The sequence below is a fragment of the Nicotiana sylvestris genome, chromosome 8, assembly GCF_000393655.2.
Source record: "Nicotiana sylvestris chromosome 8, ASM39365v2, whole genome shotgun sequence".
In the NCBI taxonomy this organism is placed as follows: domain Eukaryota; kingdom Viridiplantae; phylum Streptophyta; class Magnoliopsida; order Solanales; family Solanaceae; genus Nicotiana; species Nicotiana sylvestris.
Genome location: NC_091064.1, coordinates 6,068,116 through 6,119,248, shown reverse-complemented (window position 1 = coordinate 6,119,248; position 51,133 = coordinate 6,068,116). Strand labels below are relative to the sequence as shown.

The 51,133-nt window shown below is 37.0% G+C and overlaps 5 protein-coding genes across 6 annotated transcripts in view; 3 read left to right on the top strand and 2 right to left on the bottom strand.

Moving 5' to 3' along the window:
* Window positions 1–17,918: 17,918 nt before the first annotated feature.
* Window positions 17,919–23,183, top strand: LOC104239837 (tryptophan synthase beta chain 1). The gene is made up of 5 exons (XM_009794563.2): window positions 17,919–18,329; window positions 19,460–19,816; window positions 21,532–21,974; window positions 22,120–22,214; window positions 22,855–23,183. Exons 1-5 carry the CDS (start codon window positions 17,985–17,987, stop codon window positions 23,028–23,030), a joined length of 1,416 nt encoding a protein of 471 aa, XP_009792865.1. The 5' UTR covers window positions 17,919–17,984; the 3' UTR covers window positions 23,031–23,183.
* A 1,873-nt stretch (window positions 23,184–25,056) lies between these two features.
* On the top strand, window positions 25,057–34,201 carry LOC104239836 (uncharacterized). The gene is made up of 16 exons (XM_009794561.2): window positions 25,057–25,268; window positions 25,404–25,544; window positions 26,604–26,695; window positions 27,039–27,135; window positions 28,176–28,219; window positions 30,434–30,522; window positions 30,924–31,015; window positions 31,098–31,244; window positions 31,505–31,652; window positions 31,747–31,823; window positions 32,438–32,509; window positions 32,778–32,825; window positions 32,917–33,044; window positions 33,136–33,292; window positions 33,430–33,640; window positions 33,730–34,201. Exons 1-16 carry the CDS (start codon window positions 25,152–25,154, stop codon window positions 33,774–33,776), a joined length of 1,707 nt encoding a protein of 568 aa, XP_009792863.1. The 5' UTR covers window positions 25,057–25,151; the 3' UTR covers window positions 33,777–34,201.
* A 245-nt stretch (window positions 34,202–34,446) lies between these two features.
* On the bottom strand, window positions 34,447–35,973 carry LOC138876478 (homeobox-leucine zipper protein ROC7-like). 2 transcript variants are annotated; one of them, XM_070155467.1, is made up of 3 exons: window positions 35,915–35,973; window positions 34,950–35,073; window positions 34,447–34,868 (listed from the first exon to the last, which is right to left on the bottom strand). In XM_070155467.1, exons 1-3 carry the CDS (start codon window positions 35,921–35,923, stop codon window positions 34,699–34,701), a joined length of 303 nt encoding a protein of 100 aa, XP_070011568.1. In that variant the 5' UTR covers window positions 35,924–35,973; the 3' UTR covers window positions 34,447–34,698. The 2 variants fall into 2 exon arrangements, with proteins under 2 accessions (XP_070011568.1, XP_070011567.1); XM_070155466.1 differs by having other exon boundaries at window positions 34,447–35,073.
* Window positions 35,974–36,307: 334 nt separating this feature from the next.
* LOC104239835 (homeobox-leucine zipper protein PROTODERMAL FACTOR 2-like) lies at window positions 36,308–39,153 on the bottom strand. The gene is made up of 5 exons (XM_070153410.1): window positions 38,728–39,153; window positions 38,406–38,507; window positions 38,106–38,167; window positions 37,242–37,372; window positions 36,308–36,606 (listed from the first exon to the last, which is right to left on the bottom strand). Exons 1-5 carry the CDS (start codon window positions 39,151–39,153, stop codon window positions 36,308–36,310), a joined length of 1,020 nt encoding a protein of 339 aa, XP_070009511.1.
* Window positions 39,154–50,499: 11,346 nt separating this feature from the next.
* Window positions 50,500–51,133, top strand: part of LOC104239834 (vascular-related unknown protein 4-like) — a 1,774-nt gene continuing 1,140 nt past the window's right edge. Inside the window, exon 1 of the mRNA XM_009794559.1 lies at window positions 50,500–50,937. Within this exon, the coding sequence (XP_009792861.1) occupies window positions 50,602–50,937 (336 nt within the window). The 5' untranslated portion in view covers window positions 50,500–50,601. The remainder of the gene's footprint in view (window positions 50,938–51,133) is intronic.

Genomic DNA, 51,133 nt, shown 5'->3' with positions numbered 1-51,133 from the left:
ATGCTGGAGTTCCAGCATAACTATATTTGAACTCCAACATATTATACTGGAGTTCCATGATAAATATGCTAGAACTCCAGCATAAGTACACTAGAACTCCAGCATAATATATTGGAGTTCCAGCAAGTATACCGGTTCAGCATAATATACTGGAGTTTGGAGCACCGGTGCTCCAGTCTCCAGTATATTATACTGGAGCCAGCAAAGTATACCGGTCCAGCATAATATGCTGGAATTCATACACAGGTGCACCGAACTCCAGTATATTATGCTGGAAATAATCACTATTTTGCTGCAACAGGGACCGGTCCAGCATAATATACTGGAGTTCGGTGCACCTGTATATGAACTCCAGCATATTATGCTGGACCGGTCCCTGTTGCAGCAAAATAGTGACTATTTTTCATTGACTTGGTAAACGCTAGTTATTTTTGAATGACCAGTCCAAAAACTGACTATACCGTGCTATTTTTACGAAGTGCATCAATAGTCACTATTTAATAATTATTTAAAATTTAGCCATTTTATGATAAGTAAATAAAATTTGGGTATAGAGGTAGTAAAGAAGTATAAATGAAAGGGCAGCCTCTAGGAAGGTAACTTTTGTTCATCAAAGACGATTGAGCATGAAGTAACTCAAGTGAAAGCATACAAGAATCATCTCAGAATAGGGATGGGCGTCGGTCGGATCGGTTCGATTCTTATAAAATTCAGCTCGCTTTATTCAACTTTTGATTTTTGATTTGGTGTCCTATTAGCCGAATCGAAATTAGTTTGACTAATATCGGTGCGGCAAATTTAATTCTCCTTTACAAATTAGGAAGGTGACAAAATATCTTTGTGCGACATCCAAATTATATACTACTGCTAGATTAACAACTCGTCTAAGTCAATTTGGTTACAAGATGGGATATTTAAAGATGAACAACTCTAGGATTATATCAAGATTTTGGTACCAATAGTAGTTAATTCAATAACCAAACATAGAAAAAATGTGTATACGGTTAAAACCGTGCTTACTCGATTTTGCTATTCGATCGAGACCACGGAATTAGGTCGAGGGTCAACCTCGTAATGGATCAGACCAAAGCACGAAGACTAAGTAGCTAATTCGAGGATCAAGGTGCCTGTAGAGATCGAGGCCAGTAGCGATCGAGACCGAATATGACAGACTTCGAGCAAAGCGCAGTAACGGGAAAGCGAAACATCCGTAACCGGTCGAAAATCACGGCAGAGATCCCAGAACGGATCAGATCAAAGGTGGTTGTTTAGGCTAATCATGGGATTTACTTCTGTAATTAGAGTTATGCCATAATTATGATTCTTCTACTATATAAAGAGAGTCCTCATCATTTGTAGAGAGCTTACATTCACGAATATCAAAGCAATATAATATTTCTCAGCCTACTTTCTTGTTCATCGGCTTGTTGTGCCTTTAACTATTTTTGCATAACTAGCTCGAGGGTATACGAGCTCGAGGGTATACGAGCTCGAGGGCTCTATCCAAATGTTGGTTTGCTTTATATTATTGTCAATTCAAATTACTTATCTGTACGTTTATCAATTGGTATTTGGTGAAATCACATATCCTTAAAACCATATTATAAGTTTAATTGTTATCCAATTTTTAGGGTAAATAGTTTGGCGCCCACCGTGGGGCTAAGGATAATAGTGATTGCTTAATATTAACCTTCATAACACACACTGCTTTTACGCTTGTTCTCGTAAGTGTTTTTGATTTCAAGAATCAACATTGTCAAACTCTCAAGTAGTACCCACTCACACAGATACCGACCTTGGTCTTCATGGCGAGATCGAGCACGTGGTCGCTCCGGGAAACAGAGCACCTCCAATCAATCCTGATGTACCACAGACTCTAGATCCAGTGGATATTAATTCTCGTGTTGCGATTCATGGAAATTTAGGCGTCGACCCTGAAAATAGCATCCGCAGAGATGCCGGGCAGCCGATCAGAATGTGCAGAGTGTTGAAGAAGGTGGTATTAGCCTTAGAATGATATTTGAAATGTTACAAACTGAGCAGGTTGCGATAGCGCAACTCCAAAATCAGAATCGTGTACCAAGCAGAATCGAACTCGATACATCACGGGAAGTTGTTCATAAGTTCGGACATGTACAGGAGAAATTAAACGATAATGGATCAGGAACTCACCCCACCATCATGAAGATGCTCGAGGATCTCACTAAACGGATTGAATCAGGAGAAAAGAAAATTGAGGCTAACAATTAAAAAGTAGAAACATACAACTCACGGGTTGATCAAATACCGGGGGCACCTCCGATTCTAAAGGGTTTAGATTCGAAGAAGTTCGTGCAGAAGCCCTTCCCACCAAGTGCGGCTCCGAAGCCCATTCTGAAGAAATTCCGCATGCCAAAAATTCCCAAGTACAATGGAACCACTAATCCTAATGTGCATGTCACTTCTTATACATGCACAATAAAAAGAAATGACTTAGAAGATGATGAAATTAAATCTGTCGTGCTGAAAATTTTTGGAGAGACTTTATAGAAGAGGGCAATGATATGGTATCACAATTTTCCGCCCAATTCCATCGACTCTTTCGCCATGCTTGCCGATTCTTTCGTAAAGGCACACGCATGAGCAATAAAGGTTGCGACTAAGAAGTCGGACCTCTTCAGAATGAGATAAAAGGACAATGAAATGCTAAGGGAATCCGTATCTCGATTCTAAATGAAACGTGTGGACCTACCCCCGGTTACCAATGATTGGGCCGTCCAAGCCCTTACTCAGGGTTTGAACGAGCGAAGTTCGGTAGCATCACGTCAACTAAAGCAGAATTTGATCGAATATCCAGCGGTGACCAGGGCCGATGTGCATAATCGATACCAGTCAAAGATCAGAGTCGAGGATGATCATTTGGGAGCCCCGTACGGTTCCGTTTACCTAAGTAGATCTGAAGGCAGGATTCAATGAGGCATCGATAGAGAGCCCCGATCGAACAGACATCGGTACCAACTATATAGCGCAGATCGTAGAAGCAACGGACCGGAACGTAATCCCGTTCGAAATGATCAAAGGAATAATTAAAGTCAAAATTCTCGAGGGTTCATGAGTAAGAGTGGCTTCGATAAACATGTCGATCCTAAAGAAGCGCCACGGATATCGGAATACAACTTAGCGTCGATGCTTCAGGTACTATGTCAGTCATTGGACGAATCAAGGATACTAGGTGGACCAGGCCCCTACAGACCGATCTAGCTTAAAGGAATCCAAATCAAATGTGCAAGTACCATGGAACCCATGGTCACACAACCGAAGACTGTAGACAGTTAAGGGATGAGGTAGCTCATTTATTTAACGAGGTTCACCTTCGAGAGTTCTTGAGTGACCGAGCTATAAATCACTTCGAAGACAAGGACGCAAACAAGAAAAACGAACAGGAAGAACCGTATCACGTGATTCATAAGATCGTTGGTGGGGTAGATGAGACTTAAGGCTCGATATTCAAACGCACCAAAGTGACAATCACAAGGGAAAAATGTACTCGGGATTATCTACCAGAGGATACCTTATCTTTCAACGATGATGATGTAGAAGGAATAGAACAGCCTCACAACGACGCACTATAATATTTATCCTTATGAATAAAATTCAAGTTAAACTGTGTTGATTAATCCAGGTAGCTCGGCGATCGAGGGTCGTAGAGCAGCACGACCTTCAGGATCAAATCATGCGTGTAGCTCGGGTGCTCAATGGTTTCAACATAGCGAGTGAAACCACCAAAGGGGAAATCTTGTTGCCAGTAAATATTGTCGAAACTATACAGGAGACAAAGTTCCACGTGATCGAAGGTGATATGAGTTACAATGCGCTGCTCGGAAAACCTTATAGTCATAACATGATGGCGGTACTTTCGACACTTCATCAAGTCTTGAAATTCCCAACATCGGAAGGAATCAAAACGGTGTACGGTGAACAACCATCAGCCAAAGAGATGTTTGCAATTGATGAAGTAATACCAATATCAGCACTAACATCAACAAAGGGAACCGAATTAAAGGAAAAGCAGAAAGTCAAATAGCAACCACAGTCGTCGGCCTCGACTAGATCGGAACAACAGGAAATTTTCAAGGATGATGATTATGCGATACCTCGAACCTTCGTAATTCCCGATGATTATGATGCCACGAAGTCAACGGTCGAAGATCTGGAACAAGTCATACTAATCGAGCATCTGCCCGATCGAAAAGTATACTTAGCCACGCGGTTAACTCCCGAGCTCAGGAAAAAACTCATTAAATTCCTTATTAAAAATAAGGATTGTTTTGCTTGGTCCCACCTTGACGTGTTATTCTTTTTCCAACGGCAACAAAAAGATTTTGCTATATGTGGGCTTTTCATAGATTTGTGGAAACACTTGTTTGCTTCCATATTTTGGACAGGGATCCCCTTGGATATTACCACTCATCGATTGAGTTTGGACCCAAAGTTCAGGCCGATAAAGCAAAAGAAAAGGCCACAGTCCGAGGTAAAGAATGCATTCGTCAAGGATGAGGTAACCAAACTTCTCAAGATAGGATCCATCCGGGAAGTGAAATATCCCGAATGGTTAGCAAATGTAGTTGTAGTCCCCAAGAAGGGGAATAAACTTAGAATGTGCGTAGACTACAAAGACTTAAACAAAGCATGTCCTAAAAACTCATTTCCTCTGCCGAATATCGATCGCATGATTGATGGAATGGCCGGCCACGAGATCCTCAGTTTTCCCGATGCCTACTCCGGGTACAACCAAATACAAATGAGCTCGGAGGATCAGGAAAAAACTTCATTTATTACTGAGTATGGTACTTATTGCTATAATGTAATGCCATTTGGGCTAAAAAATACTGGTGCTACTTAACAACACCTAGTAAATCGGATGTTCCAAGAACAAATAGGTAAATCGATGGAGGTTTATATTGATGACATGCTAGTCAAGTCCCTGCACGCAGAGGACCATTTGACACATTTGCAGGAAACCTTCAGCATATTGAGAAAATACAATATAAAGCTCAATCCCGAGAAATGTGCATTCGGGGTCGGTTCGGGCAAGTTCCTCAGCTATATGGTGTTAAATCGAGGAATCGAGATCAACCCCGATAAAATTAAGGCAATCGAATACATCACAGTCATGGTCAACCTTAAGGTCGTACAAAGATTAACAAGGCGGATAGCCATTTTGGGCCGGTTCATCTCGAGGTCGTCAGATCGAAGTCGCATGTTCTTCTCACTACTCAAAAAGAAGAACAATTTTACTTGGACTCCGAAGTGCCAATAGGCATTGGAAGAATTAAAGCAGTATCTTTCGAGCCCACCATTGCTTCATACTCCAAAAGCAGACGAGCAATTCTGCTTATATTTGGCAGTCTCAGAGGCCGCGGTAAGTGGTGTCCTAGTTCGAGAAGAGCAAGGTACGGAATATCCTATTTAATACGTTAGCCAAACTTTAGGCGAAGCCGAGACTCGGTACCCATACTTAGAAAAATTAGCGCTTGCTCTAATAAGCGCCTCTAGGAAATTAAAATTGTATTTTCAATGTCACCTAATTTGTGTTGTAACCACTTACCCCTTTCGCAATATTTTGCACAAGCCAGAACTCTCGGGCCGACTGGCCAAATGGGCCGTCGAAATCAGTAGGTACGATATCGAGTATAAACCCCGAACGACCATATAGAATTTGTGGTCGACTTCACGCCAGCCCTCGTGCCCGAGGTCGAAAAGGAACTATTGTTAAAATGGGGTACATCCTCGAGGGTTTACACCCTTCTCATAGATGGTGCTTCAAATGTGAAGGGGTCCGGGCTAGGCATCGTTTTGAAGCCACTCATAGGCAATACAATTAGACAATTTATCAAAACCCTAAGTTGACTAACAATGAGCCCGAGTACGAGGCCATGATTGCAGGTCTCGAGCTAGCTAAAAGTTTGGGAGCTGAGGCCATCGAGGCCAAGTGTGATTCCCTACTCGTGGTTAACCAAGTCAACAAAACCTTCGAGGTTCGAGAAGATCGAATGCAGAGGTACTTGGACAAATTGCAGGTAACCCTACACAGGTTCAAAGAATGGACCCTACAACGTGTACCTCGGGAGTAGAACAGTGAGGCTGATGCCCTTGCAAATTTGGGGTCGTCAGTCGAAGATGACGAAATTAGCTCGGGGACTGTCATACATCTTTCAAAGTCGGTAGTCGAAGAAGGCCATGCCAAAATAAACTCCACAAGCCTAACTTGGGATTGGAGGAACAAATATATCGATTATCTAAAGAATGGGAAACTTCCATCAGACCTTAAGGAATCGAGGACTCTACGAATGAAAGTTGCACGATTCACATTGGCTGAAGAAGAAACATTGTACAAAAGGATATTCGGTGGGCCATTGGCAATATGTTTAGGTATGGGAGACACCGACTACGTCCTACGAGAAATTCACGAGGGTACTTGCGGGAACCATTTCGGTGCCAAATCACTAGTGTCACACCTCCTTTTTTGCCCGCGCCGCCCGCGAAGGGACGCAGAAGAGAGGTTTTTCCAATTAAAGGACAATCGAAACGGAATTTATTTATTTTGTTTCAGAGTCGCCACTTGGGAGATTTATGGTGTCCCAAGTCACCGTTTTTAATCCCGAATCGAGGAAAAGAATGACTCTGTATTACAGTCTGCGCACCAGAAATCCGGATAAGGAATTCTGTTAACCCGGGAGAAGGTGTTAGGCATTCCCGAGTTCCGTGGTTCTAGCAACGGTCGCTCAACTGTCATATTCGGCTTGATTATCTGATATAATACATGTTGAACATATGTGCGAATTTTAACTTTTAACCGCTTTTATCATTATTATTATTTTTATCGAGAATTGCAACATCGTGAAAATATATCTCGAACCACGTCACATCAATGTACCCGTGGTTATCGACATATTTCGACTCTGTTGAGATTTGGATTTGGGTCACATAAATGTGCACCCGAGTTTAAGAAAATAAATTATTAAAGGCACTCCTAAAGCGACTAGCGTATCATTATTTTGGGTGAGGCCGTGAAATTTGCTAAACGACCTATCCCGAAGTCTATACAATTATTAACCATTTATTGAGGGCCCCGCAACTTGTGCGTTTTATTGGATGAGGCTCATCTCATTTATTTTAAAAGGATAATCCTAAAGTGCCTACATTTTTTCTATTAAATTTGTCTCTAAAAAATGAAAGAGAAAAGGTCCTAATTTATTTACATGCTTACGAGTTGTTATAGTCGGGTTCCGAACGCAATTTGTTAAATCAGAACACAATATGGACAGCCCGTTGACCAACGTGGACCCAGACCCAATGTGTATGACACAAAACTGGACCTGGGCCATCTCATTCACATGTTACTACCTAGTTACATTATACTAGGCATGCTCACAGTTTGTCAAATTAAAAAAAAAACTTGGCAATCTAATTTTAATCCTAGACCATTTACATGCTGAAATTAACCAATAGTATCTAGCTAAATAATATTCCTACAAGTTCCGAAACGGTCTATTCGTTTAATGAGCTAATTGTTGAATGTTTAAGAATAGTCTAAATCGGCTAACATGCTTTTTGAGACATGATAATCATCAAACAATAACGAACTAACTGAACAGAATTACTACACCATTTATTTATTTATTAGCAATACATAGACAGCTCGTCCACTAAGCTACTGTCAGATGTTCCATTATATATTAAACAACTACATGATTCTGATTAGAGGAAACTAAATAATGTATATACACAACTAAAATTCAGAATATAACTAAGATAAATTCAGAACTTCAACTCTTCATTTCATATTCATGCTTCATGTTTCAGCTTACAGTAACCAGCGTGTCAGTTGTGTACCTGATATTGGAAGTAAAAGAAGAGGAAGATCAGCAGAAATGCAGTAGCATATAACAACAACATCAACAACAGTAGCAAATTGAACACCCAGGGACAGATCTTAAAACCAACAGAGATGATTCCACAACCAGTAACAGATTCAAGAATAACCCAACAACAAACAATACCAAAAACCCAAGCTGAAACCCAAGAATTCAATGAAACAGCACTCCAGAACCAAAAGAAAACCCAAGAAGACCAATCTGAAAATCAGTAGTACCAAATGCAAACCACAGAAGCAGTAACAATATTCTGATTCTCAGTAGTAAAGAAAGGCTTTACTTTCAGTTTTTAATTCTCAAAGACTGAATTTTTTAAGTTCTGACAAATCAGTTTTCTTTTCAACTTAAGCTCTAAATTTATGATGATCAAATCTCGTCCTTAATTATGTCCAAGTCTGCTCTATTTATGCCTCATAACAGACCCCTTAATCAATTAAACAAATAATAAAACAATTCACTTTCTCTTACCAAACCCACTACTACATACAAAATACAATTGTTATTTTATTTAATCAACTTTTCTTGAGCCCCGTAATCCCACTATGTCTTGTTCCCCATTATTGATTAAACAAATGCATTATTCCCCACTATCACATTTCTTGTCCCCCACTATATTAAATAAATATATTAATTCCCCATCATTATATCTTGTCCCCCACTACGTATTATTTTATGTTTTATTTTAATATTATTTAATACTTAGTGGACAGAGCACTCATTAATTATTTTTAAGACTCATTTAAAATCCCGAAAATACTGCAATTTACCATTCTACCCCTGAAAAATACTGCAATTTACCATTCTACCCCCATCAGCTATAACCAATTCACCTAATCAATCTAACCAAAATACAACAGCTATAACCAATTTCTAATCAGATTTCATCAACAAATTTAGGCTAGAAACTCAATATTTTTGACTGAACAATATATTTAACAACAAACATACTTTCAGATTCAATAACAGTAACAAATTGAACATAACAAACAAATAGATTCAAATCACTAAACTCAATAATCAATTGAACTTTAAATTAAATCTAACAACATGATTAAACTAAACATTTCTATATTAAAACTAAACAAGAACATAAAACAAACTAAAGAAATAATTAAGAAATGATAACAACAAACAAGAAAAGAATCAAACATATACTGATTTCAAATACGAGAATATCAAACAAAATACGGACAGAAATGAAACTTAAACCAACTAACCGAAAATGAACAACGACGAGCTCGAACAACAACCTCGACGTACCGGATCTCGACTCAATGAAAACCCACCTTCTCTTTTAACCTCGACGAACTCAGACTGGACCTCACCGAACGACGAACAACGGCGGACTCAAACAAAACCAAACGAGACCTTGACAAAACTTCGCCGGACTTTAACCGGACTGCTTCGCTTTTCCTCCGTCTATCTCTCACTTTGTTTCAATGACCTCTATGTTGCTGCTCTATCCATATGTGTGCGTGGGTCGTGGAAGGCTGTTGAAGGAGGTCGTGTGTGTGTGTGTTGAGTAGCAGTTTGACGACTGAGGAGATGAAGCAGCAACAGCTATGTGTTTGGACGTGAGGCTGTGCGTGTGTGTGTGTTGAGGTGAAACAGTAGCAGTGGCTGCTGGAGCTCGACGGGAGGGCAGCAATGGTGCTTTGGGTGGTGTTGATGGATGCTGAACGAAGAAGAAGAAGTAGCAAGGGTGGTCGACTGTTTTTTTCCGGTGATTGGATGCGACGGACTGTTTGGTTGACGGTGGAGCAGCTGGTCGTGAGGATGAAGATGAAGACGAAGAAGCATCAAGGGTAGACTGGAGCTCGACGCAGCAGTGCTGCTGCTCGTCAATGGCGGACCGGGGGGGGTGCTCGCGACTGAGACGAACGGAGTGCTGTGTGTGTAGATGAGAGAATGACGACGGAGAAGGGTGTTGTTCGGCGTGGGCTGGTGGTCATTTGGAGTAGATGGTGGTGAGGGGGAAGGGGCAGTCATGGGACGTGAGGTTGAGGAAGATGAAAGAGGAGAGGGGGGCGGGTGGTTTAGGTTTAGGTTTTTTATTTTTTTATTTTTTTTTCAAAAAATGAACAATGGAAGAAAGGGGGTGTTTGTTTGGGGTTATGGGGCGGACCGGGTCGGGTCGACCCAATAGGAGTTTATTTGGTTTGGGCCTGGTCGATTTTAATTAAAAGGTGGCCCAATCCGATTTTCTTCTTATTTCCCATGCTTCTTTTTTCTTCTTTTATTTTTTCTTAAACTAAAACTAAATTCTAAAAATCCTAAATGATCCTATAGAACTTAATTAATTTATAAAAGTGCAAATTAATTCTCAATAACAATTAACACACAATTAAATAGCAATTACGAAAAAATCACACAATTTGGACATTAAATGCTAAAAATGCAAACATACATTATTTTTTGTGATTTTTCATTTTTATAAAACAAAATTAATTGCTCCTAATTATAGAATTAAATCCTAAATGCAAATGCGACATATTTTTGTATTTTTTATTAATTTAACAAATAAACATGCACAAACAAATACAAATAATTATCCCAAAAATGCCACGAAATTCTCAAAATTGCACACAAAAGGAAAATTATTTTATTTTGAATTTTTTGGGAGTAATTCTCATATAGGGCAAAAATCACGTGCTTACAACTAGTTCACAAAGTCATCATGGCAGGATAATATTGGGACAGTATGGAAAAAGATACTAAGGAGTTCGTTCTAAAATGCGACAAATGCCAAAGACATGCAACAATGATCCACCAGCCCGGGGAGCAACTTCATTCAATCCTATCCCCATGACCGTTCATGAAATGGGGAATGAATATCGTCGTCCCTCTGCCATCGGCCCCAAGTAAAGATAAGTTCATTTTATTTATGACTAATTATTTCTCTAAGTGGGTTGAAGCACAGGCCTTCGAGAACGTCAGAGAAAAAGAAGTCAAAGACTTCATCTGGGATCACATCATATGCCGATTCGGGATACCCTCCAAAATCGTATGCGATAATGGAAAATAATTTTTCGGCAGCAAAATAACAAAGTTCCTCGAAGATCACAAGATAAAAAAGATCCTGTCGATGCCATATCATCCTAGTGGGAACGGACAGGCCGAATCAACAAACAAGACCATCATTCAAAATCTAAAGAAAATGTTAAATGTCACTAAGAGAAAATGGAGAGAAATTTTGCCCGAAGTCCTTTAGGCATATCGGACAACGACAAAATCCAGTGCGGGGCCAATGTCATTCTCCTTAGTATATGGCGCCGAAACTCTTATCCCGGTCGAAATCGGGGAACCAAGCGTCAGGTTTTGATATGAAAAAATCAAATCACGAGGCTATAAACACAAGCCTCAAATTGGTAGATAAAAAATGGGAAGCCACCCTAGTTCGGATAACCGCCCAAAAACAGCGAATCGAAAGATATTACAATCGAAGAGCCAATCTTTGACACTTCAAAATATGGGACTTAGTTATGAGAAACGTCACCCTCAACACTCGAGATCCAAACGAGGGGAAACTCGGCCCAAATTGGGAAGGACCATATTAGGTCCTCAGTGTCATCGGAAAGGGATATTACAAACTTGGCACGATGAACGACAAACAATTACCAAATAATTGGAACATATTACTCCTCAAACGATACTATTGCTAAGGTATGAATCTCTCCTTTTTCATTTATATTTGATACTAACTTATTGTAGGTGTTCGATCGAAGACATCGGGAAATTCTTCAACATGAAGACCTCAGCTTTTAAAGCACGCGTTACACTCTTTTTCCCTTAGATCGGTTTTTGTCCCAAATGGGTTTTTCCGGCGAGATTTTTAACGAGGCAACAATTATTTGTGCTACCTGGGGATAATTCATCATTATCCGAGGCTTCTTTACAGTCAACCTCGAATACTGGGGGGCATCGATGTTATGTTTTCAAGGAAGATGCTTCGTGTCAACGGGGTCTCGATAGGAAATTTTTATAAAGGGCCAAATGATCAAATGAATCGTGCCCATGTAGATTGTCCGAGCTCTAATGACAAAACATGTACGCATGAATGATCTATTAAAAGAAGTACTTTTTCCTTATTAGATGTTCCCTGCCTTAGTGAAATTTCTACTTTATAATTTCATACTTACGATATATTACGGAAATAAGCTCAAGATCCAATCGCAACTTAAGCTCGAGCAATTAACCCCGTACTTGGGGACTGCCGTCCGAAGATCGACATGCTCTAATTATTAAACTTTGAAATCTTAAGACCTTAAAAAGGCAATCCTCGATTTTACAGGCCATGGCCACCCCACTCGGGGACTGATACTTCGAACAAGTTCGAAGTATAATCGATAAACAAGCCCAATAGGAAGATCTCAAGTTAAAGGATACAGCCAAACTAACACGGTTTGGAGAAGTCCGAATTCCGTAATCAAACAAGCCTTCAAATATTTTCATAAAACTGGTTAGAAAAGGCTACCCTCGGCAAAGTTACAAAGGGGTTCGATAACATCAACCCTCAAAAACCTTAAGAGGTACTAAATTGTTCGAACTCTTGAACAAACTTATGCTAAGGCATAACAAAGTTATTCGATAACACTGAATCCTATTGGGTACGGATTTATCTTGTTCTAAGGCATAACAACTTTTTATATGATTAATACTTTTAAGCCGAAAAGGGGGAAAATCTACTCTTTTAAGGCCATATCGGCCTAATCCAAGAGCCTAGGGGCCGTTTTATTTTTGAGTTCGAAAAGTCATCCTCACTCAACTAAAACCTAAGGGTCATCATACTTCAAGTTCAAGCAAATACTTGCTCGACTATAGAGACTGCACTAGTCTGATTTTGATCAAACTACCCAAGCCTCACACTTGTGAAAATTTCCAAGACACGATCGAAACAAAATTTGTACAAGGCGGAAATTGAAATAAAACAAGTAAAGACAAAATAAGGAAAATTCAGAAAAGAATTTTTTTATATACCAAAATTTCTCTTACAAGCATCATTTGGTCCGGTCTAAAATTTTTACAAAGGCCAGGAACAACCTTAAAAGAAATACTACTAATCCTAAGGGCCTAGTTTTCTTTGGAGGAAGCTTCTTCGCCCTCAGAATCTTCTCCACCAAATCCACTCACATCCTCGGAATCCTCATCGGGGAACGCTAACTTCCGAGCCATTGCTTCCTCAGCCTTGGCGATCTCAAGCTCAGTGGATATGTCGACATTGCGAACTAGGATGTCCTCAAGAACCTCCCTTCGATCCTGCCACTTCGAATGATTGACCATGCCCCTAGCTTGCTCGAGGGTGGCCTCAGCATCAACTTTGTATTGATCCGCGATAGCATGGGCCTTATTATTGGCCGCAACCACTTCGAATCTGGCAACGTCGAGTTCCTCGGCCAACTTGGCTAGGTTGGCCACTTGGCCTCGAGTTCCTAAGCCTTCTTCGCTTGGGCTGAGGCTTTGTCCTTTGCCTGACGAAGTTACGACTTGGCAGAATCTAGCTCTGCCTGAATAATCTCCTTTTGTGCAGCGAGGATGTCCATACACCCCTTGAACTGCTCGGCCTCAGCCTGCACTTCGTCTATTTGCCCTTGAAAGCCTTTGATCTGTTCAAGCCTATGTCGAGCCTGCAGAATAGGTTTTTTAGTCGTTATCTCCGATTCGTCCTCACTACCATAAAGAATTCGAAATACCTGCTTGGCCATCTCTTCTTGTGCATTCCAGGTCTCCAACAGGTTCTACCTGAAGCTTCTCACTGAGAATCTTATAAGTGTTGCACTTCTCGGTAAGGCCTTGAACCTCGACCTTGCATTCCTCTCGGGCTCGAAGAAAGGCCTCGTGGTGTAACAGCGAAGCGTGCAACAAAAGAAGTAATGTTAGGAACATTTACGAGACAAAATCATGAAAAAGTAATGACCCTTGAACTTACCCGATTCAGGGCATGTTGGGCCTCATTGAACAAGCAGGCAACATCCGCTGCGTCCATTTTGGCTTGGTCCTCCTCAGTGACCAGGCATCGAAGATAGCTTGCTACCCCTACAAGGGCAGAAAAAACTTGTGTATCCTCCAGGATTGAGATAATAAGAGGCTGTTTCCGGTCTGGATAAACGCTAGGAACCAGGAACTGATTGGTCAATATATAGCTCGATGAAGCCTCATTCGAGCTTTTCTTCGGTACGACCAAATCACCCAAACCAGTGACATCTTCCATATCGGGAAAATAGCCATGAAAAAAGTCTTCCTCCCCCTGGGCCCCTTCTCTGTGACAAGTCTCCGCAGCATGGGCATCACGAATCATCCAATATGGGATTGGAGGGAATGAGGAGGAATCCCCGACCACTATTGCCCCAAATGGATCTTTGGAGGCATCACCTTCATTCTGGGGAGCCTCGAGCTCGGTTTCTGCCCTAGTCTCAATTGGCTCCTCGATGACCTCTCTATCTTGAGGTGAGGCATCTTCAACTCTCGTTGACTCAGTAGACCGGGGCAAAACATCTTCGATCCCCACCTGTTTAGTGGTTCTTTGAACCTCGGTTTCAGCCAGCATACGATGCACCAAACCAGAATCTTCTTCTTTATCCTCGTCTTCGGTCTTATCCGCTAACTGGTGGACGGACTCCAGAGTTAAGGGGATGGCCTCCCCCTTTGGTTTGCGGGGCTTTCTAGCTGGTATTTTCTTCTCCGGGCTTAAGGAGATCGGAGCCTCTTTTCTTTTCTTCTCCTTTCCCTGCCTCGGGGAAGACGCAGAAAGAAGCGCCATTTCTTCAGCATAAGAGGGTAATCAGCACATCCTTCCCAAGACATGCAAAATGAGAAAATGAATAAGTACGAATGGAAACTTTGCAAAGAAAAAAGAAAATTATCGTGGTTTCGAGCCTCCCTTCGACCCCTTGACAACTCCATCTAGGCACGCTCAGAGCAGACTTTTTGAGACACCAATCCCTCGACCCATTGCCTCAGGTCGAGGATCACTTTTGACACAACAACCTTGGATGCAACATAAAAAATTTTAGAAGAGGGGAAAATAAGAAAGCAGGAATGACAATAATAGATACTCGAAAGGCCAAGAAAACACTTACGTTACATGTTCCACCTCTCGGGGAACCGCAAATCTCCGGCGGGGATTAGGTCCGAGGTCCTTATTGGCACGGACATGCCCATCCAATCTTGGTCTCGGGTATCGTCTATACTCGAGAATGAGGGTTTGGTAGCTCGACGATAAAGCTTGATCATGCCTCATCGATAAAGCCGAGGGCCGTAGAGGCGCATGAGATGATCGAGGGTAAAAAGATGCCCCTCGATCTTACTTACGAAGAATCGGAGGAGGAGCACAATCCTCCAAAACGATGGATGGATCTGGCCCAGAGTGACATCATACCTTTTACAGAAGACAACGATGATAGGGTCCTAGGGACTTGTCGTGAAGGGGTAGGTGTAGACAGTCAAGCACCCCTCCTTGTAAGTAGTGATGTATTCTTCAGGGCTAGGCACTACAATATCCTTGCCGACCCAGTTGCACTCCTCTTTTACCTTCTCGAGGAAATTCTCAGTAATTGTACACATGTACCTAGACATGGGCTTACATCGCCCCGGTGTCGAGGGTGTGTTTTCCACCTTGAAATCGGAGGCAGTCGCACACTTCGTCGGAACGAAGTCAGTGAGAGGATATTCCGCCGCGGCGCCGCCGTCGTCGGATTTTGATGAAGAGGCATTTTCTTTATGAGGGACAATTTTGGAAGTGTTAGACATTTTTTAAGAATGAGTAAGAACCAAAAGTGGGAGATTTGGCGTATTAAGAAGAGGTTGACAAAGAAACTTGATGATTTGAATAAGAACTTGGAAAATGCAAAGATTTCTGAAGATTAGAGTGGATGGGATTGAGGGTAAAAGTTAAAAAAAATGGAAAATGGATCTATTTATGGGTTTCACGGCGACGGTTCAAGGGTGCTAATGGCCGACCAGCAAGTGACACGCCTTAAATGTCTGGGAAGTTGAACTGATGGGACGTTTCGGTCACCTTTGCCGCGTACATCACGATGTTTACGTCACGATAAATTCGAGGACAGGTTCAGAAGCCTCGATTTATTTCTTGTCATTACATTCCAAAAAATGAGGGGACTGTCTGTATATGATTAAAATCGGGCTTACCGATTTTGCTATTCGATCGAGACCACAGAATTAGGTCGAGGGTCAGCCTCATAATGGATCAGACTAGAGCACGAGATAAAGTAGCTAATTCGAGGATCGAGGTGCATGTCGAGATCGAGGTCAGCAGCGATCGAGACCAAATATGATAGACTTCGGGCAAAGTGCAGTAACAGGAAAGCGAAACATCCGTAACCGGTCAAAAATCACGGCAGAGATCCCCGAACAGATCAGATCAATGGCGGTTGTTTAGGCTAATCATGTGATTTACTTTTGTAATTAGAGTTATACCATAATTAGGATTCTTCTACTATATAAAGAGGAGTCCCCATCATTTGTAGAGACCTTACATTCACAAATATCAAAGCAATATAATATTTCTCAGCCTATGTTCTTGTTCATCAGCTTATTGTACCTTTAACTATTCTTGCATAACTAGCTCCAGGGTACCCGAGCTCGAGGGCTCTGTCCAAATGCTGTTTTGCTTTATATTATTATCAATTTGCATCACTTATCTTTACATTTATCAATTGGTATTAGGTGAAATCACATATCCTTAATGTGAAACAAAATGCAATCCAAATTCTCTCCCGAGATTAGTATTCTTATTTTTATCACCAAATGACCCCCGGTGGTTTTAGCTATGCATGGTCATAATTTCGTTCACTATCAAATCATTGTGACTTGAAGTTTGCACCCTACAAGTTAAATTGAGTTTTTATTATACCTCTAGGGGTCGTTTGGTATGCGGGACAAAAATAGAATAAAATATGATATTAAATTTATACCGTCAACCGGATTAAGTTTATCGAGATGAATTTATATTTAGTCCACATACCAATGACGCTTTAGGTCATTTACAAGTTACAATTAAAACTTTATCAAATTTAAAATCAACCACATACTAAAGTCTACAGTGCTATAAGTTAACAGTTTTGCTTGCTTAGTATTAGAATTTGAAGATTTTATCTTAATAATCAAATCCAGACATGGATAACCATGTACGCAAAATATCTCGCATTTATATAGAGTTTGAAAAAGGGCCGCATTCTAATAGAGTATGATGTAGGGCTGAGTATATATCGGGTAAAATTGATAGTCCGAACCGAAAAAAGCTTATTAAGTTATCGGTACCGGGTTATTGGGTTAATGGTTCGATAACAGTTTAGTATTATTTTACTTCGAAAGTTTATCATATCTTTATACAGTATACATTATCTTTCATTACTTCTCTTCTCTAGAATCGAAATTGAGTTATCTTTTCGGGTAAACCGATAACGATTGAGAACCGATTAACCGATAATCGATAACTGATTTCTTATCAGTTCAGTTATCGGTTTAGCATATTTATAAACCGATAACCGATATGCTAAACTGATAACATTCACAACCGAACCGAACCGGCCGATGCCCATCCCTAGTGTGATGTAGGTAACTTACTCTAATGCAAAGGTTAATGGCTGATTCCACGTCTTGAACCCGTGATTTATAGGTTACACAGAGACAACTTGACCGTTGCTCTAAGACTCCCCTTTCCAAATCTAGACATCTTAATACAGTCAAACCTCTTTATAATAACCTCGTTTGTTCTGAATATTTTTGGATGTTATAAAAAATATATATTATAACATACCATAAAAATTAATTTAATTTTTTTATAGATTTTATAGTGAAATGTTGTTATATAGGAATACCGTTAAATGTGTTACTGTTTTAATTAAATCTAAGTAGCGGACCGTTCCGGCACCGACCGGCTGAGACTCTACGAGAGGCGCTCGTATGCCTCATAATGAATGCGTTTGTTGTTCGGTTTTATGAAGGGCCACGTTTCACAAATTTCCCTATTTAAACTGTTTCGTCCCCTCTTAACTCTCAAAAGACAAAAAGTATAATTCCAACTTTTTATTAGATTCTTATCATCCAAACATGGCCTTCTCCTCCTCCACTGCTCAAACACCTTCACCTCTATCCTCCAAACATTGTTGCCGCCAATCTTCCTCCGCCGCCTCCTCCTCCTCTTACTTCCCTAAATTCCAAATACCTTTCAAATTCAACAAAATTACATCTTGCCCTTCCTCAATTTCCTGTGTCCTTACAAAACAGGAATCAATGGCGGCTCAAGAGGCTGCTGAACCGGCGGTTCTCCTGCGTCCTGATTCGTTTGGTCGGTTTGGTAAATTTGGCGGGAAATACGTACCTGAAACCCTAATGCACGCTCTTGACGAGCTCGAGACCGCCTTCAAATTGCTCGCCACCGACGAAGCTTTTCAGGTTCTCGCTGATTTTTTTAATATTTTGTATATAATTCCAGTTGCGTAAAATTTTCAAATTGGTGGATTTGAATTCATTTTCGTTAAATTACAATTATTTTGTATTGAACTGATTGGATATTGATTGCTGATTTGATTTCATATTGTTTGATCACTTTTCGTAATTTTTATTATATTTTCACCCTGCATTCTATCATAGGATATGCTAGACGAATTGATATTGAGATATAGCTGACAACAATTTTCAGGAATTAGTGCTGTATCGTTAGATCTTCTACATTTTTCCGAAGATAGGGCTACTTGACTAACTTGTGATAGGGGAAGGGTAGGCATATAACACAAGTAGCATTTGCCATCTGTGTTTTGCAAAGAGGATGCTTTCACACCTTAAACATAGACCTATAGGTCACCAAGGAGCAACTCTACCATTGCGCCAACACCTCGGTTTACCCTCCGTATGACCAGAGGCAGTCCTACTTGTAACATTGAGGGGTCACTGGACCCCGTAAACTTTAGTAAAAATCTTGTATATGTATGTATGTATATATACCTTGAAAATGATTATATAAATAACTTGGCACCCTGAACACTATAAGCCTGACTTTTAGGGGCCACGGTAAAAAAGACTATGGTGCCCCAGCCACGTTAAAATCATGGGTTCTCCTCTATTAGTATCGGGATTGATAAGTGGCACAATTGGTGCTGTATATTCCTCTTAAACTACTAGTTCAATCGAGTCATCAACCTTGATTAATGAAGTTGGTAATGTAAAGTTTATGTCTTTCTACCTCTTTAATATATGGACCCAAGTAAGGCCGATATTCAACTAGAAATGCAATTCCTTTTCTTGAAAAGTTCTGTAGCCCTGAACTGGTATATTATTTGGTAAGCTCTAAATAGAAGTTATTTTGCTGTGGCAAGAAAGGCTTTTCATACGGTATTTATCAAAGTACAGGAGTGAAACCTCTGTAAGACTTTCAGCACAGTTCAAGTCTTTCTTCTGAAAAAGCAATTTTAGCTATGACTTTTTCTTTTTGTTAACACCTTTTTTTCCCCATCCTATTTGTTGTGAAGGCTTGTGATGTCCTATGTATAGCGTCTAATCTTTTAATTAATTCATGCTGTCTGCAGAAAGAGCTAGATGGAATATTGAGAGATTATGTAGGCAGAGAGAGCCCTCTTTATTTTGCAGAGAGACTTACTGAACACTACAAACGTCCAGATGGCCAAGGGCCATTGATCTACCTGAAGAGGGAGGATCTTAACCACACTGGTGCCCACAAAATCAATAATGCTGTTGCCCAAGCTTTGCTTGCCAAGCGCCTGGGCAAGAAACGCATCATTGCTGAGACAGGGGCAGGTCAGCATGGTGTTGCTACTGCTACTGTTTGTGCTCGCTTTGGTTTGGAATGTATTATCTACATGGGTGCTCAAGATATGGAGAGACAAGCACTAAATGTCTTCAGAATGCGGCTTCTTGGAGCTGAGGTTTGTTTCCTACATTATGAGTTATTTGATCTGTTAGCTTATTATGAGATTATTGAAAAGTTAGCAAAGAATTTATTTACTGACTTTCTGTTCCGTAGAATTCATCAGTGTGCCTTTCATTAATTTGTCGTTTAAATTGTTTGATAACTTCTCTATGGTCTATGCCCACACAACCAAATTGAATGTCAACCTTTCCTTTTAGTCTGCTCTACAATGAATGTTCATTTTCTCATAACTCCCCCCCCCCCCCCCCCCAAAAAAAAAAAAAAACACTTAAAAAGACGGGGAGAAAAGTCTAGAAGGGATGTTCTTTCCTTTTTCTAAAACTGCTTTTCTTTTTAATGTTCTACTTTTGTAAGAAATGGAAGGCCCCGACATCTTCTTCCAACAGATATAGAACAATTCAATTTTCCAACTCTTCTAGTAATAATAAAAGCAAATTTTTAACTTGGTAAGATGGGAGTAGGTTTTCTCTTGCATCCGATACTTAGTTGGAGTTATGATGCGTTAAGTATAGTCCATAGTTTCAATGACCAAAAGTCTGAGTCCGTAATAGCATATCATGAGGGTATATGTATATAGATAGGGAGAGGGAATTACTTTTAAAATCCATGAATGAGCTAAATGAATGCGAATGCAAATGCAAATGCAAGAAGGAAGTTTAACTGGAAATTGTGTCGTTCCGCAACACCTGTGGAAGCCCGTCACTGTTTCTTGATTTGACCATCTAAAAGACCAGCCTGGAGGAAGCTGACTTACTCATCTGGAAAGAACAGAACTATGGTTTATTCTTAGTCAGGTCATGTGACAAGTTGCTAAACAGTGGAACACACAACTACCCACAGTGGCCTTGGAAGATATGGAAAAAAGTTGCATCCTTTATGTTGGTAGCAATCCATGAATCTTGCCTCTCCCAGAATTATTTACAGAGAAGAGGGATATCCATGTGCAACAGGTGCTTTTGTGCAACAAGGGAAGAGGAAACCAACAACCATTTGTTCCTGCATTGTAATACAACAACACACTGTGCCTGTTCTACATTTTTGGACCGCAGTGGATAATGTCACAGCCGATCAGACAGTTTTTGGATGGTTGGGGAAATTGCAGCCTTCACAGATCTCTTAAGAAGTGTTGGAGGACAATTCCAGCATGTGTCTCTTTGATACTAAGGAAAGAGAGGAACTTAAGGTGTTTTGAGGGCAGAACTAGATCATTTCAGATTCCAAACTACAGATGTTTATGCTTGCTGGTATCTTTTGCAATCTACAGGATGTGATGAAAATTGCATGATAGATTTTATTGACTCACTACAGGAGTAATTCTTATATAGGGGAGCCCCTTCTTTTTGTTTTTTGCATAGAGGGGCCTCTCATTTTGTAATGTCCAACACTAGCTTAGTGCTTGGCTGCTTTTGTTAATAAAATTTAACTTACTGATAAAAGACCACCCCAAGTGGGCTAACTGTGACTCATCTAAAGCACATACATACGCACAGTATATCTGAAACATAATAAAATGGAAAAAAGTAGTATTTTGATAGATGGTTACCTTTGGCTTCATTTTCTTCCTCTTTGCCTCATGTCAAATTGCAATCTATGGCTTCTCTATTCAATAAGAATGACTGCACTCTCAAAGTGTATTGAGCCAGTTTTTTTATTTTATAATTTGATCATAAAGAGCTACTCTTGATTTCATTTTTCATAATTGTCATGCAGGTTAGAGGAGTCCACTCAGGGACCGCTACACTCAAGGATGCCACTTCAGAGGCTATAAGGGATTGGGTTACAAATGTCGAAACAACTCATTACATACTTGGATCTGTTGCAGGACCACATCCGTACCCCATGATGGTAAGAGAGTTCCATGCAGTGATTGGTAAAGAAACAAGGAAGCAAGCATTGGAAAAATGGGGCGGGAAACCAGACGTGCTTGTTGCATGTGTAGGTGGAGGTTCAAATGCTATGGGACTGTTTCATGAGTTTGTTGATGATAAAGATGTTAGGTTGATTGGGGTAGAGGCTGCTGGTTTTGGTATAGATAGTGGAAAACATGCTGCAACTTTGACAAAGGGAGAGATCGGAGTACTCCACGGAGCTATGAGCTATTTGCTGCAAGATGAAGATGGGCAGATAGTTGAGCCCCATTCTATCAGTGCCGGGTAATAATTTTTTTCTTTGCGGCTCATGAATTTGCTTATTTTTGTTAGAATCAAAGTTGGAACAGGTCATTTCTATGTGGATTTTTACAGCTGCTCACTGGTTCATGTTTGTTTTTCTTTTCTTCTCCACCTTATGGCATACTAGATTGGATTACCCTGGAGTTGGGCCAGAGCACAGTTTTTTGAAAGATTTAGGACGAGCAGAGTATTACAGCATTACAGATGAGGAGGCTTTAGAAGGTGATTGTTGACTTTCTACTTGTTCTTAATTCCGAGCGATTTCTGTTTGGGTTCCATTGAACTCACTCTCTTTTAGGGGTCGTTTGGTAGGGTGTATAGGAATAATACGGAATAAGGTGTATTAATAATGCATGGATTAGTAATGCACGTATTAGTTATGCATATATTATTTCTTATATATTGTTTGGTGTGGTATATTAAAATTATAATGCATTGCATAATTTTTAAGAAAAGTAGTTGTTTACAAAAATGCCGTCCATATTCTCTAGCTTTAAGGGACTTTAAGGACAATTTTGTATTTAACCATACTAATACATGCATTAATGGCCTTGGTATTACTAATGCCATGGTTTTCTATGCCTTACTTATACATAGGATAATACCAAATGATGTGTACTAATACAAGTATTAGTTAACGCAGGTTAAAAAAAGTACCAAACAAGGTATTAGTAATGCATAGAGCTAATACTTGCATTATTTTTTGTAATACCTCCTACCAAGCGACCCCTTAGTGTTTAGCTGAGGACTAAGACAAGAAGAATACAAATGGCTTGCGCTTGGTTTTAGCTTTTGTAAGTGCATCTGCTGGTAACATTGAAGTTTCACTAATTTTTCCTGCTGTGCCGATGCTTGTTTGCAGCCTTCAAAAGATTATCTAGGTTAGAGGGCATTATTCCTGCCCTGGAAACATCTCATGCACTGGCTTACTTGGAGAAGTTATGTCCAACTCTACCCAATGGAACTAAGGTGGTGCTCAACTGCAGTGGCAGAGGAGATAAGGATGTTCATACAGCTATTAAGTATTTGAAGGTTTAATTGAATCCTTATGGATTTGTTGTACTTTAGGAAATTGAGTAAAACAAGTTTGTTGTACTCGCTGTACTTTAGGAAACTGAGTTAAACAAGTTTATTGTATGGCCAAATGCCATTCTGATGAGTAAAGATTTTTCTTGAAAAGTTTTTGTTTGAGTTGCTGGTGTGCTGCTTGTTTTTATCTCATTAGAAACACTAAGTGTCGTTTGGTTGGTGGTGATTCGGGGGATGAGGGATAACAATTCCGGAATAAAATACGGGATTATTTTATTCCACATTTGGTTTTGATTATGAACTTATGGGTGTTGTACTAATATAGTCGGATTATCTATCTCATATAGAAGGTCCAGCTTACTTTTTTGTAATTGCCCACTATTAGTTTGATACTACTTTTTAATGAAATCTTACCTTATCTCAATGACTATCTGGTATAAAATATGACACCTAAAGTACCACAATGTGGCAATAGGCTACATGTGCCCGAACATCTCCTGCACATAGGAGGAGCTTAGTGCACTCATATCTATCACATTCTATGGGATTGATGGAGCATAAACCAAAAGAACAAATGTCCTTGTCTTTTTAGCAAAATCTGTTGGCTAGACACTTTACCCTCACACTAGATCTACTTGACACAAATTTGGATTTACAAAGTGAGCTTGGGTAGATTGGGAGCCCAAACTTGGATAGATTGCGAGGCCGGAGGCCGGAGACCCGTCCTTCTCAACTCGAGATCTTGGTTTCGAGCTCTAAAAAGAAAAATTTCTTGATAGGAAAATACTTTACCCCATAATAGATCTAACTCACCGGAAATCCAAATTAGCTAGGCTAGTAATCATGAAATACCTGATGATTAAACAAAAAAAGGTCCAGGCTATAATAAGTCAACCTGCCATTTAATTACTTTAATACCGGTTTTTAGAAGATATCACTTTCATATAAATTGTTTAATTTTCTTTTCATCCTATCCTTTTATGATTTTTCATTTTTTTCTCTTGTTGACAACAGGGGCGGCCCTACCTAAAGCAGATAAAGCAACTGCTTTAGGCCCCACATTTGTGGGAGCCCATTTCTTTGTTACACCTAATATATTATATACTCTATATATTTCAATTTAGATGAGTTTGTTTTACTCGCCACAGAATTTAAGGAAAAAAAAAACTTTTAAAACTTGTGGTTTTAAAAACTTAAGGGGTAAAAGAATTTGCAACTAGTATGATTTCTACCAAGAAAATTGCATTTGAAATGAAAATCAAACTCGAACATCGTAAGAAATGTGTGATAAAGAAAAAAAATAATTTGACGAGAATATTGATATTGAAATCTCAAAATCTCTCGAAGAATCCTTTTGAGTTAAATTATTTTTTATACATACTAGACAAGACAATTTTTTTTCACTTCAAAATAAATTTGAACAATTCGAAGCATATGAAAATATTTTTTTGTTTTCTATTTAGCGTAAACAACTGAGATCACTAAATGATGGAAATTTAAAAAAATACTGCCTTAATCTTGAGTGTTCCTTGAAGCATAATAATCAATCTGATATTGATGATGGTTTAGATTTATTTTCTAAATTAAAAGTGTTAAGGAAAATAGTACAACTAGAAGATAACAGTTTAATTGATATACTCAATCAAATAAAAAGATTTGATTCTTTTCCAAATGCTTATATTGTTTATAGAATAATGTTAATAACTCATGTTACCGTTAAAATTGATAAAATCTTAACTAAGCTCAATAATGTCTGAAGAGAGGTTAAATGGATTAAATATAATGTCAATTGAGAAAGAATTATTAGAAAAAAATGATTATAAAAAAGTTATTAATAACTTTGCATCCAAAAAAATTAGAAAAATGGATTTCAAATTAAAAAAAAATAATTTTAAAAAAAAGTTAAGGCTCCCTCGTAAAATTTGGCTTTAGGCCACAAAATTCGTTAGGCCGTGGCACAGTTTACTAATTTCCTAATTATCAATAAATAAAACATTTGTTTTTTGTTTTTAAAAAAGAAAAAACCATGTAGAAGAAGAACGAACAATAAGCGGACGACGAAGCCGTTAACCTGCAAAATAATAACAGTAGCAGTAGCAGCAATTCAGCCATTGATGCAACTTCAAAAAAATGGCCGGAGGAGACAAATACAAGGAGTTTGATTTCCATCTAAGATCCTTATCCCACAGTGCTCGAGACTCCAATTTCGCCAACGATCCCGCCTCCGATCCTTCTCTCCTCAATTCCGTCAGTTCTCTCTCTTTTTCCACACACACACACACACACACACACAGAGTTGCACGCATTGTTCAATTGACACAAAATTAACTCATTTGGAATTGAGGTGTAGTAGTTGATTATTGATTGTGTTGTCATTTTCAGGTCAAAAGTCTTTGCGACTTATGCATAAGTGAGAAATCCGAAGATTTGATTGCTAGGGTTTATCCTCATTTAAATAGGATATTTCAGCGATGTGTTGCCTCAATTTCGCAGTCCCAAACATCCAATGGCCTTCTTCTATTGGTACTCTTTCCCTCTGATTTTCACGTTCCTGCTGTGTGCTAATTTCTGAATTGAACTTCTAACTGCATTTTGCACATTATTAAGCTGAAATTGTTAGTACTTTCAATATCGAAAATCAGATACTTTTCTCTGTAAGAAGGTAAATTTTCTTCTTTTTTTATTGCTATTTTAAATCAAATAATTTAGTTCAATCTCGGTGTAGCTTACAATAGCAGGATAATGAGGGAGATTAAAAAGGACTATTCTAATATTATCTAATCGGATAACTGTGTCACGTGCAACCTCGGAGGAAAACGGGCAGTCTTTTCAGATACTCCATCAGTTCAAATTTGTTCGGTATAGTTTAAGTAGATACAAAATTTAAGAAAAAAATGAGGACTTTTAACACTTCTGGCTGGCTAGAAGACTTTTGATACTTGTAGTTTAAACATCCCATAAAATTGTGTGTGTCATGAGAAGCTTCACATTAAGGATAAAATGAGAAGTTTAAAATTTATTTTATCAAAATATAGAATTTTACACAATATTTTTGGAATGGACCAATAAGGAAATAAGACCAAACTAATTGGACTGGAGGGAGTAGTTTGGAAGAAGTTCTGGAATCTGAGTCTTTGGCCGATGGAACCACTTCAGTTAGATTTTCACTTCTTTTGCACTAACTTTATCTTTGGAGAAGACAAATATGTCTACCTACACTTGACAAGCACTCATATGTACTTGTATGCCCATTATACTTATGTTTGCGCACTTGGACATATACCCTTTGGTTGGACAAAAATGGTGCATGTGAAAGTGAAGTTCTGAACTGTCTGTTGTGAACCTTTTTTGATGTGAAGTGTTTCTTCTGCACTTTTTTTGAGGAAGTCATGCTGATTGCTTTAATATTCATGGTATTCTAATTTCATAATAGAAATTTTACCTGGCATTCTGATCGATGATTAAATTCGGGCCACTTTATGGCGGTATTGTTCAAAAGTAAGCATTTATTTCTATTATTGTTTTTTTTTTTCTGGGACAAGGTATATGCTAATGCTAAAGGTGTCTTTTTTCGTTATACAGGCTATACTCCAGTTTTTTCTTGACTTCGGAGATGTGGTCCTGCATGACGCTGATCCTAGTTTACGGACTTTTTTTAAGTCATGCTTGAGCCGGTAGGAATCATTCCTTTCCTTTGTTAGAAGTTTGAAGATTTTCACTTGCGCCTAGCCTTTCATAATTGTGGTAATATGATGTAAGACGATCTGACCGCGAAAGCACGGCAAATAGTATACATTCATTGTTCATCACCTTCCTAATTGAATATGGTTCAGTTGATTAGTATGCTATTATAAATTCCCCTTGTAATTGTTCACCTCATGCTATCAGCTTCAAAGTAGTGTAGCTTCCACTTTTACATTTCTTGATTTACTAGAATGATATATTTCTATTTTACAAAACATAAGTAATAAATCACTCTACTTGGATTTGTTAAGCAGTTCCTAATGCTTACTGCAGTGAGTTTGCAGACCCTATTGTTGCAGAAGCAACCCTTGGCTTTCTGAATGCAAACAAGAAAAAAATTTCAAGTTCGTTCCCTACTTTGCTTCCCCAGGTACATATTCAGCTTTAGTTGCTGAAATTAATTCTAATTTATGGGAGAGTAATGCTCAAGTCATCAATTGTAACAGAGTAGATTAGCATCAATTATAGAGTGTGCATTTGATACCTTCATGTTGTACTATAATTTCTTTTTTCTTGACACAGTGCAGGTGAAGTAAATATTCTCTCGCCTTCTCCTTTTAAAATTCTGTAATTAGTAACAGATGTAACAGTTATACATATTAGTAGAGAACATCTGTAGCTTTTACACATTGATTGATCCTGGATGTATGAGTCATATTGATGTAGCCTGATAACGGGTTGAATCAGCTAACACTATTGAATAGTCTATTAGATATGATATATGCTATAATTTTGCTAAACATGCAAAGTCATAGGAGTCCTGCATATCATGCTGGCCTTTACGGTACACCCCTATCTGTCTAATATGCACTAGCCTTCTGCTTCATCTTGAGTTAACCTAGCATTGATTATTCTCTTGGTCGTGCCAGTGTTGTCCAAATTATTTCTAATTGTAGACAAGATCTTCCCATATAATCTCTTTACAAAAAGATATTTTACGTTTTGGTACCTATTAAATGTTTTTGATTCTTTCCGTTTCCAGGAAATCAAAAAGAAAGAAGAAAAAAAAAAGTAGCATCATAACCTTCTCCTCGAATAGAAGGGCTTTAAATTTGAACCACTGTAGTGATGTTGGACATCCTTTCCTTATATAATCTTATGGCAGTGGGACAGTTACAATGCATTTGACATAGTACTATAGGTGAACGGATTTTGGATTTACATCTCTATGGTCATTTGAATAATTATGACCTAAGTAGAGCACCACAGATACAAAGGATACATATAGCTGGCTCCAAACTAATTTGGGACTGAGACATTGTTGATTGATCTCTTTAATCATTTGAAATCAAACATAATGTGTACCTTGTATGCATATATACACTCTTCTGTAAGAATGGAATACACTAGCCATTAATTTATTTGGGTGTTTATATGCACTTAGAAATCTGATCTATCATGACATTGCAGTTTTTCCCGTTATTGCTGAAGCTAATTGCATGGAATGGGGAGAAGTAAGTCTGGTTGTTATCTCATTTTATTAGATAAAAAAATGGAAATTTTGTAGAATTATGTCAATGAATGGATTGTTTATGTTACTACTTTTTTTTTTTTTTGGTTCTTTGTTCTTGTATTCTATAATTGGTACTCAAACCTTGTTTTTGAAATGTTGAGAAACTAATTTGGTCCAATATCCTTATTTTTTCAGCTTTTTTTTATCTGTTTCTTTTTTTTTTTCCGAAAATTCTGCTGAAATAAATTTCCTTTATTGCAATACATGAAACCAAGATGTCTTTTAAAAAATATGGAACAGATTGGTTGCCGCATGGTTTTACATGGAGTGTAGCATTAATTATTATCAGAGAGTAGAACTTATTGCTTGTTCTTTCAAATGCATGTAGAGGGCACTTTATTTATAATTGTGATGGCAATGCCCATTAAGGCACTGAAAAGTGAAAAGTTCCATTTCGCCTCCTAAATTGTAGTATCATCCTTCAAGAGTTGGTGTTACAGCCACAAAACCAAAGACTTCTAAACTTCCTGAGTTTCTTAAATTTTGAGCACTGGGTCGCTTGCCCCTTGGCCTATTATGGAGGAGGATCAGATACTAACACGATCAAGACCACTATTTTTTGTGTTGGATGCAGAAAAGAAGACAGAAAAACTTTGGAAATAAGGGTGACGCAAGAAAAATAAGACATGGGATAATTTATGAATTTAATCTATCAAAGAACATTAAGAACTGTGAGCACAACATATGAGGGAGAGCTCCATCGAATGCGTAGGTCCTGACTTCACAAACAACATATTCAAGTCATGAAAAACTTCAACAAAGTATAGGAAGTATCTCATATACTTGAAAGTGCTCTCGAAAACGTTATTAATACGACTTAATGTCTAAATCTAGTGCAGAAGTCTTCTCTTCTTTTCTGATGTGTATCATGGTTTTATAAAAGGGATTGAAATATTTGTATATTCTATAAAGTGCCAAATTTTCTTTTTTCGAAGTTCACGCTTGTGCCCAAATGAAAGAAGAGGTAATTCAGAAGGACTGCCTAGTATCCAAAAGAATGATACAAGTTTCTGAATTTAGAAAGAATTTTCTAAATTTTGAGAAAAATATAGTAGTATAGGAAGTCTCAATTACATGTCCAGGCGTCTGACTATTCTCATGTTGGACTTGAGTATTAATCCCATGTGCAACCTAAAATTTGGTGTCTGTACTTTCTCTTATTTGTAGAATTATACAGTTAACCGTATTCTGCCATTTTTTTATTTGTCATCACGGATGCTCCATGATTGCAAGAGTTTTGCTTGAAAGTTTGTACTCTCATGTGCCCCAAAATTGGCTTAGCGCGTAACTAGCACACTATGCCTTTACCTCCCATCGAGTGAACCATCTATCCCATATATTCCATTTGTGATTAATGTATGCAACATGCCAAATGTAATACCATTATGCACATAGATTAATATTAGCTCATCGACCTCATCTTATGAAGAAAGAATGTTTCATCCATGAATGACATAATTAGTATCCATGACATATACAAATACCCATAGTAGGTCTATGGAGCCTATATGATAACAGAATGAAATGAAAAGTGAAAAGCGCAAGAAAGGGATAAAGCGCTGTTGGGGCTTAAAGCACAAAGCGCACTTAAAGCGTGGGCTTCACCGGAAAAATGCGCAATATGAAGAAAAATGTTTAATATATAAGAGAACCCTTACTTGATTTCCTAACTTCAATTTTTGCTATCTTTTGACCTTCTACCGGACCAATGCTTTGCCAATGCATCCCAAACACTTACGTTTATGCCTCTATCATCTCACTTTGTCATATGACCTCATTAACCCGTTTATGGCACTTTAATCATGTATTTAAGTCCGTATGTAATTGAGATTAAGGTTTAAAATCTGTGGGACTTTACACTTTGCCAGCATGCAAATCCATATCATGAATGGACACTTTGCAACATTTGATGTCTCATATATTTGGACTATTTGGTGTAGCTATGCTGGGCTAAAAGTGGAGAGCATAATGTATAGCTCCTTTTCCCAGCTAGTTTCTCCTAAGCATTGTTTTATTTTATTTTATTTTATTTTTTTGTTTGGTCCAATGGCTAACAAAATTTGCTGTATGTGGTACTTATAACGCATGGTAGACCTAATTCTCCTATTGTTATTTGTGGAACGCCACTTACAAATACTTTTGATCATCCATGCAGATTGGAAAAAGCATTTCTTAGAGTATTTCCCGGTTTGATTTCCCAGGGGTCATTTCTTCCACTTTTTCCATCAATCATAGACTTGCCTAGTGAGTGTTACTTTATGGCTTTTTTGCTCGTTCTCACCCCAAATGAGAAAAAAGTAAAACAATAAGATCAGGGGTTATACATGAGTTCCATGAACTGAACAACAATGACCATTATACACTTTTACTTACCTTAATAAGTGTTCCCCTCCCTCCCTCCCTAAAAGGCGTCAACCTTGGTTCATTGGCAATGGGTTCTGATTTTACACTTTGAATTGTTCAATAACAACTTATGCTTGATGCTTGCAAAGTGATTTTTGAACAAAAGCTAAAAACAGAAAGAGGTTTGTACTTTTGTACTTTAAGCTGTTGTTCTATCAAGTAGCGGCAAAGATCCATTATTGGTTTATTCTAGTTGTTCCTCTTTCTATGAGAGTATAAGACCTTCTCTTCATCTTTGGCAGTATTGGTTGTGGCTCTGGAAAAGGTGGAGAAGAGTTCAGGATCACTGGTGGGCAGTAGCATAGCTTCGATACAGAAGAGTACAGCTCCTGAGGTTATTATTTACTATTCTGAATGATAGATTACTGAAAATTTTGTATTGTGGATATGATTGAGGAGATTCCTCTTGGTAACAGATGTTGCTAGCACTCATGGATGAAGCGTATACTGGATCAACCATAGGAGATGGAGGGGTGGACTCTGAATCTGAGGATAGCACCACTATGGCAGTAGCTGATCCATTCTTTCTTGAGCTTCTCAAGGATGAGAACGATGGTCTAGCTGTATGATCTTTTCTATGTCTTAGAAACTCTAAATTGCTGCAGGGTTGCATGCTGTAAACAGAGAGATTAGACTTCCAAGTAAAGCCGCTAGCATTTATTTTGCTGCAAAAAGTGCAAATAACTACGTTTCACTTCCAAAATGTTAATTCATGCTCATTCTGATGCTCTCTTTGATGATATATCGTACTAGATCATCCTATAGCTTGTTTTCTTACCAAGTTTTTCTAATTTATCTCTTTCACGGTTCTCTTAATCATTAGGAACGCCATTGGGCTTCTCCTGCAGTGGCTGCGGCTCTACAAGCAGCAGTTAGCTCGCCTATGTCTGATAGGCTGAAGCAAGCGCTGAGAATGACGCCTCGGCTGCTTGATATGTATATTGCTATAGCGATCCATGAAGTCAATGATTGTAAGTTCATCCATTTTATGCAGGAGAGATTTTTCTCTTGATAAACAAGGAAGCAGCTCTATGAAGAGCTTGATTCATAATGTTTCTGTTGCAGCTCTAATATGTGCTCTGGTCCCCCTACTTATGGCAAGATATTCCAATTTATTTCCAGACAAGCTATTCTTGTACGAGGTATCTAAGTTCGTGTAGATAAATTGAAGGCTGCATTCTCAAATTGTAGCATCATGTTGATTATGCAATATTCTATGGAGAAATCTCCTATTGTAGTTCCATAAATTATCTTTATCATTTTTTTTATAGTTATGTGGTTTTAAAGGTACTTGGATTAGTCTTCTAAAAAAAGTACTTGGATTAGTGGTCCCTTTCTGTAGAGCAGAGGTATATGAATGGTTCCTTTCCAGTGGAGCAGATTGCCCTGCTTCTTTTTCTTCATGCATTTTCACGAATTTTGAAAAATGAAGTTTGCTTTCTTTTGAATCTAAGAATTGTTTCAAGGCATTGAAGTTTATACTCAAAACTGAATGATATCCGTGCAACGAACTTTTATAGAATTTTAGAAAGACAAGAATTTGGCGGATAGAAAAAAAAATGAAGGAAAGTAAGAAAGAAAGAGGGAGCATTTTTTAATAGAATAGTTATGGTTCATCTTTTACAGGAGGATCCCTCTCCTAATGCTGGGACCCTTTGAGTGGATGCCACCTTTGCACAGTATCATAGTAGCGCTTTTTACTGTTTTGACTGTACTTGAATTTTTTTTAGTGATACATTCCAACTCATATTTGTAGGTTCAAAAGAGGGTCTTAGAGCTCATGCTTGCAGCCTTTAATCGATCTCCTAGTTTCATTGCACTTCTGAAGGTATTGGTCTTAATTATACCTAGCAAATTGTCTCTTTGATCTTGAATAGTAATTCAAAGTCGTAATTGGTTAGAATGGTAATGAAGTGCATTTCTGCATGACTTGCGCACCTTCGTGTATTTTATTTTGCCCAGATCTCATCTCATAACTTTTTTATATTTGAGTTTTTCTCAATGAATCATAAGACCCGCAATCCCCTCTCTTTCCTCTTTACCTTCCCTGTTTTCCTTGATTTGGTGTACTTATAGCCACCCCTATGTTTGTGCAGAAGCCTATAGTGGACAGACTTGGAGAAGCTTATGATAGTCCGACAAAGGTGACTGGACCTTCTTTCCATAGTCACAATAATGCATATATCTCTGTCTCATTTAACCTGAAAGAACTGACTGAAGGTTAACTTTTCTCAGACTGAATTGGCATTACAATTATGCTGGGCAATTGGGGAGCATGGAGGTGGTGGTGAAGCCCACAAAGATGCCGCTCGCGAACTCTTTGAGAGCTTGGAATTACTTTTGTATGAAAACCTTTCTTCAAGGTAAACTCTGATTGACTACTTTGCACAACATCAGAGATTCATTTTGAGATGCCACTCTTTACTGAGTTTTATGTTTTCTTTTGCTGATAAGCCGTCTGGGTCTGCGTGAATCAGCTCTTGGGTCTGATACTGCAAAATTCAGAAAATCATCACAATCAAGATTATTGTGTTTCGTTGTGACAGCCATTGCTAAGCTTGCCACATATCACCGTGAGCTTTTGCCCAGGGCCCGTGTATCCTTGGCAAAGGTTAGTGTATCTAGCTTTTATTGTGGCCGATGACAGCGATCACCTTTTGCAGAAAGTATTTCGTGGCAGCAGTTGATATGATGGTAAATGTCTCAGATTTTGTGTTATTATGCTTAATTTGTCAATCTGATTGACAGGTTGCACGTTCTCGGATCTCAGATGCAAGAGTCTGGAGGCGTGCACGTGATTATTTGGGTCTGATGAATGAACCTGCTATATGTTTGTCTATCTTGGGCCCATGTGAATCTCCAAGTAAAGGGATGCAGAAACCTGGCACTGTGAATTGGAGTGAAGGGGGAACTAAAATGATTTCCCATGTTCCATTTTACATTTTAGGTGAACAAGAAGGTAAGCTGAATGTAAATGTTATCCGAATTTTATTTTTCAACGAAGACAGCTTGAATTGTTATTAATTAGGTGGAAAACATGATACGCAGGTCCTCCCCATGATTACTCATTTACGGATATTCTTCCTGGAAGATAGTTTGTTGTCAGGAGTTGCTCGTCACGCTTTACACATATTCTGGGCGAGTAAAGCTAAGAGAAAATAAAGAACAAAGTGTTAGAGCAAAGATGTAAAGAAGTCCATTTGTATCCAGTTTTCTACATCAGACCCAATGTGCTCCGACCCTTCTCTGAACTCTGCGCATAGCGGGAGCTTAGTGCACTGAGTTGGCTTCTTTATCAAAGGGATGGTTTTGCTTTATGTTGGAACATTAGAATCAAATGTACATTAATCTCTTCTTTGCGTGTATGATTTGGTTTTCTGCCCTTTTTACTTTCTGGGTGCAGAGAAGTTATTATCAGCGTAATAAACTTTTGGTCTAGTGAACGAACGAAATGAGCCATTCCGTGTATATATCTTCGACCAACTTTGCTACAAATCTAAATTACTTATGATATTGTCCATATACTATATTCATGTTTATTTCATTCCTATACAAAGTTATTTATTTTAAATATCCTATATATCTCGAGGAGTTAAAATGTAGCCTGGCCTTGGTATGATCAAATCCACCAAATATCACTCAAAAACCACATTAAAAAAAAAAAACCTCAAACCGCGGCTAGAAAAATAGAATATAAGAAAAACAACAGACAAATAATAATGCAGCTTATATTGGTGATTTATTTCGCAGGGGATTGTCATACTCCCTAAAAAGAGTAGTACAATTTTGATCACTAACCACAGTACATGAAAATGAGCTCATGACCAGTTCAATTTTGACCTCATGATTGTTGCTTCCCGATAATTGAACCTTCTCTAAAGGGCAGGACAGTCCGATGCACAAGGCATTCCACGTTCACGCAGGGTCCGGGGAAGGGCCACACGAAGAGGGATGTAATGTAGACAGTTTACTCAAGCATTGGTGGAAGGAAGAATAGTTTCGGAACAAAATAATGTTTCAACATGGAGAGTTGAACAACAATGAATTCTTGATTAGGGAGACAGTTTCAGATACGAGTTTGTTTGCTGTAAACACTGAGTGTGGGGGAAGATACTCGGGCGTTGATAGTTCTTCATCCATCAACTGAAGTGCTATGGTTAGAACACTTCCACCAGTAACAATTTCCTCTGGAAAGTTAGTTTTCTCAGGAGAGAAAGGGAGGACAGCAAATCCTGAAGCCAACATTACTACATCATCTGAGTCTTTACCTTCCATAATATACTGCACAGCTGAGGCATCAACTGGTGCATAAATTATGTACATTACTGTTGAATCTGTGAAGCTTTCTTGCAGGTAAAACATTTCTGACTTGTCTTCTCTTCCATTGGGAGGCTAGTAATCAAGAAAACTGTTAGAAAATATTGAAATGTGTGACCGTCTCATCTAAAAATCTTTGGCTAAGAGAGTTTTCACAGGGTCGTCACGTGTTGGCTTATTACATGTAGATATATGTTTTTGCTTTTTGGGTGACAGTCAGAGGCGGATCCAGGATTTAAACACTGTGGGTTCAATCTTTAAGGTTCTTAGCATTGAACCTATTATATTTATAAAGTTATGGGTTCTGGCCCACTATGTGTTGCAATTTTAGTGAATTTTTATACTAAATTTTTGCTCCGCGTCAAAAGTACTGGGTTTAGATGAACCCGGTACTATAACACTACCTACGCCTCAGGTGACAGTGAGATTTGGACACAGAACCTCTGTCTGCTCTAATACCATGTTGAAGCGTGTGACCATCTCATTTAGAAGCTTAAGCTGTTAGAGAGTACACTTTTAATCGCTTAATTATATTATATCTCAACCTTGTTGTTCGGATTCTCCAAAAATGTCCCGGGGAACGTGTTGGATCCTCCAAAAATAGTGCATTTTTGGAGGATTCGACACAGGAGCGGTCGATCAATGTTTTGAGAAGTCCGCACAATATGTCTCAACAAAAACTTTGCTTCATTCCTCGTAGAATTCTAAATCACAAAATATTAGGTGAGTTCTTCCCATCTGCCTAAGTCTTGGTAGGCATAATTACCCGCTACATGTGTTGATAAGAGGTAGTAGGTACCCAATGGAATAGTTAAGGCACACGCAAGCTAGCTCAGACACCACCTTTGTAAAATAAAACAAAAAGTTAAAATCAAAACGTACTGCTTACGGAGTACAAGTTATCGAATTGACATACCTCTACCATGACTAGTGAAACAAAGTTTGCAGGGTCGCGTGCTGAAGAAATATGTAGTTCATCCCGAGTCATACACCCAATGGAGAGTAAATCCCACTACAACAATATGTGGTAGCAATGAAAAATGACATCAATTACAGATTGCAGAACTGAAGATGGATATAATAATTGGAGTTTTAATAAAATGGAATAAACTCTGTCAAGTATAACTAAGAAGGCTTTAATCCCAAAGGCGTCTCGACAGTTGAATCCTAAACTCGCCCTTTTATGATCCCTAACATTCCCCTCTATATATTTGTATCATTGAACCTAAAACTGGTGCAAAGAGTAAGAAAAACAAGTGAATCTGCTCTTAAAATATAACAAAAACACACTACTATTGTACTAGCATGGCTAAATGTTGAAGAGATCTGTGTAGCAGATTACCTTGCAGCGATTGTCCCCTGCTCGAAGGAACTCAAAAACGTCTTTCTGTGGGATCGGTAGCCACACAGACGTTGAAATCGTTACTGCAACACCACGAGGGGTTCCTCGAGCATCTGAATTCAAGCTTGTTTTCACAAAGATATTCCCACCACCTTGTATCTTTAAGGGCATCCACTGGTTTTCATTGCATGAGCTAAAAATAGCATTATAACTTCTCACCATCCGTTCCGCCAATTTCATTAAATTCTTCCTTCCTTCTTCTATGTCTAGAATATAAAGATAAACACAAGAATAGCCAATGATCAGTACTAAAGCTAGTTTTCTCTTTACATAATAGACTATATGTACTCATGTAGAGTTTTAGACATCCTGAAGAATGACAAGGGAAAGGTCAACTTTACCTATTCACTATATGAAATATCTTAATTTTAACCTCCGTTATACTTTGGGGTCATTCATACCTTTGTCGTTAGCAAATCGTCTTGTATTTGCCCTTGGCTTTAAGGGAGCTCCAGTGTGGACATAATGGATTCTATGTGTCAAAATACTTCAGGAAAAAAGTCCATTTTTTGATAACCGTGGTGTCAGACCAGTTTGCGTGCACCTCAACTAATTCCACAGGATACTGCTACCTCCTACCAACAACAGGTACCAGGTAGCTCTATCCACCAAGGCCGAGTGAGGTTTAAAATTTCCTCCGAACCTTGGAGATCTGTTTGGATCAAGGGCAAATACGAGACGATTTGCTAACGGCACGGGTTTGAATGACTCCAAAGTATAACAGAGGATAAATCAAGATATTTCGTATCGTAAAGAAGTATTTTTGACCCTTTTTTTGAATGAAAATGACGACGACTAGGATCATACAGTTTAATCTTGAGGAAAAAGCAAACCAGCTTACTATTGTTTTGCAAGGGTTGTTCCAATGGTTGATCATGCTGTTTCTTCACAGTTGCATTTCTGTCATAATGTCTCTCCATGGTCAGCATCCAGCGCTTTGCGCTGAATGCAACGCCTGATTTATGTATCTGCCTGAACATTTGGGGAATCAAACTGTTGCATACTACATTATGCTCCACCCAAGTAACCTAAAATTGACACACGACGATCCTAACTATTAATGTACTAACTAGGAACCGAAATCTTGTTAGGAATAACAGCTGATTTGAATCAGTAAGTAAGATGTATTTGCTTTACCAATGATAGTCCAGTTTGAAGCCCTTGAATTAGACATCCTGATGGTCTTCTTTGACATTGGACTAATGGATTTGGAAAAATACTCTCCAAGGAGACATCAGTTACTAGCCAAGTGTTGAAATCTAGTTGTCGAGAGTACCTCGCGAAATAGACCTCCCGGGGCCTAACAAGTGGAGAAGGAAGATGAAATTGTGCTGTCATCTGGAAAAAACCAGTCTCTTAATTTGCTCACATACACCAGCAACTTTAGTGTTCACTAAAATAACAAAAAGATAAGGTATAAAAGTAACAAGGAACCACAGACTTCAAAATTTTGGCCGCATTCTGCGCTCAAGGGTGTGACTTAGTAGTCAATGAAGTGGATGAAAATCTTGGCAGACTAGAGCTAAATCTCACCAGAGACAAGAAAAAAAGGGCAGCCCGGTGCACTGAGCTCCCACTATATGCGGGATCCGGGGAAGGATCGGACCACAAGGGTCCACTGTACGCAGTCTTACCCTGCATTTTTGCAAGAGGTTGTTTCCACGGCTCGAACCCGTAATTCCTCATCACATGGAAACAACTTTACCAGTTACGCCAAGGCTCCCCTTCACCAGAGACAAGAAATGCAAGTAATTTCTTCCCATCTACCTAATCCTCGATGGGTAGAGTTACCAAGTACCTAGAATAGTCGATGTGCGCCAACCTGGCCCGAGCACCACCGTCATAAAAATATTTAGCTACATTCCCCTCCCCTCAATTCAAATGTCTACATGTGGTTCCTATATGATGAAACCTATGCCTATCAAATGTATAGCTAGAAATATACTAGCAAGAATTCAAAATGGCTATGTAGCTCAACAAGATAAGACAAGTGCTTTGAGCTTACCACTTGCAAAGATCCATTAGGATTTCCATCTGTTCCTGTCATTAGAAGTCCAAGATTTGTTGCTTTTGAAACAATGTTGGAGAACACACATGACCATTGGTCCTGCTTTCATAACAATTAAGTATCATATTTTCAATTGATTGACATAACTTAGAATAGTAAGGTTAAAACAATTATGTTGCGCTAACTCTCCAAAATGCTGCCGCACACTCGTCAGATCCTATAAAAATGCACCACTTTTGGAGGATCGACACTCACTGGCTACATTTTAGAGAGTCCGTGCAACATATTATAATACTAGTACTATGTATCTATAACTTACACCATCCATCAACATATTCACAAGGTTGATTGGATCCACAAGGACAACTCCAATAGCTCTTGATGCTTCAGTCTCAGAGGGCATTGCTGAATTTTCCATTTCTAACATTGACATTTGTGCATTTTCAACATTTCCATTAAGATTTGGTATGTCAATAGGCCCTCCTCTTGCAATGACTTTGATTATTTCCTCTAATGTAGGATCAAGATGGACGAATCGTCGCTTATATTCTGCTTCATTGAGAATCTCAGTTTGTTTGTTGGTATCAAATAGCCATAATGGTTCTTGTTCTTGAGCCATTTGTCTTAGCTCTTCACTTGCTGCTAAAGCAAGATCAACAATTTTGCCTTTGTATACTTCAGCACACATTGAAACTGATAGAAGAAGATCGCTTGCTCGAGGCATGTCCCTTTCCAGGAATGACATGGACTGAGAATCAAAGTTTAGATTTCTAAGTAGAGAAATTTGTACATCAAGATTCAGTCGGTATACCAGAGGTGAGTTCAGAATTTAAATTTGACAGTTCAACCCTTGGGTTCTTACCACTGAACCGATTATACTTTTGAAATCATGAGTTCACAACTTAGTAAACACAAAACATCCTATATTCATGCAGGGTCCGGGGAAGGGTCGCACCCCAAGAGGTGTAATGTAGACAGCCTACCCTAATGCAAACATTAGTGGTTGCTTCCACAGCTTGAAACCGTGAACTATAGGTCATTTATTAAAATTTAGTAAGAGCATCCCGGTGCACTAAACTCTCGCTATGCGCAGGATCCGAGAAGGGCTGGACCACAGGGGTCTATTGTACGCAGCCTTACCCTGCATTCTACAAGATGCTTTTTCCACAGCTCGAACCCGAGACCGTCTGGTCACATGACAACAACTTTATTAAAATTTAGTAATGTATATATTTCGTGCTAAAAATGTCGGGTGATATTTAATCCTTCCCTGCAATGTTGTGTATATGCTCATGGTATTAAATTCATGTCAAAATAACACTTGTGATTTAATTTGGTGAAATTAAAATACCTCTAAATATCCATAGTGCTCCAACCCTGGGTTGTCTTCAGGGGACATCTTGTAATTTGCAAAACCTAATAACAATCAAAACTCTCATCAAAGATATAGAGAAACCATAAAAACAGAAAAATACTGCTATAAGAAAGACCGATCATCAAATTCTAAAACCCCAATGCCATTGTTTCCATTTAAAGAAAAAATGGCAGCCCGGTGCACAAAGCATCTCGCGTTCACGTAGAGTCCGGAGAAGGACCGCCCTAATAGGTGTGCTGGAGGCAACCTACCCTGATGGAAGTATCAGTGGCTGATTTCACGGCTTGAACGCGTGACCTATAGGTCACACAAACCATGACCAATATATGGAATAAATCGTAAAAGAAATACTAATCAAATTATAATGAGGGAAGGCTGTGATATTAAAGGCAGAATCACTTGTCATTTAAAGAAAAGTAATGAAAAGAATACCGCTTGAAACTGAAGAACTATGAAGATAAATTAAATGAGAACTATGCCATGCATTCCCATGCATAATTAATTGTAGTTTATGTGAAAAAAAAGTTAATCAAGAAATAAATTATACGAAACCTGTTGCTGTGTGTCTCTATTCTTCTCTCTCTAGGTCTTTTTGTTCATTAAACTCTGCAGTATATAAATGGTGTGCCGCGTCGGGTTCATCTAAACCCAGTACATTTGATGCATAACACAAACTTATGTGTAAAAATTCACTACAATTACAACAAGTGATAGGCCCAAACCCCTAGGTTTAAAAATACAAGGGTTCAATGCTAATTAAGAAACTTAAATATTGACACATACATAAAGTTTAAATCCTGGATCCGCCTGTGGTAAACGATGATGAGAGAAGGTCGGATGGTCGATTCCGCTTTAATCTAAATCCTATATTTATATTAAAAATCCACTAAATTTATATAAAAATTAAATTCATGACCTATTTACTAATACTTGACGTCGCTATTAGAATTTAGAATCCATAAAATTTCAAATTCGAAACCTACTTATAATGTGCCTTCAAAATTCAAAGTGAAATGTTAGTAACCAATTAGAGACATTCTCGTTCAATAAAATAGATTCGTCGTAGAAGCATAACTTTAGTTTAATGTATAAGAAGAAAAAAAACGAAAAAAAAAACGATCATATAAGAAAGTAAAAATAGCACGGTATAGTCTGTTTTCGAACTGGTCATTCAAAAATAGCCAGCGTTTACGAAGTCAATGAAAAATAGCCACTATTTTACTGCAATAGAGACCGGTCCAACATAATATACTGGAGTTCAGTGCACCTGTGTATGAACTCCAACATATTATGCTGGACCGATATACTTTCCTGACTCCAGTATAATATACTAGAGACTAGAGCACCGGTGCTCCAAACTCCAGTATATTATACTGGGCAATTATACTTGCTGGAACTCCAGTATATTTATGCTGGAGTTCTAGTGTACTTATGCTGGAGTTCTAGTGTACTTATGCTGGAACTCCATAATATTATGCTAGAGTTCCAGCATACTTATCCTGGAACTCCAGTATAATATGCTGGAGTTCAAGCATACTTATGCTGGAACTCCAGTATAATATACTGGCGTATTTTCCAGGTTTTGAACAGTGTTTTCGCTCAGATTTATCTTTATATGAAAAGTGACTAAATTTCGATTACTTTTGAAACTGGGCTATTTTTGAACGACCAGTCGTAAATCTGACTATTTTTGAATTTCTCCCTATAAGAAAAAGACTAATTCCATTAACGAGAAGTCATAAAAAGTGGAAGAATTTGATTTTATCTCCCCTTAAATAGGAGCAAAAAATATCTTAAACATCAGGAAGTGAAAATCTCTGTAACCATTATGAAATCATAATTATATTTCACCCGTATTTATCCCAAAATTATAGGACCTTACCGTTTTTTTTTTTCAAGACTTAACTATGTAATACTTCGGCCTAGATAAAATAAGTGAACTATTAGGGATCACATCCCGCGCATATTCTACATTATAGCCTGCAAAAATGGAGCCAGGATTTGAAGTTTATGGGCTCTGAACCTGCCACCGAATACTCATTTAGTTACTGGGTTTGCAGTTAAATATTTATATATATATTTAGTGAATTTTCTAATACAAAACATGGTCTAAGCAAAAATTAATGGGTTCGTTCGAACCAGTTAATCATACGCTACCTCTGCTCCTGATATAGCCTGCAGCTGATTCAGCTTCCGCTTCTGAGAGATCAAACGCAACTCAATAAGTTTCTGCTACATGAGATATAAAGAACATAATAAGCATAGGGAACAAGGAAATACCGAACCATATATGCTTTTAGGCCATGACAATCTCACTCGAATTACGAGAGCCTACACATGGACTGGCCAAAATTAATCACACGTGCCAAAATTAATCACACGTGCAAGTTTCCCTGCATGTGGCTCGCCCGTGCTTTCCGAGGCGCTGCGTGTGAATCAATTTTCTTTAAGTTACGGACATATTTGAAATTTATTTTTCAGATAATTCAGCAATCCCTATATATTACTTAAATATCGATCAAATTGTTCAGAAAAAATGGCAGATAATATTAGGAGGAATGGAAGTATTATTATTAATATAAGAGGTCTTTTCTGAGCAGTCAAATTGTTAAATTTCTTAATTCTCCTGCATTTTCTTCGTAGATAAGCTTTAGTTTTTTGTGTTTTTTTTTGGTTACATCTTCCCCTAAACTTTTAGATGATATATCATTTTAATTTATCATAATATTAATTCTATGAAATATACTATGATAACACATGCATCATATGCTACTTGGGACTTCCTCAGATCAAGTGTTAGAATTAGTAACGTAGTATTATTCAAAATTTTCACTTGAATATTCAAACAAAGAAATTTAACCACTTATTTATTTTGGAATATTCTCCAAAATACTCCTTTGGTGGAATTATTAAAGCCTCTGCAGCTTCTTCGTAAGTGAGATTTTTGCTTTCATTCTCAAGCTTATTATTTTATATAGATTTGTTATTTGATAGAGATATTTATTTTGTTATTTTATTTATTAGATTTAGAAAAAGAAGTGTCGTCTAAACACGAGAATGGATAGGACTTATAGGAGTCACCCACATTTTGGGCGTAACATGAAGTGGGTATGCATCCCTTTCTCTCGTGTCTCATATTTTTAATGTTCATATTTTTTTTTAGCTTTTTCATTCGGTGTTTGGTACTTGTGTCGGAGCTTGACTAATCCGGATTCGTACTGATAAGTTTTACTTTGGGGGCTTAAGCTATTTTTATTAAAGACGATTCCATACACAAAACTCGAACTCAAGATATCTGATTAAGGATGAAGGAGTACTTATCGCTCCATTATATTTGAGTAAAAGCCTCTTACATAAATGCAGGGTAAGGCTGCATACGATATACCCTTGTGGTCCGGCCCTTTCCCGGAACTCGCACATAGCGGGAGCTTAGTGTACCGGGCTGCAGTTAATTATGCGAGTAATTGGTTAGTTAAGGGATAACAGAACATTACCCAATTAAGTAATAAATTATCAGATAAGACCAACCCCCACCCCCACCCCCAAAACGTGGCAGTAACCCAAACAAACGTCATTTGCTTATTCTGAGAATAATTAAAATACAAGTGGACTATTTTAGTGCCATCCGACCAACGGCATGATAACAATTTGTCTATCCTACAAGAATGAAAAATTAGAAGGTCATTATCAAGACTTCTTTTGTATTTTTCAGTCAGAGAAATGGTTTAAATTTTAAATCTTCTAATAATTTATGTTAGGCAAATAAATTTTTTGAAAATAATTGTGAATATATATAAGGAGAAGCTACTTTTTTCACAATACAAAAACAACTTCTTCTGCAACTCAATTTCTCAAAGTTTTTTTTTTTTTTTTTTTTTTTTTTTTTTGGTTGAGAAACTTCACCAAGCACCTGAATTCTTTAAAATAAGTGGTAAATTTTTTAATTTTATAAAGCACTTTTTAAATTCCCAAAAGTTTGGCCAAACATATTATAATTAGTTCTTTCTCTAATAAGACAATGACATATACAATTTTATTTTGTTTTCACATAGTAGTTAATAGAAGAGTTTGAAATTAATATCCAGCTAGATGGTAGAGAAAATATTCAATTTTTTTTTGAAATTGTAGTCAGATTATAATCGTTTAACCAATGGGATGCATGTCCGTTTGAGGTCCAGTATATATAGTTCTTTATTATTCCAAAATTAAACGGTATAAGGTAGTGGTTAGAGTTTAAGTTATATATATTGTCAGTACAATAATTTCTTACACCATCAAGTCACTAAAATAACATTTATAGGTAAATTTTCTTAAAATGTAAGATTCGTAATTTTGAAAATAAAATGAATTCTCTACTAAAGTAGCTAAAAGTAACTTGATAGTATAAAAATTATATATTTATAGTGACGATATATATAACTAGGGGCGGCAAAATGGTTAAAAGAAAACAAGTAACCACCCATATTATTCACTAAAAATGGGTTGGATAATGAACTTTTTAAAAACGAATCAAATATGGATAAGAACCATATTATCCATTTACAAAATGGATAATCAATGGGTAACCAATGGATAACCGATGAGTCTAACTTTTACATATGTAAAGCCTCAAATTGAGGGTTCCTCAAGTTAGGAAGACTAAAAATTCTCCCAAAAGTGATCATATGCAAGAAGTCATGGATAACATGGCTATCCATATTATCCGCCGATTAACCTGTTTTTTATAAATATGGGTTGAGTCGGATAACTTATCTGTTTTTTCATTACTCGTTTTCGACCCGAACCATATCCGACCCTACCGCCCGTTTGCCACCCCTATATATAACGTATGCTCATTTAAATAATCAAAAGACATATGGGAGGCAATTATTGGAAGGGTTGAAACATAATAAGGAAGATGTTTGCACAGAAAAATGCAAAAGGGGAAGTGATGAAGTTGGGAAAGGATGGATACTTGACCTTCAATAGGTTTGTTCTACAATAATAGGACTCCTAGGATAAGTGTCTTATTAAGTGATGTCTTTCTTGAGCTTAGACGGAGTCAGAATTTGAAAGTTTTCGATTCAGAATTTTAACCCTTTTAAATTATTAAATTAAAAGTATAATTTGCACGTAATAATTTTTTAAAATAATACAAATTTGAACTAAGTGGGCGTTTGGACATAAGAATTGTAAAATTCCAAAAAAAAATTAAAATTTTTTTAAAAGTGAATGGTATTTGAAAGTCAGAGTTATGTTTGGACGTGAATACAATTTTGGGCTATTTTTGAATTTTTGTGAGTGATTTGAAGTGAAAAATTTGAAAAACAGTCTTTTGGAGTTTTTTTTAAAAAAAATTTCGAAATTCATCTTCAAGTGAAAATTAAAAATTTCATGGCCAAACATTGATTTCAAAAAAAGAATGAAAAAATTTGTATGGCCAAACGGCCCCTAAAATTACCGAGTTTGACCTAGTTTGTAACCAGAAACTCTACATCTGCCCCTGGCTTCATCTATTGTCCTTAAGACCTTAGATGAAGTTTCTTTTTTGAAGAATACTTGAAAAGGTCATAAAGAAAAAGAAAAAGAAAATCTTATAGGAAAATTGGAAATATTCTTCTAATATAGGAAAAGAACTACTCCTTATTAACTTCTATTCCATCGAAAAGTACCTTTGTTTTGGATTTTTACGGCTCAAATTCATGACTTATAGATCATACGAAGACAACTTTACTGTTGCTCTAATGCTCCCTTCAAACATCGAGCACTACTTTATTCATGTTTGTATTTGTCAATCTTTTGCGTAACCTAATTTTTGGTTATGATATTTATTCTTTTCAACATCCCGGTCCGAATAGAAACATGTAACGTAAAAAATATTGAGATTGTAGGGAGCATCCAATAACTCAATTATAAGGTAGATTCAGAATTTAAAATTAATAAGTTCAATCTCTTTTTTTAATTACAAAACTAAATCCATGCACTTTTGTAATTAGGGATTTAAATTTTAATATTCTATAATAAAAATATTGGGTTCAATTAAACAAGTTGATTAGGCGTTGCATCTGCCTCTAGTTATGGGAAATAAGCTGACAACCCATTTGTAAAAACTTCCTCCGTCTCAAATTATCTACTGTAGTTTCTAAAAATAGTTTCTTAAATTATTTGTTATTTTATAAATTCAAGACAAAATTAATTATCTTTTTCCTATTCTACCATTAATATTAATTGTTCTTGAAGACTACAAATACCTTAATTATGAGTAAATATTAAATGAAGAGATATTTATCTTAACACATAAATAAGGGTAAAATAATCCAAACTTCTCCTATTTAACATTTTCTTCAACAGCGTGTAAAAGAAAAACACGATAGATAATTTGAGACGGAGAAAGTATTTGTTACTTTAAAGGGTCTTGACTCATTAGTAGACAAGGGTTTTACCTTTTCACTGGTACAAATTAGTACTTCGTTCGTCTTAATTTATGTGATTTTTTTTTGCCGGTCTAAAAAAGATGATATTTTTCTATTTTTGACAATAAGTTAATTTTAAACCTTTTATTTTATCCGTACTGAAATGATTAAATCTTCATAAATATTTATGACTTATTTTAGACCACAAATTACAAAATTCTTTCTTATTTTCTTTTTTAAAATCCGTACCTTATCAAATACAATCACATAAATTGAGATATAGCGAATATTATTTAAAAAAGAAAAATTCACGAAAAATGAAGAGATAATGGCACGTTCAGAAAACAAAAATGACAATAATTAGAATGAAACTTTTTGTTGATACGTCAGCGAGAATACTAAAGTAATGGTGATTATAAATTCTCTATAGTCATAAGCTCCTTTAATATTAAGATAAATTGTTATGTCAAACCGTTATTATACACTTGTCTCTCTTGCTGAAGTCAAGACATAATTCCATCCAATTATAAGGTCTCATGAGTCATGAGTTGACAATCACTAACTATAATTAATTTCATTTATCAGCAAAAAGATGATAATCAGCAAGAAAATATAGCACCTTTTAAAATCCAATATCTTTATTCTCTTAAGGCCTCGTCCTGTATACCCATTCTTAAAATAATAGCCGAAAACATATATATATTTTTGTATATATACATTCTATATGTTACATACAACAATTATAAAATTTTATATATTTTTTTAACTATCAAATATAAATAATTTTTGGCGCGAGCTAAAAATAAAAAATCCATTTTCTTTGGGTAACTAAAACGATATAGGAAGAACCCCCTCATAACTCATTGAAAATTAACTTAAATAGATGTCTGCAGAAAAAATAATAATATATTATTAAGGGCTGTAAATATTTTTGAACGAGCGGTCAAATATATTAAAAACCCTAACTCATTTAAGGTTCCTGTTTCATTAGGACTTAAGGTTGTAGAATTTATCTTTCTTCATATATTTTTGAAGGCTCGACATATAGTTATATTCTGATTCATCACTATATATATATATATATATATAATATAATTTTTTTTACGAAAAAAAGATATATTTTTTTGAAGAGGTCAGAGATGTGTGCTCGAACGGTTGATAGATGATTACTCTCATTTGGGAGCCTAATCTCCATAGTTTTTTTTTTTCTTTGAAACAAAGAAGTGATTGATTTTGGGCCTTTTTTTTCTTTTTCTAAATTAAGATATTTGAATATGAAGACACATACAAATATTAATAGAAGTTGTATTTAGATCTGAATATTGAATAATTAAAATTGTTTATTTTTTTCAATATTCTTATGTTTTCAATTTATTTTTTTGTCAAAAATTAACAAATATAAAGTTCAAATAAAATAATTTAAATATATTTTTCACAAGTATGTTATAAGCTGGTATTTTGGGATCAGTGATGGCTGATGGCGGTAGTTGTTGGGCGGGCTGTAATGGTTAGTAGTGGTGGTGCTAGCAGTGGTTGTGATGGTAAAGAAGGTTCGTGAAGTGGATATGGCGGTGTTGGTGATGGTTGGCAATAGGGGGTGGTGGTCGTTAACGGCGGTTGATGGTAGTGGTAGTGGTAGTTTGACAGTGGTAAATATATAGTTGTGATGGTGGTGATTGGTATGACATCAATTGACAGTGGTGGTTGGTGGTGGTGATGACGTTTATAGAGGATGTTTGGCTAAGCTTATAAGCTGGTCAAACTAGCTTATAAGCACTTTTCGGCTTATCTACGTGTTTGGTAAAGTTAAAATACTTATAAGTCAAAAATAAGCCAAAAGTCATAAACTGGTCACCCTCAGCTTATGAATTTTTAGTTTATAAACACTTTAAGTTTGACCAAAATTTTTACTATTTTATCCCTAAAATATTACTTTTCAAACAAAACTCTTACATCGATACTCAGTGCCTCACCTATTTTTTCAACCTAAACCCCCCCGCCTTTCAAGTCTTCAATTCTCATTGACTATTTGAGGTAAGCAAATTTTCTTATTCTTTGCATATTTATATCTATGTGATGGTGTATTAATCTTTGAACTGTGTGTAATAAACGAGGACATAATAAATTTTTGGTGTATTGCTTTTTAAGTGTTGTGGTGATGAAGACAGTGTTTCTCTTCAAATATTTTATCCTATTTATGTTTATTTTTTTAACTGAGAAATTTTTGTCAATTTATTAATTATTACTTGACTTAGGATTATATGCTTATCATAAAGTAAATTATATTTATCATAAAAATTATCTTATCTAATCACAGTTGTATTTAAAATAAAATATTTTGTATTTGAATCGATTTGGAATCTAAAATTTTGAAGAAATTATGCTCTTATAAGTGTAATCAATTCTAAAGTTATTCAAATCATTTTAATAGAAAAAGGAGCTTATCAGCACTTTTTTATCAAATATTGCAACAACTTATTATCAATTTCAGCACTTGTATCTAAACACATAACTGTTTATTTATTAAATCAATTTTAGCACTTAAAAATGCTTTTCTGCACCTAATGCTTATCAGCTAGTTGAAAACAACTGATCCAAACTGGCTCATAATAGCTGCTAATGGTAGCGGCTGGTGGTGATTGTTGATTATGGTAATAGTCGATGGTGGTTGACATAGTGGTTATGAAAAGCCATCTTAACTAGCAAAAATCTATGAATAGTTTCTTAATCCAACGAAACTTGATTGCAGTTGGTCAGCAAGGTTTTTTTTTTTTTTTTTTTTTTTACCTGAAATGCACTTTGTAGAATTTAACTCAAACCGAGCACTAAGATGTACTTGTCTCTCTATTCATGTTTGTACTTGTCAATCTTTGTCTTACCTAATTTTTTGTTCTAAATTTTTTCCTTTTCAATATCCCTATCTAAAGTACATGTATCGGAAAATATATTGGGAAAATGATACCATATAGCCATTCTAAAAATAATAGTCATAAAATGTATATATATATATATTTTGTATGTTATATACAAAAATTATACAAATTTTATACTATATTTTTTCGGCTATCGAGTGTAAATAGTTTCTAGCGCGTGCTAAAAGTGATAATACCCCCGAGAGCATAAATATATATGATTTATTTTAGATTATAAATTTTAAATGTTTTACTTTTTTTTCTTTAAAATTTATATCCAATCAAATAATGCCACATAAATTGAGACGGACAGTATGTACGAAAATTGCATAGATAATGGCACTCTTAGGAAACAAATGAAAATTATTAAAATAAAAAAAATTGTTGATACGTCAGGGAAGATACTAAATTAGTGGTGATCGATTATCAAATCTCTTAACATAAGATCCAAAAATACTTTAGAAAAATTGTTTTGTCAAACCGTTATTATACACTTGCCTCTAATTTCTGAAGTCAAGACATAATTCACATCCAATTATAAGGTCTCATGTGTTGACAATCACTAACTTTTATTAGTAAATCATTCTTCATTAAATAGATGAATAATTAGCAAGAAAATAGTACCTTTTAAAAATCCAATATTCTTCTTCTTCTTCTTCTTCTTAGGCCTTATCCTCTCTTTTATTTTTCTTGTACTTTTCCTACCCCTTCCCTAATTCTATCTAAATAATGACTTCTTTATCTTTTTGGCTTCTAAAAAAAATATTACTAATATATTATTAGTAATAATGATGAAATGAAATCTTGGAGCAACGGTTATTCTGTATGACCTATAAGTCATGGGTCCAAGCTGTGGAATCAGCCACTGATGCTTGCATCAAAGTCGGTTGTCTATATATAGTAGACCCCTTCGGGGCCGGGTGTGACCCTTTCTCGAACCACATATGAACGCGTAATATTTTATGCACCGAACTTCCCTTATTACTAGTAATAATGAGTTTCTAAGAAGTTTGTAAAAACTATAAAGAAAGCTCAAAAGGGAAGGGAGAAATGACAAATGAAAAAGTCTAAGTCATTTTATGACCTAATGACCATTTCAATATATTAAATTGAAAGGAAATAACACCATAGAAAATTAGATTCTCCAAATCTTTGTTCCACTAATTTAATCCTAAAATCATAAAATGTCAAATCCTTCTAACTTCTCTCTCTCTCATCTATTTTCTCTGTTGCATCTTCTAAACTTCTCTTTTTCAACTCTCCTCTGGCCCACACTCAAAGATTCCAATACCCCCACCCCCACCCCCACAACCCCTCCCCCCACAAAAAAAATCAACTCATTTCTGGTATTCTTATTCCTCTATATAAATTCTCAGCAACTTTCCAAATTTTTGTGAGACTATAACAAGAAAACCTAAAGATAACGGAGGATAAAAGTGATCTATTTTCCATAGTTCAGGAGTATTTTTGGCCCTTTTTTGATTTTTTTTATCCATTTCTTCTTTTCATTGTAAATGGATAATTATTCTGCATGTAATAAGGGGTTTTCTTATAGTACAAATTACTCAGAAGAAAATCCAGAGGAGAGTAGTTGGACATTTTATTTACAAGATTTCATGTCCAACAATAATGAACAAATTACTTCTTCATATTCTGGCTTTGAAAATAATTCCCTTTTTTCTGATGCTGCTTCTTTAGCATCTTATGAATTTACCAATAATAGAAATAGTGCTATAGATATTAATGAAAATAATAAGAATTTTGGTTCCAAAAAGAGAAAGATGAAAAGAACAGCAGCAGTAGATGATGATCTTGAAGATACTGCTAGTTCACCTGTCAATAGCCCCAAGGTTCGTAAGTTGAACATCCTTCCAGATATTTATACTATATATATAGTTCAAATCTATGTTGCTCGAACTCTTTAAAAATGTAGCCAGATGCTTGTCGGATCCTGTAAAAGTAGTGTATATTTGGAGGATCCGACATACGGTTGTGATAGCATTTTAGAGAGTTCGCGCACAAGATATAGTTCAAATATTACTTTAT

Bases quoted from the DNA above. Each gene is read 5' to 3' on its own strand.
- LOC104239837 (XM_009794563.2), top strand. From the start codon at position 17,985: ATGGCCTTCTCCTCCTCCACTGCTCAAACACCTTCACCTCTATCCTCC. The intron at 18,330-19,459 runs GTTCTCGCTGAT...TGCTGTCTGCAG, and splicing joins CCACCGACGAAGCTTTTCAG to AAAGAGCTAGATGGAATATT. The intron at 19,817-21,531 runs GTTTGTTTCCTA...ATTGTCATGCAG, and splicing joins TGCGGCTTCTTGGAGCTGAG to GTTAGAGGAGTCCACTCAGG.
- LOC104239836 (XM_009794561.2), top strand. From the start codon at position 25,152: ATGGCCGGAGGAGACAAATACAAGGAGTTTGATTTCCATCTAAGATCC. The intron at 32,510-32,777 runs GTATTGGTCTTA...ATGTTTGTGCAG, and splicing joins GTTTCATTGCACTTCTGAAG to AAGCCTATAGTGGACAGACT. The intron at 33,293-33,429 runs GTTAGTGTATCT...TCTGATTGACAG, and splicing joins CCCGTGTATCCTTGGCAAAG to GTTGCACGTTCTCGGATCTC.
- LOC104239835 (XM_070153410.1), bottom strand. From the start codon at position 39,153: ATGTCATTCCTGGAAAGGGACATGCCTCGAGCAAGCGATCTTCTTCTA. The intron at 38,508-38,727 runs GTAAGTTATAGA...TTATGAAAGCAG, and splicing joins TGAATATGTTGATGGATGGT to GACCAATGGTCATGTGTGTT. The intron at 38,168-38,405 runs GTAAGCTCAAAG...ATCGAGGATTAG, and splicing joins CTAATGGATCTTTGCAAGTG to GTAGATGGGAAGAAATTACT.